General features: G+C 41.6%; 1 protein-coding gene across 4 annotated transcripts; it reads right to left on the reverse strand.

The window, feature by feature from the left end:
• Positions 1–1057: 1057 nt before the first annotated feature.
• On the reverse strand, positions 1058–47965 carry pbx1a (pre-B-cell leukemia homeobox 1a). 4 transcript variants are annotated; one of them, XM_068737958.1, is made up of 10 exons: positions 47193–47965; positions 46371–46444; positions 10866–11110; positions 10383–10439; positions 8852–9042; positions 8381–8516; positions 7416–7575; positions 6387–6499; positions 5030–5119; positions 1058–1823 (listed from the first exon to the last, which is right to left on the reverse strand). In XM_068737958.1, the coding sequence occupies exons 1-10, from the start codon at positions 47378–47380 to the stop codon at positions 1731–1733; spliced, it is 1347 nt and encodes a 448-aa protein (XP_068594059.1). In that variant the 5' UTR covers positions 47381–47965; the 3' UTR covers positions 1058–1730. The 4 variants fall into 4 exon arrangements, with proteins under 4 accessions (XP_068594059.1, XP_068594060.1, XP_068594061.1 ...); XM_068737959.1 differs by lacking the exon at positions 10383–10439 and having other exon boundaries at positions 47193–47962; XM_068737960.1 differs by lacking the exon at positions 6387–6499 and having other exon boundaries at positions 1733–1823.
• Between the last annotated feature and the right edge of the window lie 24124 nt (positions 47966–72089).

Here is a 72089-nt window from a genome sequence, read left to right on the forward strand (position 1 = left end):
CCATAAAAAAATAACAAAATACAAAGAAGCCACACAACATAAAAAGTGTCTATAAACAAGGTTAGACTGCTCAGAAAACACATTATTTGACATAATGACTTGTACCTTCTTTAGTGCTTAATGGGTAACATTTACAATGTTCATAAATGTTTTATACTGAAAGAAAAAATCAGTATGATAGTACAGAGACAAGCATGAATTCAAATGTCTACATTTGTTTTGGGGTCAATTCTAGGGTTACTAAAGCAGTACCAGCAGAATAGTATATTGACTTGAATGTTTTATACTTAAATAAACGTCCAGTAGAGGACACCATTCATTAAAATGAGGAACATAACATTATCTTTACACTAAAGTGTCCTCGTTAGAGCCGAGCAGCAGTTCAGGTACATCCAGATGCTCGTTTCATGGCGATGATCAGTGGCTCCATGCTGAAGCATTTGTGGACCTGCGCTGTAGATTCAGGAGCGAGGATCCACCATAAAACTCTATTAACATAATGACTTCCCTGTTTAAGTGGATTGTGGATCATGTATTGAAAAACAAACTCAGTTACAGACGCTCTTGACAAACTTTCTCTTCCGTAGAAAGTGATATTTCATCTCGTATTTCTTTCAATGGAACAGTGTTATTCACTTGATTGTAGCACCAGAGCTGAATGACAGAAGATGGTGATTTAAATGAGAAGAAAAATACATAATGCTGTTTATATTTGATGAAAGAATAGATTACAACTGACTTCATGATGACTTTTTTTTTTTTTTACCGTTTTCTTGTTTTGGTTAAATCAGCATTTTGGCATCGTCAAAAACGTTTCTTCTGTAGTGGTGGAGATGGAAAATAATAAGAAATATCATAAAGCATTCAAGTAAATGAATAGAAGACTTTTCTCCTTGTCCAGCATAGAGCAAAATTCCTGTTTTTTTTCTCACTGCATCAGTGAATTCTGCGATTCTGTCACTGTAACTCTACCAATATGCTGCAGAACCAAAACCAACAGAATAAAAAATGGTTTGCTTTTAAGTTATTTCCTCCATCTTAATGAATGATGTCAAGCTTGTCCGATTTGATGACAAGTATTTATTTATTGTTTACAGATAACATACTTCACAGGGTTACCTTAGAGGTAACATCTCCTGACAGAACTCTTGTTTTGACTCGTCGGAGACAGAGGGGAAGATGGACATACTTTTATCAAGCACACATTGTAAACAACTGAGCAATATTTAGGTCTAAATGGCATACCATAGAACAGGTGAGAGACAACAAAATGTAAGTAAGAAGATGTGCCTCTTGCTTGCAAAGACAAAAGTTTCATTTTTACAAAACAAATAATGGTCACTGACATATTTTTTCTACTTTTTTTTTTTAGTGGCTGAGAGGTAGAATGACGTATTTTCACTTAAAACCAATGATTTGATTTATTTACTTTATCATATCATTTCATCATTATGAGTGAAAACATTACGAGTGAATAAGTAACCCCAGCCCTCTGAATATAATGTGAAATCTGTACAAACGTCTCCATTGATTGTGGTCTTGTTTTGATTTTTATTGTTGTATCCCAAATGTCCAACGTTATAAGCAGAGGAAATATTACTTGGTTTTTTTTCTGGTTAGGAATTCACAGTACCTCTCCAAACTGTGGGGCAGTGAATTCCTTTGTCTAATACTGTAAATAGCAAGGTCAGTCCATGGTTTTTGTAGATGCGGTGTAGAGATGGATATATTCAGTTGGAAGTATCCGAATGAACGCTTCCGGGTCCTTCTGTGGGCGATGTCACTGACGAAGGAGTCGGAGCATCTTGCCAGCCACCATTTGTCTGTTTAGATAAGACAGGAAATAGTTAGCTTCATGGTAACACTGAAAGATACAATATTGGCATAGAAGTGTCTTTAAGGATAAAACCAAAACAAACAATGAATTGATCCCACTAACAAGTATTGCCTGTGTAGATGAAGCCTGATATATCTTATTCCTCTGTGCCACAGAGCTCCGTGGTTACTATTGTAAACTTTTAAAAAATACATCAGTGAGTTGAGTTGGGCGGGATGCCATGATTCCTCATTACCATAAACATGGGCACAGTGCATATTTCCCTACATACAGTGTCCCTCTGATGTAAATACTCACTGGAACACTAAATGTGACTCAAACTGCCACTGGTCTTAAACTTTAAGTGAAGAAATATTTTGACATTTTTGAAAATGCACTTTCTGTGAGATGAGTAGATTAATATCAATCTCATGTCTGTCCAAAGATAATATATATTTTTTTAAATCAACATACCACCAGATTTTTTTTTATTTTTATTTTTTTACAGATTAACATGGTATATGTTTTTTTGTTTGATCCATACAAAAAATCTCATGGTGACGACAAGAATCCTGGAAGTCCCAGCAGCAAGCCTTGAAATAGTCTGGCACATAATCTTTGTAATCACAACTTGATGTTTTTACACTTCAGTTTTTGTGCAGATTAATCAAAGAAGACATAATGTGTTAATTAGCAAGCTTTAAAAGGTGCTGGTAGGCAGATTTTATTACTTTTGGACAGAGCCAGGCTAGCTGTTTCCTTCTGTTTCTGGTCTTTGTGCTGAGCTAAACTAACCATCTCCTGGTTGTAGGTTCACGTTTAACGGACTGACCTACAGTACAGTGAGATGGGTCAACACATTATCTGTTTTGTTCTTTTCATGTCATTTGTTTACATGAATATAGATATAAAATATAACCAGTATTGGTGACTATGGTCATGTGTTCATTAAAAAAAAATATTGAGTATGTAGAAAACAAGTTCAATTTCAGATATAAGGGCTTTGAGTCCGTATATTTAGTCTGCTACTACAGCTACTTTACAGTCAGTGTGAAAAACTGACAAAGACCGTTTTTAAGAGACTCTTCTTTCGAAATATCATCCCGCCACTTCCCTCATCTCCCGCTTCCAACGGCTGACATAATGTGAGATAAACAGAAGAGATGAAACACAGACTACGCAGACCTTTCATATATCTCAGAATATACCCCTGAGATGGTTGATAAAAGAATACATTATCACAGTAAAAAAAAATAGCTCGTTAAAATGGAGGCCTTCTCAAATCATGATAAAAGGTTGACTAAAGACCATTAAGGGCATTAATTGCAATTTCCACGCTATTAGTGAGAGCGGCGGATGTGCTTTGGCAGCCTCTTATTTCCAAACCCTGTTATTTCGTGTAAAGACTGTCTGTCATCTTATTCAGAAGCAAAAGGGTGAAAAAAAGGAAAGAATGAGAAAAAAAACATTTCCAGTCTCTGAGAGAGGCAACACCCACCACCAATTTGAGGGGTGTAATTGCTGTTCAAGGATAAAGAAGGAGAGGTGCACCACGAGAGTTCAGTCAGTAGATCTTAAATAGAAGAAAATGTCATCTGGGCTAAAACATACTTAATTCACTGGCTTTGCTGAAAGACTGCATTTTTTTTTGGTTAAAGTGCATTTTTTTTATAAAAGAACTATTAGAGACTCATATCATCATCACCAATATAATTGTTATTCTTCTTTTGTGAGTCTTCAAAAATAGTTGTTTTTAATTGGGAAGGATGACAGCCAAAAATACATTTCACAATAAACTGTTACAATTAGTTTTAACGATAAATGTTTTCTGTTTTTCTAATTCATCACCGCATGATATTTTTTATTTCTCATGGTGCCTCATTTCTAAATTTGTTTGTCCTGATTATTATACTACCACCTCCTAATATCCTCGACTCATCGATTGGTTGAACTTCTGATTGTTGTCGCTATCCTTAGTTTAATCACCACAGTTTTACCACTCTCTCATGTATTACCATTACATCGGAGTCACAGCGGTAAACATCTGTTTCTCTGAAAAATTAATCTTAGAGGAACACAGACGTTTGTTGAATAACTAAATTATTTTTTACCCACTCTCAATTTGCGACTGTATTTCCTAATCCAGGTAACTGGAAAGTATATATCTGTTTGTAAAACAAAAGGTTAACATAAAAAGAAATGTCAATACATCACAATATAACTGATAAAAATATATATATTTTGGTTTAGAATACTTTGTTGTACAACTTGAGCAAGAAAATGTGTAATTTCTGGCTAGAATATTTGTATAATTTTCTCTGTGAAAACTGTGGTTTAATTGTCAAGCCCAAATTGCACTAGTTTGGAGGTTAGTTTTGTTTTTTCACTTTTTCATAAACAAAGTGTTGTCTGATTTCATCAGTCACACACACCAGTCATGAACACCAGTCATGAACACCTATTTCCAGTTGATTCTATTGTATGTTGCAACTGGCTTCATGCATCCATGTTCTTATTTTAGCACGAGGGGTGTTGCAGGCTTGGCTGTCAGTGCTGCTGTTCCTGTGGATGAATGATCTGACCAATGTGCTTGGACTGTTAGCCCAAAGCCCCGCTCTTTTTGTCCCTGTGACTGTCGTATTGATTCTGTTCAACCCCGCGCAGCCTGTCGCTATGGATCTACATGCTAACACACTGCCTCCAGTGTTGCCTGTCCCGCCCCGCCCAGCCCAACAAGGAGACCTAGAAAACTGGCCCGGCCAGTGACAGGCTAGTTAAAGAGTTATTTTAAGAATTAGAAACCTGGAACTTTTTTCTTTTTTCTTTTGTGACGCCAGTTTAGAGAGGTATGACTTGTCCTATGGTGCCAAGGCGAGAGTAGCATCGGGAGGGAGGATGACACCTGTGTCCTTGTTCCTGTCGACTGCAGGTGTCTCGCTAACGCTAATATCCTCCGACAGACCAGGAGCGTGTCCAGCTACTCAGCCTGGTGGCTGCCTCATTGCCTGCCACCTAGGGCACGACTGGAGCAGGGGGGGGCAACTGGCTGGACAGCAGCCCAACACCGGCAAACTCTGCTAAGTGGCATCCTAGCGTACGCACAGAATTACACAATATACACATCCTGCAACTGGGGACATCATTGCAAACTAAGACAGCAAAGACAGCGTTGAGAACAGAACAGAGAAGAAGGGGCTTGTTTACAGGTCTTACGTTGATGCCCTGTGGACTGTACATCTGGCTGGCTGCGAGGCTGTCACTGTATCCTCCGGTCTGGCTGATAACATGGCGAAGGGTATCCACCTGGAACAACGGGGACACACAGACAAAAGGCCTGGTCAGACCAAAGCTCTGGATAACAAAGACAGCCATGCACAAGGAAAGGTCAGTCTGATAGTAAAAGGGTACCAGAAACAGGAAAAGGTTACAAACAGCGAATTAGAATGATTTGACTGCCACTACAAGCTTGATAACAAATGTTGCAAACGGACAAAATACAAGAAAAAACGACAAGAAGTAAGATGTAGTAAAACAATAAGTCAAAATCAGACATTAAGTATACTTTGCAACTCATTATTTAACATGTAGCTGAACACTACTGACAATATTTATTCAGTGTATACGCAGACAAAGAGACATTTCTTCATGACACTAAAGCAAATGCTCTGATTCAATTTCACATCGAAACACGTTTACCCATCGTGGCTGCCAATAAAAATACAGTGCAACTGAGGTCACATCTTCCATTATTTTGTCACAAAAGTTTGATTGGAATGCCGCCATTTTTATGTTCTTCACAGATTCACCGGAAGCTGCTTTGTAGCTTTTGGCAGAGCAGCCCGTCAGGTTATGCATGAAAACATACCTGCCATATGGATTTCACAACAAATATGACTTCTCTACTCAGCAGGCCAATTTATTCAAAGTTGTACTTTGTCTTTTCTTTTTTTCTTTCTCTTAATTGCACAGCCCTGAGAGCGAGGCCATTCTGACATCCTCAGAAGAATAATCCCCTTAAAGTTACATGAGTTTCAATAATTAAAGGCCAACCCTGAAGACCTCTTTACCTCTTTTAAGGGTTGTCCTTTTGCATATTCATGAACGACCTAAAGCATTTGGAGAGCTGATCTGAATAGAAAAGGGGGGATGGAGGGATAGAGAAAATTATGCCAAAAGCACTGAAACCAAATCAGAATATCACCACGGGTGGTGATTCCTTAATCTATGGTGAGAGTTGTAACACTTAGAAACACTGTGCTGGTCATCACTGTCCACTGGGGCAAGGTCAGGGAGCTACAGTGCACCAGTGGCTATGTGAACTCTTGTCAGGAGCGCTGATGAATGTTGCACCGTTTCCAAAACTGTCTGCAGTCGTCTACTCAACTGTGGGTTGACAATGGCTTCCACATTAATGTAAAGCTTCGGGCTAAGTGTAACCTTTGGTTCACTGTGTAGGTCAAGTTATTGGGGGCATCTGTACTTCCAGACTGGACAGTGGTTGAACAGTTTCATGGGCGATCTCAAGAGTTTTGTCAGCTTTCGGTTCTCTAAAGCTCGGAGAGGCGCCTACCTGGGATTGTATGTTGGCCCCAACCTGACCCCCTTGGTACGAGTCCCCATTGAGGGACTGCACACTCATGAACAAGTCTCCGGAGTTTGACATGTTAAAAGAGCCGGCAGAACCTGAGAATACATAGAGGCAGAGAAGAAGGAAGGGAGCGAGAGAGTAGGACAAAGAAAGACAAGAGAGAGAAGGAAGTAACAGGGAAGAGAAGAGGAACAGAAAAAAGGAGTTAAAATGATCATGCATAAGCAAAAGAGCATTAAGTGGGTTAGTTGAGGGCAGCAGGCATCATGGAAAAGGCTTTCTCTACAAAACATGCACGCTACAAACGCAGTATGTGCACATTAAAATATCACTGAACCATAATTCAGATGGAAAAATCAACCAGCAAGAACCATGAGACAGATAATCATCATAAAACTGTTTAGGTCCAGTTAAAACAGGCCTTATGGATTATATTGTTGTTAAATGTCCGTGCTGCTAGTGTTTCATTAAGGAAGTAACAATTGATCTGCAGGAAGACCCAAAGAATTGTCTTCGTCCTTTAATGGACCCCAGCTCCCCAGATGTAAAGAGACCAACGCGTAACTTGATTTCAACACCCGGTCCTAATCCAATACTGTTGCGAAAGTCTCTATATGACAAAAGACTCCGCTTGCCCTCTGAGCAGCTTAATAGCATGCACAGGGTCAACCGGACAAGAGGCAGGAAAAATTAACGTCCACAAGACCAAGAGGTCAATAACAGAGACGGGGGGGAGGAATAAGTGAGAGTCACAGACGACAAAGGCTGCGAATAAAGAGAAATACAGGAACAAGAAGAGCAAAAGAGCTGCATTATATTACTGGGTTAGTAAAAGAGAAGAAGAGACTGAATTCTTGAGTTGGAGTTCAGGGGGGATGAATGAGAACATCATAGTGCTCTATCTCATGCCTCGACCTGATCTGGTATGAAAATAATTGATTCATTCTTCAATCTATAAAGCTTCTTTTGATACAACCCAGTGGTCTGTAGTCTGCTTGTGATTCAGCTCACCTGCTGAATTGGGAGTTGATGGGGAGTTTGCCTGGCTGCCGTGAGCAGACACACTGGTTGCGCTAACTGCAGTCCTCGCTGCGTACATGTTGGCCTCTTCCTGGAACTTGCCGATGTTTTTCTTGTATCGAATTCTCTTGTTTCCAAACCAGTTTGATACCTGTCAAAATAGCAATGACAAGAGACACAGCTGTTGAGTTGTAACAAATTTAAGCAAAAAACAAGAGTCAGAGGAATACATTTGGTAGCATTTTATTTCCAGTGTTGAATAATAATACTTAATACCTAAGCCTGGATTTTGGTTTCTTTACCAGTACCACCTTTTAGTACCTGCAGTCTAGGCTGCTAAGACATAATTGGCACTATATATGGCTGATTATCAGTGGTTTGGTGGCAAAACACCAAACAAGAAATCAACACCAAAATGCTTTTCTTTTTTTTTTAGAATAATAAAGTAATGGATCAGATCAATTTGGAAATGTTTTCCACCAATCGGTGTTATCACAAATGCACAGTGAACATAAGCTGCTGCTTGGACAGAACCCAAACTGAACATACAAGAACAAGAATCTAGGATAAATTGAAAAAGTACAAATTCAAAATGCCATTCATAAAATACTGGATGAATACAATAAAAGTCAGCCGATGGTGGGTATCAAGTGATTGTAAATTGAGATTCACTTCAGTCAGTGTTGATATTTAGTATGAACCTACCTCTATTGTTAATAATGCTTAGCATCAACTGACCATAACCACACTATTGATAACAATGAGGTCATTGTTACCCAAAATGTTGAGAATGTATTTATTGTAAAACACAGCTTCACTAAGTGACTCCAACAAAAGTAAAATCTTAAATCCTGCGAGGCCCTTAAGGGCTGATTAAACTGCCACTGATTTTGAATATTTGTGACCAAACAATTGACAGCACAATCTAAGCAGAGTGCCTAGTTTATTCTGGTTACCTGCGACACTGTGATGCTGCATTTCTTGGCCAGCTCTTCTTTGGCCTCCTCGCTGGGATAGGGGTTACTGAGGTGGGAGTAAAAGTACTCATTTAGGATCTCTGTCGCCTGTTTGTTGAAGTTCCTCCTCTTTCGTCTGGAAAGACAGCAGAAAGGGGACAGACAGATTAGAGATTAATTAACAAAAACACTAATGGTCTTCATTTGCACCTAAATTGCAACCAGGATAGTTTAGTTTATAGGAACAGTAATTAAAAGCTGTTAAAACGCATTTAGATTAAAAAATTTAAAGAAAAAAAAGAAGGAAATTTAACAAAAAAATCCAGGTAAACACACAATAGAATTCGTCTGACCAAAGCCAACAAAAATAAATAAACCTTTCTCAAAAAACAACAACACTTTGGAGCACAATCTTTGGAAACTAAAGGTTAGTCATGTTAGATTGTGTTGCCCACGTGGACGCATACAGACCTGGCGTCGAGGAAGCGCGAGCGCAGGATCATGACGGCCTCGCAGGTGCTCTGTTTCAGCTGCATCTGGATGGAGCTGAACTTGCGGTGGATGATGCTGACCATGCGCTCAATCTCTTTGGGCGAGATGGGTCGTGTGCGAGACTGCTCCCTCAGCAGGTTCATCACATGGGTGGTGAACTCATTGCACGCCTGGATGCACAGACAGACAGGATTCATAAAAAGAAGAACTATCATGGAGGCTCAACGGCCTAAGACAGAACAAAAGGGTGAAATTGGATTCTGGAGAGGCTGCACCTTCACTGGTGGGCCTTGGCCTCGCAGAAGCAGTTCTGACAGTGTAACAGCGTTGGAGGTAATAAGAGCAGTCTAAATTAAAGCAGCACACACGGTGCGCTGTTTCACGGCAAACAAATGCAGCAGTGGAGTCATACAGTGGAGGCAGCGAGACTCACGGTGTTCTGAATATTAAAAAGACTTCTCTTCAATGGAAGAGAAGATGTGACAAGTGAAGAGAAATCTAAAATGACAGCCGGCTTTCAGTCCCGTTAACGTTCAAGAGGTTTAAACTGTCTCCCTCTCTTTTTACTCCATCTTTCAGTCTACCTTGTTCTGTCTCTGTCTGAATCAGTCACTGGATATGACTGCATTCAGAGTCAAGGTGTCTGTTGCTTGTCAACACCAGGGTTACGTCAGTCAAAGTGATGCACCGAGCAGCCGTTCTGCTTGCACACACACGGCAGACACTACTCACTCATACGTGCGCGAGGTGTACGTAGCGCGGTGACACAAAAATGCTCAGGTGTGTATTGACTGTGACAGTTAGCGATGACTAGCCTTCCTCGGAGAAGATGACAAACCCAGGACGCTTTGACTTCCGAAGGGAATGACAAGACGTTACAGTCTTTGGAAAAGAGCCGGTGTGTGACTGATATAATGGCTGCTTGCCTGCTGAAGATAACATCTCTGAAAGCCTGGCTTGTCATGAGTTGGCCTGTGAGAGCTGATTTCAAGAGCATTACACTTAGTTAGAAATTCTCAGGATAGTAACTCCTCCGTCATTTACTCCAACGTATTCCTATTTAGGTTCACAGATGGAGCTTTTTCCAGCATGCATTAGACAAAGGACAACAAAAAAAGACACAATGCCAAAACAATTTAGAATCTTCAATTGAACTCAAATGCATGTTTTTTCACCATATAACGATACACAGGAACTTCAAGGGGAACATGTAAACTCCATTAAAAATAAGGATCAATGCAAAGTATCAATCCCTCATTATTTTTCTTGCATTTATTCATATTATTTTTGTTATCCTAGAAAAGAACATTTTCTTTTTGCTTCCTCCTCTCTGCAGAGAGAGGTCAGAGGTCAGGTGAGCTGGAAGTGGTGTGAATCTGTGTGATGTATCACCTCTACATCTTTTGTCTCCATGAAGAAGACAGTAAACATGTTTGCAATTGAATTACGTCAAGCCACATATTTGTGCATGTCAACAATGTAACATATTATAAAGATTAAAATCACTGACATTTTTTTTTAAGTTTTGCCTCTGTCCATATCCACCACCAGTCGGGACGATGTCCAACTTTTTCAGTAGTTGCACATTTAAACAGAAAAGAGAAATTTAAAATTACAACACATCCTACAGTCGTCACCTGCGTAGTGGGAGGATTTTGGAAGAGGAGAGAACATTGATATGAACTTTCTGTCATGAAACAATGAAATAGACTATTACCTAAAATTTGGACTGAAAACACTGAGGTACAACAGGACATTCCCCCAAATATTGACCGTGAAGGGAACATAACATTTAATACAGATCTGGCTCATTCCTATAATGGGGGGTTGTATTAAGGCTTAGCAGGTGAATGAAGTCTACAATCCACATTCATGGTATGGTACATGCATTTTTTGCTTTTACTGATAAAGTACTTACATGACAACATTAATATGTGTTACAAGAAGCTAATTAACAAAGAATAATAACTGAGAAAATACTCTTCCTCCCCACCTGCTCGTATTTCTCCAGCTCTGTGTGGTAAATTTGTCGGATCTGAGACAGCTTGGCCCGGTAGTCGGAGTGTTCTGCTGAGTTGTCGGCACCGACGCCGCCAGCGGCTGCTGCAGCGGCGGCAGCAGCTGCCGACCCGCCGCCCTTCTCCGGCCCGGCCACGCCCTCCGCCAGCAGCATGTTGTCCAGTCGCATCAGCTGAGGATCCGGGGGCTCCTCCTCCTGTGCGCCACGGATACTGAGCACTGTGGAGGACAAGGAGAAGATGACAAGACAGTGCTACTAAACAGTCCTATTTACATGGCTGCTCAAAATGTGCAGCAAGGGATAATAATTCTGCTACGACTGAGAAAGAGTCTTAACTCCAGCGTACCAAATGAACTCCCTGAAATATGGCCATCGATTTTAATAGTTCAAGTCTGTGCCATAAAACCCTGCAGCCGCACGGAGGCTGGCAGCTCGGTAGGGCCATAAAACTATCATTTCATCGATTCTGACCATCATTCCATGTAAAAAAATATATAAATTAACACAGCCTTCTACATGAGTCCATCTTTCATTGCTCTCCTTATGCTCCAGCTATGTTAGGTTTCTGGTTGTTGGCTTTAATATCTTCTCGGATGCTATCTAAACAGAAAAGCAAAGTAAGTAATAACCCAAGTTAGACTCAGTCTGCTAACACAAAGACACAGATCAGGCAAGGAGATTACAGAATTTGCGCAAAAATCATATTGCTCCAAAACTAGATGAAGATACTCAAATTGAAAATGTGATTACTACTTTCGGAAAAAGTACAATAAAGGTAAAGTTTCAAAATTCACCATTTCATGTGTGATCATTACGGTCAGTTATTTTAACACTGGGAACATTTTTTTTCTTCTTCTCTCATCAAACGGGATATGCAGTTATTTTGCATTGCTTCTGCCCATATCATACAAATAACTACTAAATTATCACACTAAATTCACGCCTGGAACACACCAGTGCCGTATTCAGAGTGCTGCAATCTTCATTTAGCAGGACTAAGGATGCTTTTACGACTGACACCGAGGTCTGTTTACACACTTGCTTGGGGCTTTTGAACCTGCACGTATTCACACACCTACAGGCACTCAGCTCTCAACTGACACTCAGCTCCCATGGTGTGGAGAGTGAAGTGTAAACACAACAACGACAGGCCTGCTGAGACAGACATGCACAAACAACATACGCGCAACGTACACATAAACGGCTGCAGTCAGATATTCTGAGAAATATACGTGACAAAAGGCTCAATTTGCAACAAAACTATTTGAACGATTCTATTTCAACTACAATCCTGGAGTATAAAACACACAGGTATATCGGTGTGAATTTGTATTTAAAGATCAGCGCGCTGCCCTGCCTCTTTCTGCCACCAGAAGGCTCCCTTGGTAAAGAGCAGCAGAGTGTCCTGCTTTTCTCAAGAGGTGCTGAAAACCGCCGACCAGGTGCAGCCCTCCATTCCAGCCACTGTCTTCAAGGACAAAGACAAAGCTCACGCAGCCACGACATTTTTCACAAACACACCTTAATCTATGCATCTATCAAAATGTTTCAGGAAGACGATGTAATACCCCCCCTTGTATGTCTCATGGTGACTGTGGACGTTGAGGGCAAATGACAGGTTGTGTGACAGAGCAGTAAAGCCACGTTGTAGTCCACAGTCACAGCGACGGCTCTTTTGTAATGAGGATGTAAGGTTGAGTCGCCCTGTGACCTTTCTGGCGAGTGGGGGGGGGTCCAGATGGATTCCCGGGGCCGCACGAGGTGCTTGTCTACCCTGGTCCTCCTCTTTTCAACCCCCCCTCCCCCTCCCCCCTCTCCCCACCTCCTATTTCCTTCCCTCTCTTTTCCTCCTCCGGCAATAACATCATCCATTCCCATCAGCTCCAACACGTGAGCGAGCTCAGCTCAAGAGGCAAATGTCAATGGCTATCAGACGGCTGGAAAAGGTCAGGAGTTCAGATGGGGAGCAGACGCATGTGCGTGTGGGCGCGTGTGCACATGTGCTGGTAGATGGGTATGTGGATATTTTTCATGTGAATCACACCAGCGGGAAATTATAACACTCGCCAGTTTCATTCTGACAAAATAGTGGCACATCCCAACCAGAGGGGGAATCTAATGAGCCTAAGAGTGATTTATTCATTCCCTCCGAGTCCCAGAGTGCACAACTAAAAGCATGAAATGGATTAAATAAATACAATTAATAAGGAAAATCAAACAATTCACTGTGCTGTGGCATAATTACCCTAACCACAGCCATCAGCTTTATTTATTTCTGTTCAGTAATAGCAATGAAATCGATTAGACCTTGATGCCAGTCAGAGTGCTCCTTGTGAACTCTGCAACCATGGACTACACATTAACATAATCTCCTGACAGAGAGAAGGGCCCTCTACAACAATACATCACATGCTCCCAACACTTTATTATAACACCAAAAACCTTTTATACGCACCTCCTAGTCTATTACTGTTGTAACAAAGGCATGGAGTCCATGCTGCTCTGAGATTCCCTTATTCCAGTTATTACAGTCACAGATTCCTATCTATAAAAGGAAGATGGCCATCATCTCATCTTGATCATTACCGACAGACTTAATTGAACAATGAGAGGACACAATTCCCCCTCTCTGTCGCTTCCTACCTCCCTCCCTCCCTCCCTCCCTCCTTCCTCCTCTCCTTTGTGCATGCTCTTGTATAATTCCTTCCCTGAGATGTGGGGCACTAAACCCAAAAAGGCAAGGCATAAAAAATAAATGCGCATCATAAACAATCCCTGAGCCCTTTCCTGAATAATGAATGGAATTCTAAGAATAAGCCTTTGTTTTGGTTATTGACTAAATTAATTTCTGCTGTTTTACTTCCTTAAGGGCTGGCTCATACCCATCGCCACACTGCCTGCTGTTTGCAGACAACAGGAGTGTAAATAAACATGGCGATTAAGCCACCCACTCATACAGGGAGAATCAAGGTGCACACAACACAAACACACAACACAAACATACACACATTGTGCATGACTGTGAGCACACACACACACACACACACACACACACACACACACACACACACACACACACAGGAAAAATACACAGCTATGCACATTGGCAGACTACCCTAAGCACCCAGCCTGGCGCCCTGCGAGTGCTTTTAAATGAAAACATGCTTAATTAATGATGTTGAAGTATTCTGTCACAATTAGGAAGATTTACGGTCAAACAAGGCAGCAGCGATGTCCCTGACAGCCATGATGAAAGTTTACCCTTCTTGTCTCTGACTGGCAGCGAGCAGCCAACGCTGGACTGGATCCATTTCCCATCAATACAGTAATGCAATACACTCCGCAGTTTAGTGTATACGCGTGTGTGTGTGTGCGTATGCGTGTGTGTCCTTCCTTGCCTAGCGCTGGTCCACATCACATGACCCCAGAGAGGGCCAGGCAGTGGCTGTGCTCTGTATTGATTGTGTGGGCACACGTCATCTAGGGTTTCAGCAGTTAATAAATCAGGCCTGCTCCTGACACGACCATGTGTGTGTGTGTGTGTGTGTGTGTGTGAGTGTGTGTGTGTGTGTGTGTGTGTGTGTGGGCCTGTCACAGACCAGTCAGCAGGAGTGAAAGCGACAGCCACATGATAATGTAACATCACCACCATTCATCCCTGCCACACAGCATTCTGAGACAAAACAACAACAACCTAGGAACCTGAAAAAAAAGCAGCGTGATTTACAGCAGACATGACAAGTATCACTAATACAAATCCTCCCCTCCCCGCTCCTTGAATGAGTTCAGCATCCTGCACTCATCTGCATTTGATGCAAGCCCAATGAAGCCGTCTTACTGACCCACACACCAGAGGTAAACTACAGTGCTAAGCAATGCTATTATCATTACTGAGAACACTAAATGAATATTGTGTTACATTACGTCTAATTTACTGTATATGTGGCCATTTCTACTAGATTGAATCTGGGCTTTAATAAAGAAAAGGGCAATCACTATGGAATTACTAATCATACCTCACAATAAAGTCTCTGCCATGAAAACAATTGCTGTAATCTAAATATTGTGTAATTAACATAGTCTTAAAATGTTCTTTTGTGTAACTGTAGCTAAAAGCTAGATTTGCGGTGTAACCATTAACTCATGGAAAACTTCCTAAAGCCCAAAATGTTCTCTCTGACACCAGATAATGGGAAAGTGTTAAAAGCCTGCCCTAGTATTACACTAGGGTCAAAAATTGATGCAGCAGAACCAGAGATGTCATAATTTTTATTCCATACCTTCTCCTGCCTTGTCAGGACCCGGCACCCTAAATTACCCACAATGCAACTCAACAGAGATTCGGGTGTTTTTTGCCAGCAGCGGCTGATGTAGCCTCAAGCAGAGATAGGGAGTGTGCTAAAGAGCGTTAATATATTTTCTTTTCTTTTCAATCTTGTAGTCTTCAGCCCCAACCCACTCTGACTCAGGTGACATCAATTGTGACGTCACTTGAGTCAATCTATCAGACTTCTCACATGCTCCCTCTGGAGCCACAAAGGCTTTACACAACTTCATTCACACACAAAACAGTACTCCCCCAAGATCTTTAAACAGACAATGTGTCAAGTCAGTTTCCACCCTTAAAATGTTGTCCAGACCAAACAAAAACGAGGGCTTTGCCTAAATAAAATTGGCTAGAGTAAGATTGTTTTTGTGTAATGGACATATTTCACTGGGTACAAAAATGGTATTGAGATTCAAACCCAGCCATACCAATAAAGTTAGCATTTTGTCATATTTCAAAAAGTGCCTCGTATAGTAGAGGTAAATTACAGTGCTAAGCAATGCTATTATCATCACTGACATTATATCTCCATTTACTGTATATGTGGTCATTTCTACTAAATTTAATCTGAGCTGTAATAAAGAAAGGACAATCTTTATGAAGTCACCAATCATAGCTTAAGCCTATGCAATGAAAACTATTGCTCTAATCTAAATATTGTGTTGTTTACACAGTCTTAAATTGCTCTGTACTGTAAGCTGAAAGCTAGATTTGTGGTCTATCTATAAACTCATTGGAAACTTTCTCAGGCCCAAAATGTTCTCTCCATCACCAGATAATGGGAAGCTGTGCAACCTCAGTACACAAGGGCATAGTCATAAAGCACCTCTAAAACAGCTTTATGTTTTATCAGCCATCTCGAGTATCATGTGCAGAAAGGGGGCAGAGCTGGGGTGTTGTATCTGACACTGCGGTGGGGGGATGGGGGCTACCAAGGACAAGGAGAAACACCAAGGAAATACTGAAGGGACAGGCCGAGACGAGGAGATGTGGATGGTACAGGCAAGGAGGTGAGAGAGTGATGGAGGGAAAATGAAAGGCGAAAAATAGAAATGGAATGGGAAAGCGAGGTGTCAATTAAAAAAATGAACCCCAGTGCATTTGGGAGGTGACAGCTGGTGGGAGATGAGCTGACAGGCGTCACATTAGGCGGATTTGGTGGCCGCTCCCCTCATCCCCTCCTTTTTTTCTTCTTTTTTTTTCTCCTCTCCCTCTGTCTCTCTCTCTCTCCCTCTCTGGCTTTCTCCACTGGCGATCGGAAGTGAGGCAAGAACTCAGCTTGGTGTTTTTCAGAACAAGTTCCCCCTGCAGCTACTCCTAATAACGGTAATTATCTTCATCATCTGAGGCTTAAGCAGGCCAGTTTGAGGCCTGAGGGGCTGGCCTGATAATGAGGCAGCCAGCGCCAGAGGAGAAGACCATTCAGAGCACCGCCCTGCCACCAACGCAGAGCACCCCCATTTAATAAAAGCCTTCATTAAAATAATTCATTATGCAAAATAGGCAATACATTAGCCCCCTGGCTGTCAGTCTTTCTTAAGGTTTCTTAAAATATATATATATATATATATATATATATATATATATATATATATATATATATATATATATATATATTGATTGAATCAAACTCATGCTCAGTCAATGCACTTTCAACAGCTCCAGGGTCGCACTGGAAATCACGCTGAATAGCTGAGGAGCAGTCACGAGCTTGTGGAGCAGCGAGCTGCACAGTCAGCCCTTAAGCAGAGAGACAAAGACATCTATGGAGAGATGGAAAGAGCACGGAAAAACACAAAGTACACAAATAACTGGTCACACCAACATTTTGTGAAAAGCTGGCCTTGGTATCATTTCACATTTCATTTTTTTAGGCAATAAAGGTTCCCTGAGTTTTAAAACCTGAGACCTTTCCGCTCAGCAAGTGCCCCAAAACGGTATATGTTCACGTTCAAGTGACAAAGACCTCCATCGTCCTCGGTAATTATGACGGGAGCAAAAGAGGATGTCAGGTGGCGTTGTTATAGAGTTACTCACGTCCGTCTGGTCGGGGTGAATGGATGAGTCGACAAAACGCCATACTTTAATGGGAGTTTGTTTCTCGTTTTTTTTTCCGGAATCAACATCATTTTTTTTAAACACGACCATGATCATTCCATAGCCTTTACCACTTTTTAAAATTGGTTGCCATGAGAACGAAGCTCCACGAACCTCAGCAAAGGGATGATTTTAACCAAAACTGTGATTTTTCTGTGAATTGATTTGTAACAGTTCTGGAGGGCACAAACAATGTCATCCTGCTAATAGATCAGACACTGCTTCTATGTTTTCTTTCTAGAGAACAAACAACGTATTTGGTTGTTTCATACATGAGTCTTGAGGGGCTGATATGCCTCAACAGAAATGCTTGTCGGACAGTCAAACAGCTTTGGACATTCACACACACTTCACGCAACCATTGGCCCTTTTCCCTCTTTTTTTTTACCATTTACACAACTATTTCTGACACTTTTAGAGCTTTAGATATTTATTAACTGGATAGTTTGAGATGTTTTACTCACAAAGAAGCTGTCCACTCCAATACTTGAGAAAACCTTTTATTAAACCATTATTCTGGCAATAGGGTCAGAAAATGTGATCTAAAACTTCACCATCCAAGAGCTAATTTCAAGCAGACTGTCATATTGGACACTATCAGCTCTTTGTCCACCATACAAGACAGGCAGGAAGGAGAAGAAATCATTAAACTGTTACTGTACTGTACTTACCAATTTGGCATTCTCTTTTTCAATTAATCCAGACACATAGCCATTTATTTGTAAAATTAAATCACTCTAGAATCCTCCTTACCACAGGAATATGCAAGGACAAGTGTTCCAGGACACCCAACAGAAGTGAACAGCGCATCGCCCATTGTAAATGATTAGAACATATTCCAACAATTAATCAGCTTTTTCCTGCTCCAAACTATTGTTATTATATCGGCCCTTAAAAATCTTCTATCAGTCGACCTCTAGTTAACATTAATATTAATTTTCTTTATGCTATAAAAATACTTGAAAATGTCACAGATGACTGCAGATAATTCTAATCTATTTCCTTAATGTAACAAATTGTGATTAAATTTATCAGCAAATAAATGCCTCTGATCAAATGACAGCCAGCATAGTGATGCTGTCCCGGGCAACAGTTGGTGAGGAGGTGACGTGTGAAGCCTTCGGAGCCAGGAGGAGATGGTCCATGACAGTTAACATCCTGCCCTAACTGTTGCCCTACAAGCCCTCCCTACGCACCAGGACAAGACATGAAACAAGAGGTCCGGTAACACAATCCTCCTCAGGTCCCCGTGGTGTGTGTTCCTGTGCGTGGCACATTTCATAAGGCTCCACTCTTTGACTGGTGATGAGTTTATGCGAAGGTAATTAACAGTAATTAATCCTTAATTACAGCAATTAGCAGAGTCGCAGTAAATTAAGCCACATCTGGAGGCACGGAGCAGGGCTAGACAAGTAGGGGTGGGCTTTTTGACAAGGGGGAGACGCAGAGACAACGTGGCAGAGATTGTTTGTGTCTACCTGTGATGTCCGGGGTTTCCATCCCTGCTCCAGGCCGTCTGCTGGGACTCGCGATACACCCCGTGATCTCAGAGGTGGCTGATGGAGCAGAGTCCGATGAACACGGAGGGCTGAGAGAGGAGGTTCATTTCTGAACGAAATTGTTTCATCTCAGGGAGAAGGGCTCCCTTAAGCTACCACGCAAGGACACCCACCATATGGCCGCTCACAGACAATAGCGCCGGCAGGTTCTGCTTCGCCGTGCTCGGCTTCACTCGACAACACGCTTTTTACACAACGTCGCTAGATGGCTTGTAGTTTGCCTTTCTGGAAGAGCAAAATGACACCCGCTATGTACAGGATACAATACGGAGAAGAGAAGCACACAGGAATGCTGCTGGTTCATTATTATAGTCCTGTACTGCAGGGGTAGGCCACCTGAGTCGCGCAGGCCGCTGCCGGAACGCGATAGCTTAACTAAAGGGAATTTGCCGGAAATGTTGTAGTGCTCTCTCATCCGCGTGCCAAATTATCTCTTTCACAGCCATTGGTTATTTACAATAGTTTAGTTAATTTTTTTCCACCCGCATTCTGCGGAAGGAAGGTTGGTAGGGTTAATTATTTCAACTCTGACGTCCATGCTGTCATAAGGACGGCAGTCTTCTTGTAGAAAGCTCTCATATACGACCACAATGTCCTGATTATGGGAGACAGAACGTTATGCACGTTGCCTAAACGGATGGAATAAAATTACAGGTCCGTTGGAGATTTACATTTTCACGTGGTGTCTTAATCAGACTTAATGTCAACCCTAATATTGATACGGCACAATGATTAACGAGGGGAATTCAAAAATGGCGCATCGTATCAAAAAGGTTGCCGAACCCTGCTGTGCAGAGTGCATTGAGAGTCACGCGGTTCAGTCTGAACTATACTCTACTATTAAAAAAGATTCTGAGTGGTTACTTAGATTATACCATGATGCATTCTAACTCCAGTGGGAACAATGTCTTCCATGATGACAATGCTCCTCTCCATAAAGCACAAGTGGTCACTGAGTGCTTTGAATGGCACGATAATTCTGTTAGCCATATGCCAATATGTCTTCTGTAAATAGATATGATCCGATTGTCTCTTCTATATATAGGCGCGATTCAAACTGAGCCCCTGCGTATACACAGTATCTGTGCATCTCGGGTCAAGTAAGTGTTACATCAGGAAGTACGTATCCTTACAGATGATTATGATGATATGAATTGACAGGTAAGGTCAGCTGTGATATTCCTGTACTGTAGTGCTTTTGGCTTTACCTCCTATATTTTGGAGACCAACTCTAAGACTGTATGGGTTAGATCACTGGCACACTCTTTAGCTTCCCTCATGGCTGTCATACAGCAGAAGCCCTGAAGCTTTTCCCACCAATTCAGATCACAATCTAACAAAACTACAAAGAACACTTTTGTTGTCCCATGACGAACCATGGAAAAGCTAAAAATATTAGCATATGACTGAGAGATTGAAACTGCAGCTGGAGTTTTTTTTAATTTCATTTATTGATCTCACAATATTTTGTTTGATTATTCAATTCACTGTCAAGTCCAGGCCTGCCGCTAACAATTATTTCTACTATCGATCAATCTGCAGATTATTCTGTCAATGGATTGTTTTGTCTATGAAATGTCAGAAAATGGCAAACAATGCTCATTATACGTTCAATGCAATGCATTTTAATTGCTTGTTTTATCCGACTGACGTCTTTTTTTTTAGTTCGTGGTTGAATATGACAAAGAAAAGTATCAAATCCTCATATTTAAGAAAAATAATTAAAAAAATAACTGTCTGCACATGGTGGAAATACTGCAATTTGTTTTTAACAAGTGAGTCACTAGTCACATACTGAACATCAAAAAACAGAAGTCAAACGTGCCCCTATAACTTCAGCTCAAAGCAGTGTATCAGCGTAGAGTCTGACAGGTGGACCGATGCCATCCAAATGTTAGATAGGCTTTGAGGGCCATTAATATTGTAACACTTGAGAGATTTGCTCCAGCAGGAAATACAGTCTCTCCCTTCACATCAAGGCAGACTAAGTCAAACTGGCTTTGTTTTGCTGCGTGTGCAGTTTGTTTGAACGCTGTCACGGCTACGGAAATCCCTGTGAGGTTTACTGTTTGGCCGAAACCCGGTGCTCTAAAGACTGGTGATGCTTAGTCTGCCCCTAGCTGTCAGGAGAGAAAAACAACGTTAGGGATCACTGTCCGTTAGTGAGACCAGCTCCAATTCACACACACAGAGATGTATTTCTTGGTTTTATTTTCAACCTGCTCGATGTACCCGATAAGTGATGGTTTACGATGGATAAAGACTCAAATAGTGCACTTAAAAGACAAATGAAGGTAGTTCCTTGTGCATGACAGGTCGCTCATGAAACAGTCCTAATGCATGGTGCAAATAATATTGGACTAATGTTTGCTGTGGGAAGCTGCAGCATCTGAACTCTCGAGGACAAAAGCAGAAAATGTGAGTTCATGGCAATGCTGTATGAATGCGTGTGTGTGTTGAAGGGGGTCAACTTGGGATAAAGGTTTAGAGCTGTAACAATGACTATGACAATGCAACGCCTGTAGACAGAAAGAGAGAGAGAGAGAGAGAGAGAGAGAGAGAGAGAGAGAGAGAAACACAGAGGCAGAGAGCGAGAGAGAGAGCGAGAGAGAGAGAGAGAGAGAGAGAGAGAGAGAGAGAAACACAGAGGCAGAGAGCGAGAGAGAGAGAGAGAGAGAGAGAGAGAGAGAGAGAGAGTGTGTTTACAGCAGAGGTAGTGGTCCAGGCAGTCTAAGTGGTCTGGCTGGCAGGCCTACCACACCACTAGTGGATAAAGCCTAGTCATTAATCACAGGCCTGTGGGATCGTCCCACTGTAGCAGAATACTGGGTCAGGGGGAGCTCCTGCTGTCAATCATGTGTGTGTGTGTGTGTGTGTGTGTGTGTGTGTGTGAATGTGTGTCTTAATGGAGTGGGACTGTAAGCGGGGGAGTGTGTTTTTGATGAGAATGTGTCATTTTGCCTCCAGCTAAAAAAAGCATATAGTACTGAGGAATTAATGCATTAATGCAAACACAAGCGTGCAAGTGCTAGACGTCATTTACATGAAAAGCATTTTGAGCCATCCGTCGGGAATGAGAGTACCGTTTTCTGCCCTAAAAGCTGAAGTTTGATTTTAAAAAATAGCGACAACACCGCTCGCTGTAACGCGGCATGCTACTATAGTATGCAGACCGCCCTGTGGCATCATCAGCACACGCCAGGAACACTAATACCGCATTCAAATAAGAGAGACGTGGGAGTATTGAACATGTTCAACCAATGTTTGACCCATTTCTTTTTCATGCTTCTTTTATAGGAGGTTAATACATTGTCATTGTTCACTAACAATTGAGTCTGCAGCTGTATAGTTCCATAGATTTTACTTCACAAAAGCACACGCTGACCCATTCAAACCAATGTGGGTTTAAAGTGAGTGTAATAAGGGAACTTTCATCTGCCAAAGCGCACTACACACGTGGTCATCACATCATTTCTTTGGTCTTTTAAACACAAAAATCAATGCTGCTGAAACAGCCCAAACTCAGGGACAACAACACTGAACTCTGGCTGCCTTTCAATGTGCCTTTAATGACATAATGTAAATCAGAAATCCATAAATCCTTCTGCAAATGGTAGACATTTTGTTTAGGTGAGCCTGTGCTCGTCTCTACCGATCAGAAGACATGAAGCACTTGCACTGATGCTGTGGTCAGCTTTGTCAATACAGTGAAGTGCATAATGCAAAGGCAAGGATGCGCTCCTGTGTTGTAAGATCAATAGATACTCTGTGTTCATAAAAACGAGCCAATGAAATGTAAAACCTCACGTAAAATCAAGCCGCAACAAATGAAATCACCTTAAATGTGCTCTCGTCTATCTGTGTTTAAACAGCTGCTTTAGTCTAACATTAGTGTCACAACAATGTTTTCCGTATCATTGCACAATGTTTTAAATACACACGATAGACGCTGAATATTTTCACACAGTTTGTTCTGTAAGCTGAAAATTCCAAATGTTGCCTTCAGGGGTTCAACCTGTGCAGATGGCACCGAGATATTGAGGAGAAGAAGAGGATGAAGAGGAAGGACGGTTACAGATAGAGTCGCAGTCTGCAGCAGAACATTCAACAGTCAAGACAGCCGTAACCATGGAAACAGCGCCAAACCATCTATCAGGACTCCACTCAGTTCATTTTAACCACTTCACCAAACCGCTGCCGAGAGAAACATAGAGAGCGCTGCACAGCTGTGTCAGAAACGATGATGATGTTCCTGAAACATTCTCTTGTTAAGGTGAAGTTATTTAAAATAACTTCGTCCATCACTTCTTCACACGCTTTCACACCTTTTAACGAGAAGATTATATTTTTGGTTATTACTTTTGTTTACTGTCTTTTTTTTATATAATTGTAAAAGCAGTTCTACTTGAGCACATTAGGACAAAGTTGCAATTCTGAAACAGACACGATTAGTATATCTTCACTTGAATGTCATCGTCTCTTTTAAAAATCCCCCCCCAAAAAATATTAAGTGCTAAGAACTGAAATAATGTTTTCACATTTAATCTTGGCAGAAGAGATTTCTTCAGTAACACTGAGCAGATCCTTTTCCTTTTCCAACTGTACGCCACTTAGTTTTAGAAATACATATTATCAAAGTGAGTTACTTATTTGTCATTTTAATTTAAATTTTGTCACATGGAAGCATATTACACATTCAAATGTTTTGCTCAGTTGTGTGGGTAGGGTTTTTAATTTTAACCCAACAAAAAATAAACTTGAATCAATCAATATTGTGAACTTACACTATTTTTATTTTATGGGTAATTGTGAAGCTCTGTAACTATTTTGCACAATGACGTTACCCTAACAAATAATGCCATAAATCTATTAAAGCAAGGTAACATGTTTTTTTTTTCTAGTTTGTTTCAGTACTATCACATATACATGAATTTAACTTTATATGATATTGAAGTCTTCCACAGCCTCTCCTCCCTCCCGGCCCCCTGGGTGAGACAGCAGTCGTATTCTGTCGGTCAGCCTCTATACACACCTGCATCCCCAGCTGGACCTCTAATCCCCCACCACCCCCACCCCCCGCTCCACAGCGCTCTACTCCCAGCTGCCTGGGCTATTTATAGGCCCTGTTTCATTTCCACACCTGCAGGGAGGCAGAGTTGTCACAGTGGGCCCACAGAGCCTCTCTGGAATACTGCATGGGAATGAAAATGCACCTTGCTGATGCAGAAACTTATTCTTGTCACTCTCTCCCCGCGGACTCGCGTGGTACTGTTTTGTTGTGGATGTGCGCTGCAGTATGTGGTGCAAAGATAACACGGGGAAAAAAAGAGAGAAATCCGTGTAAATACGATTTCCCTGTGAGGAGTGTGAGGTATATATTGACACGGATGGCACTTTTTGAATAATCACGTGTGTGCAGTCACGCACACACACACACACACACACACGCACACGCACACGCACACGCACATGCACGCACACACACACACACACACACACACACACACACACACACACACACACACACAAACACCAGCTGGATATGTTATGAGTACATTTCCTCACAACAGGCTGCACGGACGCAACTACTTCACAAACTTGATCAACTAGAGCCAGGGAGGTAATGCTAAGTAAGTGCAACAACACATGGAAGTTCCTATTTTCCTCCTACATTTTGAGTTGTTTTTTTTTTCCTGTCATGCTTTTCTTCTCTCTGGATGTAGTGGGCTGAGGATCCAGTCAGCGGATTACATTATCAGTCTGACCTAGTTGCCAGCTATCTCCTGAGACCTGAGGAGCCAGGCTTTCTGCACAGCCTTCCGCTGCTACAACACGCACACTGTGTAACTTTAATTTATCAGGGGGAAGAGGAGGGAGAAATGTGACAGGTTGACAGTTCTCTTTGCCTGCCACTCTGAGCACTCCCTCTCCTCACAGTGTGCCGGTTAAGGGTCCTCGCCATGGAACAGTGCATTACCGAGAGTGACTTTTATACAGCGCGCAAGGTTGGAACCTTCTCATTAACGTGGCTATTTAATGTGCGAGAAGTATGTGATTCAGGATGTGGGCAAAGAGCTGGGTTTCAGTCGTTGTTCCTCAATTAAATTATAAGAAAGGAAATACACTGTTGTTCACGTTCAGCCACCTCCAGTGATGGAGGAAGTGTTCAGATCCTTCACTTAAATAAAAGTAGCAATACAACAGGGAAGAAATACTCAGTTAAAAGTAAAAGTACAGAAGTATCAGCAACAAAATGTAGCAAATGTAAAAGTCCTCATTATGCAGAATGGCCTCAAACCGTACGTTAATGTTGTAGTTGATCAAGAGGGAGCTAATTTTAACTGGGTAGTTTAATACGTCATATTTTATGAGCTTATTACAGGTTTTGTATGTAATATTTCAAACTCATAGCTGATAAAGAAATTAGTACAAAGCACAATATTTCCCTCTGAAATATCGTGGAGTAGAAGTATAAAATAGCATAAAATGGAAGTATGCAAGTGAAGTACTTAAAGTTCAGTACTTATGTATTTATTTTCTTGCCACCACTGTTTATCTGAAAAAGGCAACACCAAGTCATTTCAGATATATATTAACGTGTTTGATAATATAACACTGGTCCAGCATATACTAGGATTTTTCCATATTCTCTTGAGAATAAGGCCTCCATTCTGGGCAACTAGTGTTCAATGTATTTCATAAAATCAATCATGTCGCAATTAGTCAGGGAAAGGCATAATTTAGGCGTTCAAAAGAAACAATTTAGAGATGTTATTCTAAAAGCACAAAGGACTTAAAATCACAAAGCAGTCCGCAGTGGCAGAATTTACATTACGGCACACTCAGTTGTGTGAAAGGCAGTACGATGGCAATATACTGCGAGAACAAAAGACCCAACTAATCAGCTTGTAGATTAAAAAAAATAAAATGAAAATGGAGTTTGCAACAAAGGGAGCACTGACGTCCGGAGGAGGAAAGGAAAGGTGAGTGTAGAACTGATTCTGTACAACTCAACGACATTAAACCTTGAAAGGGGAACGAATGTTCAGCAGAGGAAACATTACAGTATTTACACTCCACGCTGAGTACATGGTGATAGACGATCATACAACATAGCAAAACAAGCTGGGCTCATTTTACACCTGTTAACATTCCCAATCTGAATGATCCTGATACTGTAACTCACAGCCAATTGGACAGTTTAACATTTCACTTGTTTAGGCTGAGCAGAACCATACATGTAAATGTGAGATATAGGTGAAATACTCCGGTCTGTTTGGGTCATGACTGTTTCCCCCCAGTTGGAGCAAGAAATGGCCAATATGTTTTTTTTAGTGACAATTTAGGAGGATGGAGGTGGGGAGCGATGTGCTGCTGCCAGATTAGGCTACAGCCTGTGCCAAGGTTATAAACAGGCTGTTATCAGGCCTCCAAACAGAATAATCCTCCCTGTATCAGTGCCCAAACATATGGGGCCACACAAAGCAGCAGCAGCCCCTGACAGACACCCCCTTTTAATTACACAGAGGAGGGGGGCAGGACCTTTCTCCTTGGTGCCTTTTCCCTTTTCTGCCTCAGTTTCTCTCTGTCTGCCTGTCTAGGAAACACGTTTAATTTGAAAGGAGGAAGCTCACATGCAGCATCAAATAAGGCTGAAAGCTGAACTGTAGCGGCCTTGTGTGACATCAACATTTTAGATATTGTAGATTAGAGCTGGAACGATGGGTCGATGAATCTATTCGTTGATTGACAGAAAAACAATGAGCCCTTATTATTATAATCAATTAATAGCTGAAGTAATGTCTCATGAGAAATACATCAATTCCTGCTGGTAATATGAGAGGATATGCGGCTCTTCTTTGTCTCGTGTGATTGTAAACTGCATATCTTTCAGTTTTGTACTGTTTTATTAGACAAAACACAACAGTTTAAGATGTCAACTTGGGTTTTAAGAAATTATGATGGACAAATTATAGACCGAAAGATGAAAATACCTAGCGGACTAATCAATAATGAAAACAACTGCTGGAGCCCTATACGTTTGGGTTTTGGACTGTTAGTTAGACGAAACAAGCAATTTGGAGATGTCACCTTGGGCTTTGGGAAATTAATTAAACGATAAATTAAAGAAGGAAGGAAGCGAAAGGAAGTTGTTCGTTCCAGCCCCAAGTTTAATCCTGGGATGTCATTCTGCAAGACCTAGCACACTGACAGCATGTATGTGACATTCTTTAATATGTTTTAGGGACACTGTGAAGGGAAAGTGTCATGTTTGTGAAAGTGTCAACATTTTATTGATGTTTTATCACGAAAATAATTAGCAGGTTTATCAATTTTGTTGCAGCCCTGTTATGAATACGAGAATATATATAAAAAGTAAACAGAAATCCACTCTAAAATACATTTTCTTTTACAAATGATTTTATCCAACAAAACCACGACAATCTGCTCCACTCAGGTCTCAACTGTTGGGGGACTCTCCTCCCATCTGAAAGAAATAAATTCCTCCATCTTTTATATACTGCCTACAGATTTTAAAGTCGTGTTCAATAAAGTTTAAATGTCACAGAGGTGTAATAACGGGGATCATATAAACGCTGGGCTTGGAAAAGCTATGCAAAAATGACGGCGTCCCTTTCGGCTCGTGCAATAAAGTTTTATTTGGCTGAATCTGCCAATAAAAGTGGGCTTTGAAGGTTGTCAATGGGGAGTAATTGGTCCATTTCTACAGCCGCGGTCATATTTCTACGGAATTTTTTTTCCCCCACATGGCGTGAATGAGCTTTGACAGCGACATGAGGAGAATCTCCTTGTTAGTGATGTGACATCCTCACCAACCTTCAACAATAACAGAAGGGCACATACAAACCGACGGCAAAAAAACAAACATCTGGAAAACCAGAACAGTGCAGGTAAATGACACCGCAAGATGAATATGCAGGTCTGGTCGTCTGAGCTGCGAAGCCCCTGCGACGGAGATACACAAAAGCAGCCCGTGCTTTTGGCAGCAGCAGAGGCCATTTCATACACCCACAGACAGCAGAGAGAGTGTAGACCTTAATGACGTCCAATCTTCTATGTCACGCGGGGCTGGAGGCTCACCAGGGCAAAAATCGACCGACAGCTCAAAGTGCTGTTAACCGGTTTTGAGGACTCCTCGCTGATGCACAAAGCACACCTTTATTTGTAACAGAGCCTGCAAAAAGCAAGCCATCACTGTCTTTCCCTATAATTAAAGTTCAGACGTTCATACCGCATATATAGGAAAACAAATAAAGAGTCCCAAACATTTAACCATACGGTGGTGTGATGCTTGAAACACAGCTTTTCTGAATAAGATGTGTGGTTTGAAGACAATTTAGCTTTTGATGAAAACGTGCAGATATAATGTGTTTCATCGCACCTACTGTAATAAGACATAAATGTCAACCACTATAATGATTTGTAAACCAAACAAACACAGACCAAAGCCAACAGTAACCTCGAAGAAAATAAAAGGAGCCATCTTTATTTTGCCATAGACGTTCACTTTGAGACCTGAAGTCTGCACGCTTCTCAAACTACCTCCGTCTGAAGTCAATTTGTCTTTTGATTAAGACTTGAGTTTTGAACTATAAATATATGCGCTACGTTGCAGCTTGTAACACAACATTTATGACTACAACTGTGATCTTTTTTAATTAATCAAAGCCAAACCTAGCCTTAATGAAACAAAGTGGTAATGACTTTCAATCACCTTAAGATCGCAACATTCTTTGTCTTTATTTTTTAAATAACCCTGTAACTAAATCACTTGAGAACGATTAAACAACAGCACAGGAGAAGTCAAGGCGTTTTCTTTTTGTCATCGGGTCTAGCCTCATTCTTTGATTTGATTTCACAGCTGAAGAGGCATCTGGTAAGGAAATATCTGAGCGCAGCTGTAAGCCAAAGTGTCAGTGTCTATCCATCCCGGTACGAAAGGCCCAAAATAATAATCAAACACTCCTGCCTCTTTAGAGGAATGCTGCCGGCTCCAAAGAAAACAGACAGACGAACACAATGAGTGTCTGCGCGTCCCCGCTCTGACAGGAGTCACCGGCAGAGTCGGGGTAAACGGACGGCGCGGTGCGGCGCGGCAGCCCCTAATGATCTCCCCTCTGTTTCGGCGGACTGAGAAAAGCCATTACCTCCCGCCACATTACCCTGCCATCCCTCACATGGTGGATGGCTCCTCTCTCCCATGAGCACCTTGCTCCAGTTATGGCTGGCAGTGCTCACCTCCTTACTGCCTCCTCCTCAACCCCCGTCCACCCGCCTCCCTCTGAAAACCCCCAGCTCTATACATCACATTTAACACTTTGACACTAACAGTCTATAATGTTTCTATTCTACAAAATCACTCTGCCAACTCCAGGATAGCAGAGCAGAGTCTGAGGAAAATAAATACCACTCTCAGCCGCTGGCATTAAATTCTAAAGGAAAAAAAAAGAGAAAAGTACAAAAAAGAGCCTCTTCTACACTCTGCCTCTTTGCCCGGGCACCTGAGAGGTCCTCTGGCTGCGGTGGAAGAGGGTGATTTCAATCGATACACATTACAGCTTCAACTGACAGCAACACCTCACACTTTACATGTAGGATTGTCCGTGCCGCATAAAGAGGCCATACAACCATGTTTTCAGAGACGTCAACACTCCTTGCGAGCACTTTATAGCCGTATGAAAGAAACATTTCACTGTATTAAATTATTAAAATCAAAAAGTGGCATGAATAAATAAAAACCAGACTGAATAAGTGATGTGACAAGACAGACTTGAGGCATGACCTTTTAAAAGTGTCTAAATGTGTCGACAGACAAAAAGAATGGAACATACTTTAGGTATGTGCCCCCCCAACCCCAAAAAAGGGGGTATTAAAAAACAAAAATTGTAGAAAAAGAGAAATAGAGATTTAAAAAATGTCAGGAAAGATTAGTCTACTCAAAATCACAGACGAAACAATAAACATGGAAAGCGCCCACACTTTCATTGCATCACAATTTGTTTCTTTTGTCTCTCTCCTTAATATAAGTGTTTACTTGGGCAAAATCCAATCATTTCATTCTCTCCGAGCGTATTTCATGTATATAAACAAACATTTGCTCGACCTCACTGGAGTATTAGCTTTAATGTATCGTCAGCAAGCCTGGCTTTGAGAGGGCATTAATTTCAATTCGCCGATTTAAACACTCCAGTTTGTCGCAATCCTTCATCGCAGTACGCCACCAAGTCAACACACACAATGGGCCTATTTTTCAATCTAATGGCGGAGCTTTCTTGCCATTAGTGGAATAAAACTGCTTTTGCCTTTGAACAAGCCACTCAAAATGTAAACCCTGCATTTCAAAACGGATTTGAATAATTAATTGCAAGTTAAAACAGACATGAACCCCAAGAAACGGGCTCAGGATGGGAGCTGGAAATATATATTTTTTTTTGCCCCGAGGCCAAAAGATCGCTCATCTTAGAAAGCAGGAAAATCTAGTCTTTGAGGATAGAGTGTAATCTCCAGTGAATCTAATGAAACAAAGTAAAAGATAACGCCACATTTCATCATATCGGAGACGGAGTGCTTCCTCTGGCTTGCCCTTGAGGTGGCAGGAATCCATAATCTGAGGAACTCATTCTTTTCATGTAGTTGAGGTATCACAAGCCCTTGTTTGACCCGGCTCTCAAGACAACTGATTTATGAGCAGATCTGGTACTTGAAGCCAAAAGTCTACACCTCTCCCTCAAATGATTCTTTTTTTTTTTTTTTAAGGGCTTTCTGGAAAAAAAATGGTATAGGACAAACCACTCTCATAAAGCAATTTAGATGGACCACGGCCTCCTCTTTTCCTCTAAATGACTCCTCATTCAATAGATACAACAATAGTGACCCAATAAATATATTAACGATCAAATTTTATTCGGTGATGGATGAGATATTTTGTGTATCCAAATGTTATTGCAGTATCACATATTTACAGCACTGCATCCTTGTGTATGTAAAAAAAAAAATAGACATTTAGAAAAGCCATCTCTCCTTTCCGACTTGTCCTTGGCCCATTCCTTTGCAGTGAGCTTGTCTTTATTATTTAATTAAGCCACTACGGCCGTTACATTAATAATTGAGTGTGAGAGGAGACCCAGGGCAGCCGCAGGCTCTGGCGCATTGGGCTTCCTGGTGAGGAGTGTATTAAAAATGTGTGTGTTTATGTCCCCAGGGCGTCTGTCCTGGCTGCATAAAATTGAATTGGTTATATCTAATATATCATCCCCTAAGGGTGGCTGGCTGGGTGGGTGGAGAGGAGCAGGGGAGAGCTGAGATGGTCGCATCCAGCCAGCAGGGAATGAGTCCGTTCTTAGAGATTCAGAGAGACGCATGAGGCTGTGACGTTAATGTCCCTCAGAATCAAATCGATGGCTGTCTGCATCCTCGATGTGCATGGCCTTAAGCTAAGGAGCACAAGACAAGCCCAGAACCAGATTAAACCCACTCGTTACCGCAGTCTTTGTTCACTTCTGGTGTCTGGTGATGCATTCAGTGCATCAGTGAGAATGGGTGGAGAATTTCTTATGAAAACGGATTACAACCAGATACCAAATACAGAAAGGAAAAAAAAAAGCTTACGGCATTCATGTAGATACTAAGAGGATGAATGTTGGTGACAATGTGAGCGTCTGAATGTGGAAGCAAGAAAAACATCACTCATGATCCCTCCTTTCACAGACCGAGGGGCTGACTGCAAATGTACTCTCCCTCGCTGCCTTTCTCCACCTCTCTTCTTATCTGCTTCTACCACCATCCCCCACTCCCACCTCCACATCCAGCCAGCTCCGTGGCTTTATCCAACTCTGCACCTTTAAGGCCTCCAGACTCCAGAGGAATGAGCATTTTAACACCACCATTAAGGTCAGGGCCTAAATTATTGATCCGCCACCTCTATCAGCATAACGGTCACGTAGCCAGTATCACAATCTAACCCTGCCGCCCTCGGCCAGATCGCTGCAGCTCCCTCAATTAAGGAGGGATTCTCATTACAAAGAGAGACAGCGAGAGTGAAAGAGAGCAAGGTGGAGGAGGAGGAAAAAAAGAAAAGAGAGCGAGAGAGAGGTCCATTTCAGGCAGGGGGAAAAAGGGGGACAGCAGGCATTCTTTACACCCATCCTCCTCCCTCCCATCCACCTCCTCCCCCTTGAAGTCTCCCATCATCCCCCCAGACAAGACCCAAAGATGACAGGTCTTATCCTCACCAAAATGCGGGCGATAAGGCAGCTGTAAAAGAATAATAAAAGAATAATGCATGGAGGATGAAAGAGGGAAGGCAGACAGGGAGTGAGGCAGAGAGAGAGAGAGAGAGAGAGAGAGAGAGAGAGAGAGAGAGAGAGAGAGAGAGAGAGAGAGAGAGAGAGAGAGAGAGAGAGACAGAGAGAGAGAGAGAGAGGCAGGCCAGGGAGGGGGCAGCAACATAAATAAAGATGCAGCACAGTTGTGCTGGATCTCCTAATGAATTCGGAAGGTCCTGGATCAATAACATCAGCGCGCTGACGACACATCACAAATGCCAAAGGAGCTCTCTGCCTTGAGCCCGGCCCGGGGAAAAACAGACATTTATCGCATCCTTCTGCTCCACGGAAATTACTGAAAATGACCGAAAGCATCAAAAATCGTCTTCAAAAGGAAGCAGAGGAGAGTGTGTTTGCGTGCGATGCTGCTGCGAGGAGCATCAGGAAGCAGGAAGCAGTCGTGATGCTTGGTAATGGGGATGATTTTCACCTAGGAGATGCCGTGATAGTGGCCGCGCTATCAGTGCTATTAGCGATGCTGATGACAGATGGTTTCTTTGTCGCTATTCAGATTTATTTTCACAGCTGTCAAGAGAAAAACACACTGAGTACATCATTACCTAGTACAAATAGCCTGAAATGAAATAACCCCTGACATGACGGTCAAACTGTTTGCTGTATTGAAGATCTATCGAGTGAAAAACTAGAGAATATGTTGGAAATTGTTTTGGCAAAGTGTAACCGAGATGTGGATCAAAGCAGACATGGACTTGGGTCTCTGAATGCGTGCCCTCTCTCCCCATTCGCTCATACACAATCATGGCCTAATGGCATCCCATTAACATAATTGCCAACATAACTAGTGTTCCATGTCTGAGAGCCATTCCCCAACTACACAGAAAAAAGAAAAGAAAAAGAAAGATGAGAAGAGATGAAATTGAGCCAAACAGGGACCATCCCTAAAAACACATCGTGGGTGTTCAAGCCCCCCCACCCGCTTTTCAAAGCTACAGCGCTTTGTGAAGACCCCCTGGGAAGGCTCTGGCATCTCAAGGAATGTGATGCCAGAGTGTGTGTGTGTGTGTGTGTGTGTGTGTGTGTGTGTGTGTGTTCGAGGGCACATGTTTGTATGCAGCACAGATAGCGGGGTGGAAGAGCAGAGCTTCCTTCACATGTTGGTAGCTGCCTCGGCGCTCAAAGATTGGGCCCCGACACACGCTTAACACCAAACACAACCTGCCAGGCGAAATGAAATTCCCATTATTTTTAATTAATCCCTAATTAAAATATATTACTCCACAGATTCCACAAATCTCTCTTAATATGCAAATGTGGCCAATTCAAGGATATTTACATATCATTAATTAAGGCAGGCACATTCTCTTAGTCTAATGAGCTGTGGTCTGGGTCTGCCAAGGAAAACTAAACGCTGGGCTCAGGAGTGAGTAAGCACAGCCACGGGGGGATGTCGGCTCTCTGTTGAGTCAGGACTATCAACCGTTAGCGCCGGGGTGAAGTAGACAACAACAACTCTGCTAGGTTCACAGAAATCCACCCTGAAACACTTTAGCATCGTTAAAAACTGCTACCGGCGATGTAGCTTGCGTCTTCGCGCCTGTTTGTCCGGCTGGTGTGTTTTTCTTATTCTTGAGGATCACCAACCAAAAGAGGATGTGACCTCATGCAGAGGTGTTTCCATGCAGAGCTGCGAAGGAGTCTGATATGTTGTCACTGTCACTAGCACTATCACTCTGCAATACCACCTACATTACATGCAGTGAGTTCATGCCCTCCCTTCTGGAGACTGTCTAAAGGAGTTTATGTGGAACAAATGCAGACGAGGTAAGCTGAGGTTGCGCTCTTAATATCCACGTTCTCCTTTTATTTGTTTATACACTATCTTATCAAATTGAAATAGTAATTGTCATCTTTGGAAACTTTGAAATCGCCACTCGAATTGAAAATATAGTCAAGTGAGCACCGGCTATTAAACAAAATTACAAAAGGACTGAAAGTGGAGGAATATAATTATACAGGTACTGTTCTGAGGTATTTCTACAGCACACAAGTATTTAAATGTTATAATAATTAATATTTATATCCAGATCAGTGGTTCCCAACCCCGGGGTGGGTACGCCTCCAGTGAGTCAAAAGATAACTCTTGTGGTGATAAATGGGATTTGAAAGCTACATAAATTTATATAATTTTTCCCGTTCCTTTACTTATTTCTTTTACGAGATATTGGATAGTTCTACCTTTATTGGTTGCTAACAATTATTGAAATCAAACAAAGTGAGTAAAAATCCCTCTTTAGTGGAACTGCATGTGCAACATGTGCCAAAGCGTTTCAGAGAGACTTGTGCTTTATTTTAAGGGTTACTAGCCAAAAAAGGCTGTAAAACAATGCAGTATAATAAACTCCACACCAGCATATAGAATAAAAAAAATTAGCTCCTACTCAACCAGCTGCAACATTAACATGCTTCTAACATATTAATTCATCAGTAATAATAATCCAATAAATTATATATTGCAATTTAACTACATTTAACAGGGGCCGTTCTGCATAATGAGTTTATTATACTTTCCATTCATTGCATGCATTGTGCTGAAAAAAAAACTTGTTTCACTTAAAAATTTGAATGCAATACTTTTACGTGTAATTGAGTATTTTTGCATTGCAGTATTGGTACTTTTGCTTAAGTGAAGGATCCGATCACTACTTCAACCACTGCATATTAATGATACTGTATGCAACAGAGTGAAATTACCCGACGGTGAATTCCTCCTTTAACTGTATATTTAGTGTGCATCACTGTATGAGTAACCTTTTTATTAACTGCAGTACCAGCTTCCTAATTATTAAAGTGAATTTGTGGAATGCATCCAACCATTTTTGCAGAGTTGTTCGTGGAAACTATTCATGGATATCATGTTGTATTAGGTGATTTGAAGGAGAGTAAGGAAATGGAGTGGGGTGAGCCATACCTTGTCCATCTCCTTGTTCGCCCCTTTTCCAGCTGCTCTAATTTGACACCTTGAGCATTGGAGGGGGGTAGGGTTAACTAGGTGGGGGAGTGCAAAGACACAGCGGAATTCATTAAGAATAGCAAACCCCTCTCTCCCTTCAACCTCTCTCCAACGCTAATGACATCAGAGGTTAGCAGGAGCGAGAGGAGGAGAGACCGAGGTAGAAACCAAAAGACGGAGGGGAGATGCATGAAATTGGAAATATTTAAAATAACTATATTTTTAAGGGAGGCAAGTGAAAAGTGGTGAGGTGCATTGAAAGAAAACACCGGGGCCTTGTTTGCTTGGTTTGGTCCGAGTGTATTTCTGCATCCTTTTAACATTCACATGAATTGAAAGAGGTTTCAAGAACTGCTATTTTGCCTCTGACAGTCCTAATGCACTATGATGACATACCAACTACCGACTGCAGACCTTCGAAAAACCCATTTATGCCACACTTTGTAGGTTGGATGGAGAGCAATCAGAACTTTTTCAAAATTGTGATTACCACGTACTGGCACAGTAATCTGTGGCTGAGGAATTGGCTGGCTAATGGCAGTTTCACATCAGCCATCTATAGGGACCCTGCAGACAGGTAAAGTGGTAGTTGCAAGATATTGAAATGGCCAGTGCCACCTGGGATGAAAGGCCTTTAAAAAAAGTATTAAGAACTTATTTTTTTTCTTCTCGAGGAACAGCAGCACTGTGTGTAAGATGAGCAGCTTTATCTTTGCAGTCACTTAAAACATCAAACACTTTACTTTCCCTCACAGCCACTCTGAAGATGCTTGACTTTAGACCTGGAGGGAAAATCATTGACATGCAAGATAAAAAAAAAATATAAAGTTTCAAAGCCGAGATGAAATCCTTGGTGAAACAGTGTCCCGAGACCTTTCAAATGCTCATTTCCATTTATCTACCAGTGACATTTTTCATGACGTACTCTCTGGCAAACTATCTGACTCATAAATCCAATTCAAGCCTATTACTGAAGAACTTTTAAAGTTATCCTTCATTAATGTTAATGGTTTTTTTTAGAGGAGGCCAGTGGTGGTTAGGGCTACATGGCTGCTTTCCCAAGCTTGTTTAACAGGCTTCAGACAGAGATGGATGCTTCCTGCAGTCCGATAGGCTCTCTGAGCCATCTATCACCCGGAGGACCCACCCACAGAGCTGGCGTTCCATAACAAAGGGCAGGCAGGAAAGCTCCTGATTGACAGCTTTATGTGTGTGGTGGCGAGTCAGACAGCAGAGAGGAGACTCGGTATCTGTTTCTGGCCTCAGTGCTGGCTCTCTTTCTGAAAATGAGTTGTGAAGAACAGAACAAAATAATGAGTGAGCAGGGGAATCGATCAATATGCCGACACATGAGATAAATGGGAGAATCAAGCGCGCGCAAAAAAAAACACCCCTTAATGCTGCTGAGTAGGTACAAAACTAATCAGGCAAATGAAGCTGCCCGAGCAACGTAAACTGTGAATGGAGAGCAGTGTTAAGGCATAAACAGTTATTATCATAAAGATTATTACCCTTACACCTCAAGACTCGCTAATTAGCGCTATAAACAGCCTAAATTCTAAAATATATGGCCGCAATAAAAACCCGCCGCAACATGTAAATACAGATACTGCACGCACAAAGACACAGATAAAGGGATAACACACTGCTCTGCAGTCGCCAAACTCCAGCTCAAAAAAAGATTTAAAATCTATAATAATGCAACACATGTACGGACATAAACTGCTTTGCTGCTGCCACAGCTGTAATCATTTTACGAGGGGCCACAGTTCCTCTCAGGGTTGTATATATATATATATATATATATATATATATATATATATATATATATATTCTTGAAATGCAGACAAAAAGGAAGAAAGTGGGGGAGGATGTTTCAGAAGAGACACACTAAATTTGGACAGTAAGTAGTATCACCCCGTTGGCGCGGTACACCGCACATTCGCAACGCCCCATTTAACCGCACACGGCGCTTCCCTCTACTGCCTTCATTTGCATACTTCAGCGGGGCCCTGACGGATGAAGACGGATGGGGCAAAATCAGCCTCACTGAAACAACTGTTTTATCAAGGTTAAACTATCCAAGAAGCTCTTAACCCCCGCGCCTTTATCACACTACAGCTCTCCCAATATCAATCTATCAATATGATCTTATCGGCAGGGAGGGGGCTTAAGACGCTCTTCATAAACTCAAGTAATAGGAACATAAAGGAATTTTATGTGTTTAGGGGAGGAGAGAGCTAAACACGGTGCTGAAGGACATGTCCAATAAAAACAGGCTACAAGGTGGTGCCGGCAAGCCAAATAAAATATAATAGAAGAAGAAGGAAGAGCTGATCGCCCCGGAGGCGTGAGAGGCATGTGTGGAGTCACGGGGTCGTCGGTTCAGATCTTTCACAAATGGTGAAAAGCATGGATAAGAAGCACTAAAAGCCTCCGTCAACTGCAAGGCTCAAAGTGAACTTGAACGAGGTACTGACACAGACACTGCTCCAGTGAAAGGTGCCTTTCATGTAAAAGCTCAAAACTATACAGGGCATCTCCTGATTATACTACAAATACCTATAGCAGGGTGTCTTAATAAATATAGATTCTAAAGCAAAACTGTAACAGGGTATCCCCTGATGTATACAAAAACTAAATAAAGTTATTAATATTGTAATAATAATAATCATAATAAGTATAGTAAATACATATATATATATATATATATATATAATATTAAAAATATATATATATATATATATATATATATATATATATATATATACACAATTTTAATTTCCCCTACTTTTTCTAAGGAGAAATAGCTGTTTTAAATTTCTTGTCATGTAAAATGAGTTAGCCTTGTCTTGTTAGCCTAAAACAATTGCCTTCCTATGGTGAGTCCTGTGCAAAAACAATATTGATAAATTGTGCTTCAACAGACTTCAGGGTGCGGCAACCACACAATGTATGCTTATGTGTATGTGTGTGTGTGATATTTCCATGTCACACCTCTCACTTGCTCTGCGAGCTACTGTCTATTAACACACACACACACACACACACACACACACACACATACACACACACACACACACACACACACACACACACACACACACACAAAGACATATAGAAAATACAAAGTGGCTTATTTACACAAACAACACTGGATTCACCAAAACAGCGTAAAATCAGAGACAAAAAAGGAAATAAATAAACAATGTGAAAAATTGGACAATTCTTTGGGGAGGATTCTTGCATATTAATTCATCTTTATATAAGATGTTTCAATTTATTTTGTAAACACCTAAAACATCTGACACTCAAACAGCATTCCAAATGACAGCAAACACCAAAACATGGCCTTGAAACAAAGAGAGCTGAAACCTCTCTGACACAAAGGCACCAAAACATCAGTATTGTAAACTTCGCAGAGGTTGTCTGCAAGGCAATTATAAATGGATACTCATGATATTAATACGCAAATTACAATAGTTGTACTTTCTCATTTCACGTTTTTGTTGTAACTGACACTAAATGTGCATCCAGACTTTTTATGATACAATGTTGCTAGTATAATGAAACTATTACACAAAATGACTAATAGTTTATAACACACATCGGCACACATAAACCTACATGTACATACACACACACACACACACACACACACACACACACACACACACACACACACACACACACACACACATCATGAGAGCAAACTACCTCCTGACTTTTGATCTTTGAAGGGTAAAAACTCTGTTAAAAGTGGCTTGGTAATAAATGAACAGAAGTATATAATTTGCTGATTATGCTCAAGTAGAAAAAAGAAAATGACAGCAATTAACATAATTTCAGTTGGAGTTAACTGTCCAGAACTAACACCGCCAAAGGCAAGCTGGCAGACAGAAGGCACGAAGGAAACCCACAGCTTTCAGTCTTTGCATTGAGTTACGGATATCTACAGTACAGGGAACCACTGTATTATCAATCCTGATCGCTGTAACTGGGAAAAACAGCTAGCATATTTTACCTTGTTCGACATCTGAAATAAGACCATAAACGTCAAGGTTTGGTTTGTTACCACACTGAAAAATATTACAGTCTAGTAATGAGGCCTTTAATATATACATAAAGTAGATTTTCCACAATAACAAGTCAAAGCAGCTGTTGGTTGAGAAAATCAGCACCGTTTCTGAAGCAATTTCAGTTTAATGAGAATTTTCATGATGCAAGTTGTAATGACGTGAACTGATTCAAGGAAACAAGCAAAATGATTTCTCACCCTAATGGCAGTTTTCACTCGCTAATTGATTTTTTTTTTTAACAGTGCATCACTGCAGACAAAGCAAACAAGAAGTGTTTTGATCCACATTATGGTGAGTTTTGTGCTTCTTTTCTTTGTTTCGTGAATGCTGAGGGTTCCCTTTCTTGCCTGAAAGGGCCGACACTACGTCAGATTTAAGGGTCGTCTGCGTCTCTGAAAGCGGTCTTTCCAGTGCCGGGCAGCTAGGCCGAGTGCTGACCTCTGCTGACACTCGTGCTCTGGCCCTCACTGTGCTAAATGCTACCTGTGGTGTCCCATCTGCCCATGGGAAGTGATCCAAAACTGCAGCACCCCGTGTCTCTATGGGCCCCACGGAATTATCAGCAACAATCCCAGGAGACTGCCCGCCTGCCTATTTCTGCCCCTCCAACACACACACTCTGACACACACACACAGAAATAGTAGATACCACATGCCACACTGAAGATTGCCAGCATGAGGCTGTTTGATTTTGCAGCCACAAAAACAACTCTTTATGTGGCTAAATTTATCATTGCTTTCCGCCACAGTATTTGTGTCTTTCTCTACAGTTTCGATATCTCTTCTCTCTTTTTCTCTTTGAGTGTGAGTGTGTGTGTGCGCGTGTGTGTGTGTGTGTGTGTGTGTGTGTCTCTGCATTGTTCTTTGTCTGCGCCTTTCCTTCCACTCAAGGTGCCGAGGTTACCAAGGCTCATCTGTGGCCCCTTTGTCTCTCACGGCAACAGCAAGGTTTATTAACATAAATTAGAATAGCTCACCGAGAGAGTACCTTGTCGCTATGCGTTACCCACGGCAACCTCTCCTCTACTCTTAATCCACCTGAGTGTGTGTGTGTGTGTGTGTGTGTGTGTGTGTGAAATAAAGAGAGAGAGAGAGAGAGAGAGAGAGAGAGAGAGAGAGAGAGAGCACTCCCCTGCATCTAAATGTGAAACTACTCTGAAACGAGGGAGACACATCCACACCCATCTTTCCCCTGTCCTGATTAAAATAAATGGTGCTATCTGCACTGCATGACTCACTACACCATGGCATTACTATCAGTAATTGAAACATCCAATCACTACTGAGCCATCAGCCTCACTGCTCTTCCCCATCTGACTTTGTGGCACCTGATTGAACACCCCACTGCATGGGAAGTAATACGGGATATGCCAACGAGTTCGTATGAAGAAATGCCGAACAGGGGAGCAGAAACACTGCATCAACAGGGGTGCAATTCACGCGTTTGTTTGTTTTTGCATGATATATAGTATCTGTCTGAATGGGAATGCGTCGTGTACGGGATGTATAGAAATGTGCACGTGTGTGTGTGTGTGTGTGTGTGTGTGCGCCCCACTCAACATCCTAAGCAGATATCCAGGGAGAGTCGGGTAGCCTCATTGATTGGTGTTGATTCCATCTGGGCAGCGAGTAACGACTGACAGTGGATCTAAGCCACTTCGAAAGGCAACCATTAATCTTGGTCCTGTTTAAGCAGCATGTATTAATTTATGTCATTTTTACTAAGTCAGCCAGGGTAGAGCGCTTGCCATTTTACATTTGACTGTTCATCGAAGTCAGGGAAGGGGGGGGGGGGGCTTTTATACAATCCCAGCATGCTGCCAACACGGCACTTACATCGTAGTGGCAGGGTGCCAGAGAAATGAGATCCCCACACCTCAAATTAAAGGTTATCAACTGCCACCCCAATCAAAACAACTAAGAACATTTTAACGTATGGGTTACATTTTTAGATATAAGAAACGATAATGACTCTTCAGTCAAACCGAAGGGGGAAAAAAAATGTGACATGGTGTGCATGTACCCAAATACTTTTAATACTATGAAATATGAAAAACTAAACTGTGTAATTCAGAGGTTTTGGAGTACACAGTTGGAGCCCCATGAACATATCAGTAATAAGATCTGCAGGTGTTTCAACGGCAACAATATGAGGATATACGCGTCCACCGGTCCTACTGCGTGAGGCAATTCCACCAGACTGTGGAAAATCCAATCATATCCAAACAGCACCAATAAGAAAAACAATGGCTGAGGCAATTGCAACTGCAATAATGTCACCAGAGCTGTTTTGTAGACACTAAAAGCTGCTCTAGAGACAAACATCTGATAAAAAAGAAACTCCACTCCGCCATAGAGCAAATTTCCTCTCTAAAGCAATTTTATATTCGATAAGTGGGAAGGCATTCTTAGTGTAATGGATCTGAATATGATCTCTGTCAGAAAACTAAGAACACAGCCTTGTATTAAAGCTCTGTTTGTAGAATGGCCAGTACTGCTGCATCTGATAACCAGGTTGAGAAGTGCAGGAAACAAACTATAGATAGAGATGCAATAACATTCATATTCTGTTGAATAGGTGAACTGATAAACCTGTTTCCATAAATGTGAAAAAATGTACGTGGAGGGAAAAATTGTTATCTGATACATTTAAAAAGGACATGAACACACACTAACTTGCATGCATGTAGACAGACACCACACAGGAATTCAAACTTTGATTTTTAATTTGTTTAAAAGGCTGAGAGAGGCAGAAAAGAGCTGCTTCAACTTCACCCCCCAAAAAGGGCAACAACAAACACACCTGGCGACCTAGCTATGCTCTCACAAACACACACACACACACAAAGACACACACACACAAAGACACACACACACACCTACGCACACACACGCTCCGTTGCCATACGTTGACACACAGAATATGACCATTCTACAGCCAGATCTGTTATCATGGCTAATTACAACTCCTACCTCAGATATACAGGGCTGTAATTAGCCTCTTAAAACATGATTAACACGTCTCAATTAAGCCAGTCAACATTTGCATAACATATTAGCTGTCCTAATTGCGAGTGAGTTTAAATCAGAGGACAGGAAACAGCAACAAAAAAAAATACACGCTGTAGCTCGTGAAGTGCACTGATAATGTGGTGAATATAAATATAAATACAGAGAAAATGTCAGTCGGTAAAATGGAATTCAGTCTATTTTTGTTTGACATAACTCACTTTAAAAAGCAAGGATAAACTCACAATCAGCACACTCAGACTACTTACAAAAATATATAACGTGTTTATTATTATTCACTAAGAGGAATGTCTCTGGTAAGTGGATGAATAGTTTCCTATAAACTCGCAAATCAAAGCCCAGCAACATTTTCTCAGGAAAACTTCGCCACTCGTTTTGAAGTTATTTATTTGGAGCCATTTAAGAGAGAACAGACAGAGTCCTGTTCAGTCTTATTTCCGTGGAAACTAAAACATGGGGTGGGGGGGAGGGGGTGGGGGGGGGGGATAAACTGCTGCTTCGGCACTTCCAAGCCGGGGACAGATATACAGTCTCCCAGCTAGCACGGGGAAACCAAGGACATAGCCATTAGTTTCAGGACAGCGCCACATTGGAAACTAATGCCTCCATCTGTCACTGGAGATGAGAGGAGAGTAACAAAGAGCGGCAACACTAACCCCTGAACTCATCATGGACAGCCATGTCAATTAAATACTGAAAAACAGCAGCACTGGGAGCCATAGTGACCAGTCTATCCACTGCTTCATGGGAGCTCAACTAGTACCTCCATCAACGCTTAACGGTAATGTTATAGGAAATACCATAAATAGCCATTTGACATTTTACCACCACGCACCTTTACATTTATTTCAAGCCTACCTACTGGAACTTAAACGATCAGTTGATTAATGGATACGTTAATTATCAGAATATTAATCTGCAACTTAATTGATTAATAATTCATTGTTTCCATTGTTGTGAGGATTTGTTGCTTTTTCTTGTTGTAAATTGATTATCTTTGGGTTTTGGGATGCCTGTCGGACAAAACAAGAAAATTGAAGATGTCACTTTAGCCTCTTTTTTTTCAAGATTATGGACAAAAAGATTACTCATTTAATCAAGAAAGTAATCAATAATGAAAGTAATTGTTAGTTGAAACCCAACTAACAACACAGCACTTTAAGGATAGTTATCAAAAAGAAAAACTTTTGCTTTGTGCTGATGATGAAAACTTGAAAGTGACTAGACCAAACACATACTGTGAATAACTCAAATGTGTATACATATCTAATTAGCAGGGAGAGCTTTAGGAAAGGGGGGGGGGGGCACTGCAGTTAACGAGAGCTACTGATTCAGCAGGTCTACGGCTCCGATAAGTTCAACCGGTGTAATGCATTATCCGTCTGATCACATTAGTCATGCAAGAGCTCACCATCTGACCCGTGCCTGCATAGGGGTAATGTGAGGCTGCTGACACGGAGTGGCCTGACGAAACAGTCCCAGGTCCGCAGATAGAGAGACAGAGAGAGAGACAGAGAGAGAGAGAGAGACAGAGAGAGAGAAAGAGGGGGAGAGAGAGAGAGAGAGAGAGAGAGAGAGAGAGAGAGAGAGAGAGAGAGAGAGAGGGTAGGCCTGAAACCTGACACCCAGAAACACTGACTTGGTGTCTGGCTTCTTTTACTTAGTCAACCATACGTGCCAGCTTCCCTCGCCGTAATGGTTCCACACAAACAAAGACACTCTCCAACTCTCTTCACAGGATGTGAAGCAAGCACAGGAAAACAAATTGTAAGTGCTTCTCAGAAACTGTAGAAACAATGATAATATATTTTTTTTGTGTCGAGGGGCCCCGGTAGTCAGGGCAAACATGAAATACAACACTGGCGGGCCAAAAGGAACGTCTGTAAGTGGTAACACAAAACCTCCGCCGTTGGTTTTTTTCATAAGCCAGCATGCGAACCTGAGCTTGTTTAAGCTTGCTAAATACTCTCCTGCCGTGACACAGGCCCGACCCCGGCACACATATACAGGGAGCGGGGCGGGGTGGGGTCATCAGTTAAGGCCTGCTCTGTCTGCTATTGGCATGCACTCCCCGCCTTGTTTGTCAGCTGCTCGCCAATGGACACCTCGTTGCTGCAATGTCCCCATATTGCTGCTGTCAACACTCACACGCCACCGCTGCACCACGAAGAGGTACACGTAACGCAAGCGAATAACTACATGCGACAAATGATATATGATCCAAAAGAAATGTCTCCACTCTTCAGTAAAAGGTCGAGGGGAAGGGCCGGCCTCTAAAAACCCGAATCGCTGCACTCGTCTCCTGCTCGCACTTGTTCTCAAAGACACTCTTGCAACAATGTAAAAAAAAAAAAAAAAGCGTGGAGAAGCTGACTCTTTGTAAAGAATATGAAAAAAACCTGACAAATTACAGGCTGTACCCTGCTCGCATACACTGCACTCAGCACATTTGGCTGTAAATGCCATGGTGAAGGTTTGAGTCATTTTCTCTGTCACTGCAGTGAAAGGATTTTTCAGTTTCGTCTGCACAAACCTCCTATGGGCGAAGATGAGCCGCAGCTCAGCTCTTCAAACGCAGACGGGGAGGACACAGCGAGGCAGCCATTAAGGCTCGATTCTCTCATAAATTGTTTGGGTTATTCTTAACTTTTAAATGCGTTTCTGTCTTCATCAAAGCAACGTAGTTATTTAGGGCTTGCTGATTTGTGGTTCGGAGCATGTTTTTCAAATACTCTTGGGACTTTAAAGAAAACAAACAAAAGCTGATTCAAAAGAGAAAAAAGACAGAGAATATAAACTATGTTGAAATATGTTCACATCCAAACTTGGTCCTAATTTGCAGGCTGAGGGGGAGCCTCTCTCGCTCTCTCTCTCTCTCTCTCTCTCTCTCTCTCTCTCTCTCTCTCGTCACAGGCTCTGTGAAATTCCGGGTTGCCAAGAACGGTGGGAAGAGAGGAGAGGCAGGGGGAAAAGCCAGGAAAAGGTCCAAGTCACTTTGTTCTTCTTTTTGGAAACGAACTCTGGTTGAACCCAGGGAGACGCCAGACAGTTTACAAAGAGCTCAGGCATTACTCTCTCCCTTCTCCAAGCCTTGCAATTTAGAAACAGGGCCCCAACCTACTGTAGCTTCCTCCTCACAGAGAGGACTTTAACCTTTAAATCTGATGAAAATCCCAAAGTGTCTGATGCTTCCTTCTAGTTTTTTTTTTTTTTTTTTTTTTTTTGGGGGGGGGGTTGTTTTGAAAAAACCTGTGCCAAACTCTGACTCATAAGAATGAAATGTCTGCCAATAAGAGTTCATGTAAAATTAAGGAAAATGGCACTGCCTCCATACTGACCCTGTGTTTATTTTTAACTGTCATGGCTGTTGAGTGCAACCGACCAGACGAAGCGACAAGGCTATCTCAATAACCTCAAAGACAGCTTCAACGTTGTGCTCACCGATAAGGTTGTATTGGATGTTTTGTTTTATTTCCTCCCTTGAAAAGCCGCCTCTCAGGAGTCGCTCGGCCCCATCCCTCAGAGAATACCCACAGGCTTTCATCACATGAGCTGCACTTCTTTTAATCTGCTCTTAAGTGAGTAATAATTCACACATTCCTTTTCATGACTTTGACTCTTGTTGCAAACATAAACAGAAAAATCCCTCTGACCTGCCTCTGCATTTAAAAACAGCTCACTTAGCAAACACCATCAAACTCAGGCCAAGGAAAACAGACGTGGTGGGGTGAGAAAGCCCAGCCCCAGAAAGGACCAAATGTCGGCATGAAAACACTCCAGTCCAATGACAGCCCCTCATCTGAGGCCAGTGCATGGCGTGTGATGTTTGACAGGGAAAACGTATCACAAATCAGAAGAAAAATATTTATGCCCAATAAATTTACAGTGGCTTTAGAGAGGAATGTCAGGATGATCATAATCTCTATTTTTATTTTGCAAAATAAAGAAAAGAGGTGACGCTACAACACACCATTAGTCCACAAAACGGACAATATTCTCAATAGCATCTGTGAGTGCAAGCACAAATCCAGCAAACAAAAGAAACAATAAAGAAAAAAAAAAGACTTACCTGTTTTCTCTTTTATTTCACACAAGACGTTGAAGAGAGCAGGTTTCATTCTGTGGCAGTTCAGTGCATGTTTCCTAAAAAGAGGACAGGACATCCCTTTCCAGATCAATATTCAAACAAGTGGAAATAGTAACAAAGCCAAAAAAAGAGCGAGGCATTCTTAAATCACCAAAATATCACCTTGACGATTATTTCTCAGATTCTCCTTCTGTTTCTCAAGCAGGCTAATTTATAAAAACCAAAGTGAGTAAAAATATGAATATTTCGACTGAATCCATAGTCTGTGAATTTAATTATTTCTGTGACATAAATACACAATTAGACTTAAAAACAATAATAATATAATATGCAACAACACTCAGTAACATTGCACCTGTAACATGCCCCAAATGCATTTTGCATTATAATTTGTATAATTATTGATCAAAAGTACAGGAAAGGATCTGCAACATGTTATCATAGGATTAACAAGGTAAACTCCTTTGTAACAAGGTAAAAGTGTCTGAGAACCTGCTTCAGTTAAAAAATATCTGAACAAATCATCCTAATCCTCAATAACCGTGCGATAATTAATAGTTTTCATTAAAAAAAAGATTAACCCAAAAGTTGTTTCAAATAATTAAATACGAATCCTAACAAGTTTTTTTATGGTCTTTTTTATTCGCTTTCCTCGCAGGCACTTCGTTGGGCGTAATTGCTTTCATTTAGAGGCGCACACCACAATGCAATCTTCCCCCTCCATCCCCAACAACATTGGCTAATATTACCGCTCTCTTATTATACTACAAGTGCTTTTTTGTTTTGTTTTTTGTAAAGCCTCACCTCGCCTGTGCTTCGTCTAAGCTTTGGTCTGTGATGGTCATTATTTGCTGTAATATGTCTCCGATGTCCTGCTTTCTTCCCTCTCCGTCCGTCCCCGCCGTGCCATCCTGCATATGCTGCGCCAGGCCGGGGTGTCCGGCCATGCCTACCCCGTGGGAGTGCATCAACCGAGGCTGCTCGTCCATCATTGACCACGGTCCCTGCTGCCTCGCCTCCAACTTTTAAATTTTTAAATCAAGAGGTTGGGGGGGGGGGGGGGGGGGGGAAGAAAAATATCCTCGGAAATTCCTCTGCGTCTCTGTCAGCCCCGACACTCCTCCTTTTTCCTTGGTAAGCTTTTCTGGATTTGGGAGGAGGGAGACTGACAAACCCTCTCTCGCTCTCTCTCTCTCTCTCTCTCTCTCTCTCTCTCTCTCTCTCTCTCTTGGTGTCTCTCCCAGCTGGTTTAGGTGAAATCTGATCTGAATCGCTGCTTTTGGCTTTAGCCACTCCTGCACCGCTACTGTAGGGAAGGAGAGAGAAAAAAAGCAGGATTGAACATTAAAGGCTCCTAATCTGATTAAAAGTGGAGCGCGTCGAGCTCCTCTTATGTGAAACCTCCGATGTAGCCTCCTCGCGAGCTTGACGCGCTAAGGACTCAACTTGCCTTTGAAGGTTTCGGATACAAAGTAAACACCAACTGTTATTGTTCCGCTTATGTCTGGTAACTGACTCATAATCAGAGTATGGATGGAAAGCCTCCGCCCCTCGAGCCACGATTGGAGAAGAAGGAGCGCGCAAGTCCCACCTCGGTCCTCTCCGAAAACGTCAATCATCCTCCTCGGGAAGGTGGGACACTGTAATAAACATAAAGAGATGTGACCGGACCGGGTGGCTATACAGTGATGGATAGAGAGTGAATATGTAGCCTAATAAATAATTGTGAGTGGCAGTGAAGCTCTGACCCAACAGGACAGCATGGCGGTGCTTGTGGAAGACACTCTGTCAACCCTGACTATATATTTTCCGGCTGAATATTTACATCCTTGTAATCAGTCAAAGGAATAATAAATCAAGATGAATTTATTAGTTTGGGGGAAGCACTTTTACAAGCCTTTTGTTGTGCCACGGGACCACAACCGTTGTTATAGCGAATGTACTGATGCCAAAGTCTAACCTGTATTTAAACATCCTGGCACAACTATTGTTTATAATTGATTAAAGGGGAACTCTGCCAAATTGTATTCATTAAAGTCTGTTTACACATCTTGGGGGAGGACGACTATACGAAATGTATAAAGTCTTTTGGGGCTCCAGAGGGAGCTGTGCCAAATCTGACAAATTGCCTCGAGTGATGTCACTTGAGTCATCGTTGGTTGGGTCTAAATTTTAAGCTTAGACTCTGTAGCCCGCTCCTCATCTCTGCTTGAGGGTAGAGACTTAAGGCTACACTCTCCGCTGCGAGCTTTACACACCCAAATCTCCAGCCAAACTGTTAGCGGATGAGTTGCATTGTGGGTTATGAAGATGCCAGGTTTTTAAAAAGGTAGAAGAATGTGAAAAGAATAAAAACACCAATAAGAAATACATAAAATAGCTTAAATCTCTGGTTCTGCTGCATCAATTTGACCCTTTTCTAAATTTAAACTACCAATTGTGAGTCTGACAATGTTATTGGAGTGCAAAGCAAATATACCAATAATTCACCAGGTCCAGCTGATGTGTAATATTTGTAAATATTTGAAAGATTATTCTTTGACACATTTTTTACTGTTGGTCGGTCAAACAATTTGAAGACGTCTACTAGGGCTTTGGGAAATTTTTTCATATTTTATAGATGACAAGATTAATCAAATAATCAGAAAAAAACAGGCAGCAGATTAATCAAAGATGAAAATAATTCTTAGTTGCATGCAGCCCTAAACCAGAGCTGTATATGAATTGCAATTTGAATCAAACATGTAATATATGTTGTTGCATGCAAATTATCTCCCATTAACACCAAAAGAAATAAATAACTCATACTATGGACATGCTGCAGTTCTGTGGCTCAGAGTCTGGTCTCTGCTACATCCAAATGCTTCCTTCCCTTCTTTTACTGGCCGGACAGAAATCGATCAGTCAGTTTTCTCATTACGTGCTGAATAGGGAGGTAGGGCAGTAATTGTCACAAGGGGCAGGGTGAGGTTGAGGGTAGTGGTGGTGATAATGTCTGACACTAAGGAGCTGCAAGACTGCACAGTACAGCCCTGAAATGGAAGTCTGCAGTCCAACAGCCATTCTGCTTTATTTTATACCCTATTTAACAGGGTCATAATGACGGAGGAGTATCTCTGTGTCGTAGACCTTACAAAGGAGACGATGGTTCAGTTGAAAACAGACATACTCTGAACTGTGAAAAAAATATTCATCAGACACATAAAATACCACGTTATACTTGTATTTTTGACCCAATGATTCGTCTACAAAAGAGTGTATATAAAACCACGCTCTGATGTCAGGTTGGTTCTTCAAATCCATAACACCCACACATCAGTCTTCTCAGGTGCGATTTAAGAAATCGAGGGCTGCATTGATTAGTGTGAAAGACAGTATGATCTAAAGAGCTCTTTTTTTGCTGTATATTAAAATTAATTCTAGCCAACAGAAAGAAATTACCCGATAACTTGTGGATGTTTTTGGGAAAGTAAACTCTGAATAGAATAAATAAGACCTTGTTTGTGGCTCTGATTGCTGTATTTCAAAAAAGGCAGCATTTGAAGCCTTAATGAAAGAGAAAAAAAAAATCATCTGACATAGCATATTTTCCCTCCATTAAAAGTAAATGTGTTGTTGCAGCATTAATAATCTTACAAATTAAAAAGAAAAAGTGGGATTTGATTAGAATTGCAAATTAATTTGGATGTAAAAATATTCGTATAAATAGTAGATGTTTTTCTCCAGAAGTTGCAGAGTTGTTTTTCAGAGACTAAAAATGTTAATGCCATGCATATCGAATCCCCAAAAGAAATGTGAACTAGTTGAGTTTGTTGAGTTGTGTTGTGTTTACCATCATCCAGTGAGGCTGCTCTGATGAATATGGAAGAAGACAGAATGTATCATATAGATGATACTACATTTGTGATAGGAAAAATAGACAAGCCATCTCAACTAAAATAATGTCAGGACACGTGCAATGTGCTTGGATGGTCTACCCAATTCAAAATCAATAAGCAGAATAAAAAAACACTTGATGAATGGTTTATAACACACTATATGTGAAGGAAAACAGTCACACACTCGCAGCCACGATGCAAAAAAAGGGTTTTGAGAATAACCTGTCATGTCGAAACGTTTGTAAATTATTAACTGTGGTCAGCATCTTTCCAACACTGGTGTGCGTTACTCCTCTCTCTCATCCTATAGCACACTATAACACACTGAAACATAGTTGTAAACAAATATAAGGATATTTTATTTTAGTTTTTGTGTTTTTGTGTTCATTAATGTATTTGTCAACGCTTGATAACTTATAACGTAGTTGTATAAAGCATTTTGTAACTATACACATGTACAAATCATTTGGAGGCAGAATTTGTTAATAAATGTGTTCAAAACTCAAGAAACATTACACATAATTACAACTATGTTATGTTATCATGCATTTGTTAACTATTAAGAGTTTTAGTTGTTGAAAAATCATTAGTAAACCATAACATTTATTTTTATTTGCATACATCTAACAGTGTTTTATTAAGCATGTATTAAGTGTTAATAAACTACACTGCTTATGAATGCTTATAATCTGATCAAACCTCAATATTTCAAGCTACTAATAAGGAATAAACAAAAACTGACTCCACAACACTCGTTCTCCCATCTGGACCAGGGTCAAACAACTCCCCCCCCCCCCATCGAGAGCTGCAGGTCAGAGCAGGGTAAGTTATGTATGAGCTAGGAACACACCGAGGGAGAAAGCAGCAACTGCATGGCACATCTCTCCAGGAAGTAACCTTGATGAAAAATTCAGTTGTTTGCAGCTCTTGGCGTCCCTCAGGCATGAATAAAGTGAGGCCCAGACAGAGAGAAAAGACCTGGGCTCAGCTTGAAACTACTCACCGACCCACTGCTGTAGAACAAACACATCGGCCGGCATTAGGAGATGGGCGCAAATTAAACTTTAATCACACCTCAGATAGATTAAGCGACAGGAGTCGAGTCAGCATTTCCAAGCCCTTGCCCTGCCTCTGCTCACCATCCTCCTTTGAACTCCAGATAAATTAAATACCCACAAGTTCCAGTTTCTTTGCGCCTCAGATTAGCTTTTAAGCATAAGAGGTACTTGAAACAAACCTGAGGTAGAGAGCAAAACCTGCAGCTGCCCAGTCATTAATGTGATGTTGTATATAAATCATCCCATTAAAAGGTTGCCACAGAGATTTAGTATCGCACCTCCATAAAGTTGGGGAGTTGCGAGAGATTCACTGTCAAAAGTGATGCAGCAGAGGTCGAGATATCCTTTTAGTCTTATATTGTCTACACTTTTATTCCTTAGTGTACGTCAAGGTCCAAACATTCTGGATCCTACACTCGGATAATAGTAAAATGAAGATGGCTGAATTCCATTTATATGCTTCAGTTTCAGGGTCTTGGTTCCTTGGCTCCCTCACTGGCATGATATAATTTAATTACATGACTTTCTAGACAGTCTAGAAAGTTTATTGTAGGGTGCTGGAAAGGAGGCTCCGATCAATTGTTGAACCTCAGATCCAGGAGGAGCATTGTGGGTCCCGTCCTGGTCGTGGAACAGTGGACCAGCTCTTTACCCCTCCAGGGCTGTTGGAGGGTTCATTGAAGTTTGTCTACATTCAGTCATCCAGTCTACATGTGTTTTGGGTGACTTGGAGAAGCCTTACAAACGTGTCCCCTGGGGAGTCCTGTCAGGGGTACAGCGCGAATATGTAATAGTGGGGGTGACCAAGTGGAGAGCAAGGCTGCCTTTCAATCAGAGGTCGGCAGTTCGATCCCCGGCTCCTTTTCTAAAAACTCCCTTAACAGCAGCAAAAAATACAATACACCAGTTTTCACAGGCTGATCCATTCACAGGCTGATCTACTCCTCATGATGAAACTTCTATGTAAAGTTGGCGTAGCGCCCCTTTAATTTAGTGCTGGCAATGAATATGATGGCGGTTTTCTCAGTAACCACCTGGAGATGAAGCTTATTTCTTCATCTTTTCTGAAACTTAATTCCAGAAATCTTTTTTAAATAAGATATTTGTCGGGTAAATGAAGGCACAGAGACATGTTGCCTCTGTCTCTGTGCCTTAATTTAAGGATATTACATTTTGGTTAAGATGGAGAATTTATGATGCGTTTCCTTGTTAGTTTGAGTAAACAAATTTCTGCCTTCAGCCCAGCAGGGTTTTCCTGTATCTCGTTGCCAATGATAATTTCTAACGTGGATAAGCTGGATGTGCCTTTGTGCAGCTGAGGCTGGGTCAGGCTGAAGGATGACTGATATGAAGGGGTTGACCTGTCACATAGCATTTGACTTACTATCCTTGGAACAGGATAAAAGGGGAGCCAAATGTCAAGTGATACAAGTGACGCATCCTCACACACAAGCACACGCACACGCGCACACACACACACACACACACACGCAGAGGGTTGAGGAGATGAATGTTTTATAATAAAACCTAAAAACCCACCAGCCATTCTGTGGATGGCATGTAAAAACAGTAAGCTTATCATTTCCGTGAAAATAATAGTCACCGGTGGCACTCGCAGTGTGTGTCAGCCACAGGATTTCCATGCCCTTTTCCGTGAGTGTGTCTGTTCTTGCTGTAGGGCCCCTGTAAGCCCTTAGACCTCTTGGCAAAGCGTGGGCTGTGCCTGGTGGGGGGAGATGTGACGGATGCCGGAGCCTCGGAGCTCGCTAGCTGCTCTGTGAATTTTCCCAGACTCATTTGCATTCATAAAGAGCCTACTCCTTGTCACAGAGTGTTTTCTTTTTTTAGTCTGCCTCCAAAAATCCTGTGTGACTCCTGGTGGGAGTGCGCCGGGAAAATCCAACTGTCAAAGACGACAAGATGAATGAATCCCGGTGTCAGACAAGTGTGGCTTCAATGATGACAGATGGAGGAGAGCTGTCCCTCCGTCGATCGGTAGGCTTCATTTTGGAATAAATAAATCTGAATTTCACCCCCTCCCATAATTACAAGTGTTGCTTTATTTGACAGCTCTCTGTGTTTGTTGATGGGAGTGTGTCTGTTGATGTGCGTGTGGTGTGTGGTGTGTGTGTGTGTGTGTGTGTGTGTGTGTGTGTGTGTGTGTGTGTGTGTGTGTGGTGATGTGTGTGTGTGTGTGTGTGTGTGTGTGTGTGTGTGGTGGGTGGTGGTGGCACTGACCAGGTGACAGCTTGATTTAATTCCACATGGGAGTGACTGCAGTGTGGTGCAATGGTTTTTCAATTCTGACTTTTCATTCTAGCTTTTGTAATCAAGCGCTGATGCGCACGTGGAACAGCAGGTAAACGTAAACATGCAATTAGATGCAATTAATTTCCAAATTCTCCTCAGGCATCTGCTACTAAAGGGTCCATGAGCAAAATGCTGCATCCCCCCCCATTAGAGAAGTTGTTCTGTATGTAACCCTGCACTCTGACCTTGTGTGAAAGAAGGGCAGGGACATCACAAGGAATTCTGGGGGCCCATTATCATTCTCTTCTTCTAAAAAAAAAAGAAAACTGCTGTACAATGAACTGCTGTTACCGGGGGACCCCAAACATTAATTTTCACAGATTCTTTTGTGCAAAAAATGAAAAAAAGAAGCGACACAAGGCTTTGAAGAGCTTGTCGTTTTTTTCCACAAAAAAGTAGAAAACAACAGAGCAAGTTGAATGTGAGCGACACAGATTCCCTAAACCTCAAAGAACGCGGCGCAAGTGGAGGATGATAAAAAAGGAGAACATCTGGTGAGCCGAGCACAGTGCCAGGACGAGACAAAGCCATGTGTCTGGCAAACACATACCTACACACATACCGCACACACGCACAAACATTTATTCATGCATGCACACTCAAACCCGCCTGCCCCTGAACTTGCAAACACACAAAAAAAAACACACGCACTAACAATCACACACATACATGCACGCTACATTCATTGTGCCAGCACTCACGCACAGCAGGGTGCAGTTCGAGAGAAAGAAATAAGAAAAAGCAAAAGTAGGATGTGATTGGAGAGTCTGCTGTTCAGACAAGACTAATCTGCATACTCAGAGGCTTAGAAGTGAATATGCATGAGAGAATAAAACGATATGCCTTCGAGCAGACCACCCGCTCTCTCTGGATTACTGTGCCCACCTCCGAGCCTTTTATCTTCTTGCTAGCATGCAATCAAGTTGATTTAGTTTGCACTGGCTGATGGTTTCATACAATGGATTGGACTAAAGAGACGTTAACCTGTTGAAAAAATAAAAACAGTCACAAAGCAAAAAAAAAAAGGGTTTCAAATTTGACCAATGATATATGTACCCGAGTTATCTGTTGTGTTTTTGTATGCATATTTTTCAGGCCTGATTTAGATGACTGTAAGAATAATTAACTGAAGATAGAAAAGCAAAATAGAGAGAGCGAGAATGAATATTTGGATGAACTGTGCAGTATTAGACACAGAGCTCTGATGACCCATCAAATATTGAAGAAATGTCTGCTGGAACCATGAATTCATATTTCAGACAGACTTCCTCTAAGACTGTCCTCGCCAATGAATGAATATTTCATTTCAGAAAATGGAGTGGCCCTGAAAGGCACCATTACCAAACCCAAACGTCAGGGGGAAAACATTCCCCACATTTAGCTGGAAGTTAGGGTGAAATGATAAGAGCCGTCCATGCATAACACAATCAGATGGGGTTATGCATTGGCATCACATTAGTATGACTGTATTTGACTGCATGGCAGCATATGTACGTGTGTGTGTGTGTGTGTGTGTGTGTTTGCGTGTGTAGGTTTTCCCAAATGACTCAAATGAGAAACCGGGGAACTTGGAGCAAAAGGGTTTTCAATTCATCATTTCGCTCATCTGGTGAAAGGGAGCAATAGTCAAAAATGTTTCAAAACTCAGCTCACACAGAGTCAGTACAATGTAAGTAATCTGATCTGTTAGGTAATTATCAAATTTTAGTAAAGGTATAGGTAGTTTTTTATTTTTTAATTTTTTAGGCTAAGAATATCCCATTTAGATTAGCTAGATTCCTGCAGGAGATACCTCATAATTTGGCAAAAAATAGAACTATATATATATACGGTATATATGTATACAGTATATACATACATTATATATATATATATATATATATATATATATATATATATATATATATATATATATATATATATGTATGTGTGTATATATATATATATATATATATATATATATGTATATGTATATACTATAATATATATATATATATATATATATATATATATATATTATAGTTTTTTCAGGTCTCTTAAGTGTGTACATTGAAAAGGCTCTTAGCTTGTTAATGTTAGCGGGAATGTTGGCTAACTTTGCAGAATGTTCAACAAGTTAACAAGAAGACATAATGAAATAAGGTATGCCTCTTGGATTGTAAACCGGTTTGTAATAAATTTGCGCTTGCAGAGACTAATTAAGACTGCTCTTCATAAACATGCAGAGACAGATACAGCATAGAGCGAACACACAGTTAGTGTGTATGTTGCTAGCTAGCTACAGACAACATCTGCATAATCAGGGTGAATAAACGGACTAAAAAAAAACACATTCAAAGAAATGGATCATTATTATTCGACGGAAGGGGAAAGAACAGAAAAACATACTTTATCAAGATCTAAAGCTGAGATCTTTTCTTTCCTCCCGAAGTAAAATATTTTTCTCCACGTCCCTTCCTTGGCTCTGTAAATTTGTATATAACGTGAAGCAAACATTTTCTTCTTGGTTAGATATGCTAACTAGGGAGCAACATAAAATAGAATTTATATCATACCTTCATAAATCTTTACCTTTATGCAGCCAAAAATAAAATGTTGGTGAAGTAATGTCTTCTTTTTTTTTCGGGTGTTGGAAGAAATCTGATCACTCACCAAGCTGCAATTAAACTGAGGCTTTAGAGTAATCAGTATTCACCAATGCGACAAGTGCTAACGCTTTATTTGATTCTTTTTTTTTCGTGTGTACATTTAAACACCGTTACTGCTACTCATGTCGTACTACACCGTGTATACCCAGAGAAGCAGGAGAGGTCATCCCTGAGCAACAACACCTGCAAAGCCTCCGCTTCTCTTCCCCTCTTGAATTTTCCCTGCACATACGGTGAGACAAAGAGTACAGACAGAGATGTCCGTGGTGCGGAAACAGTTAAAGTCATAAAGACGTACAGTACCTCGGCCCTGACCCCGTGCCCTCCTAGGTATCCCCCTGCGCAGAATTCTTATTCCCTACCAAACTGACAAAGTGTTTTTAATCTTTTCTTTCCCTCTCTCCTGGAGATTGGGGAAACAAAAATCAATAGCTCCTGGCAGGCGATCTAGCAGGCTGGTGAATTACAGGGTCTGCGCTGGAACCAGAGCGCTGCATCATAGGGGCCTTGGAATGAGAGACCTTGGGAGAGGCATCAGAGACACGGAGGTTGCAGGGTCACTCTGGGTCCGCAGTCTGAGGAGTGGGGTATTTACTGCCTGGGCCAGCTCACCGTGATGAAAAATAACTGCCACACAGCACAGAGAGAGGGATGGCTGGGGTGAGAAAGATGGCGAGAGAGACAGATAAGACACAGAAAGGAAGGAAGGAAGCGAGGGAGAGAGAGCGAGGTTGGTGGTGCATATACGAGCAGCTGAGGTCTGGGGAGAGTTTGCTGTGATTTGTGTGTACTCCCCTCATGTGCTATGGGCAATACAGGTATGATGTCAAGCAGAAGACTAATGCTTTTTTCCCTTCTCTCTCCCAAAAGGGAAATGATTCATTAGCGTTTGGTTATTTAGAACGTGGCAGCTCTGGCCGATCAATATGCATGGGCCCGTCTGTCAATACGTGATTTCTGCTGGTAATTAGCTGATGTGGGCCAGTGGTTGTGAATATTGCCTGGCAACTGACAGCCTGGTTGTTTCTGTCATCACTGGGGGTGCACAGGTGGTAGTAGCTCACAGCTGATCGATAAAACGCTGTGCTTCAAGGTCCAAACCGGGTTCATAAAGACATCGGCCTTGATAATATATGGCGTAAAGAGGCATTTCTGAAATTTTTGTTCATTCCGGTACGAAAGAGGGTTTGGATTTGTGCTAGAAAAAAAAAAAGAAAAAAAGTCCATTCAATCATGAATCATAAATAATAACTATGAAAGTTGAAGTTCTACATAAACTTTGAACAGCCATTTCTGTAAACGTACATTTGCTCCAGAGGTGGAGGCTGCATCTCAGGCACTATGAAAATGTGTCAAATCACTCAATTATAACAACTCGAGACAGCTGGCAGCGAGACAATTAGGAGTGTGAAAATGATAATGATGATTATGATGAACAAAAATTTTAATTGCTTTGTTTTCAAAGTGATGACATATTTACAGGCTAATTTGCAACCTCTAGTCTGTCTGTGGCCAACGTGAATTTCTTGGTAACTTTAACAACTTTGAAAGGATCAAATCATTGCTGTCTCCCAAATTCTGAGATTTTTACCACTTAATCTTTCAGATACATTGAGTGTTCCTTTATGGGATGACAAAATTCTCCTACTTCTAATGACCATAAAAACAAAAAAAAACACAAAGTGATGCAAAATAACATCAAACAAATGCAAAATGACCACAAAGAGACGTAAAACAATCTCAGAGTTGCAAAGAAACACAAAACAACCTCAAAGAAACACACAGAGAAACAAGAAAAGGCCACAAAGACACGCCAAGAGTTACCAGACGACCTCAAAGAGACACAAAATGACCTCAAAGACATGCAAAACGACTACAAATAGATGCAAAGCGACTAGAAAGATACGTAAGATGACCACAAAGAGACACATAATGATCACATGGAGATGTAAAATAACTACAAAAATGAAAAACGGACAAAGAACAAAGAAATTTATGGTTTTCATAGGACAGCAAGAATGTGTAGTTTGCAGTTTGAACAAAAGCTAATCAAAAACAACCAAAGAATGGACACATTTTTATTTCTGTATGCAGACACCGTCACAATTATCCAGTCATACCAGAAAAAAAATGAAATCTTTTGAGCTCCTTAGATTTAATCAACTAAACCTAGATGCAAAATTAGATTTATTTATATTTGCTTTGGCTTCTATTTGCTCTCCGTTACACTACTAGCAGCACAATGAAGACTTTATTGAAGCACTCGCTTATGTCAATAAGACAATGCCATTCATTGAACTCTAAACATTAAATTTGCCTTTATTCATAAACAATTTATCTTCAGTGCTTTGCATGAGCCGCTACATGTGTTATAATCCCTCATTTCACCCTCACAATATATGTCTTAGTTCATAAGTTCACTCAGAGAAAAAAGCCAACAAGCGGAGGTGCTGTAAACCCCTGCAGAAGGATGCCTCTCTGTCTCTCATTGGCATTTGCATATTAGAGTGTTTTCTGGGGAAAATGAGCTGTAGAAATTAATTCAGGATTAATTGGTGCCTTTATCTCGTTAGGACAATCTAATTTAGGGGATGATGGAATTGTTTAGACTCCCTTTTGCATAATTGGATTGCGGTGAATGGCTGTCATTACCGTCTTTTTAGCATCGTCTGTGGGCCCCCTCTCTCTCTTGCAGGCCCCAGCCTCATAAAGAGCGATGATGTGTTACGCCAGTGTTTTGCTAACCCCTGGAACACACCAAGCACGCTGCAAGAGGCAAGCATGTGGCTAACAGCGCAGCAGTGATTAACTCTCTTCTCAGAGCCATTAGCATTAAGGCGAGCAGCACGCTGCTGAGGAGATTTCATATGAACACATAAGCATGTGGCTAACAACACGCCGATCATCGACCGTTAAGAGACAGCGATTAGTTTTGAGTCTGCGCCGCTGTCATGCTTTGTGGTTTGTGGTTCTGACAGCATCACCTGGGGTGGGGGGGGGGGGGGGGGGGGGGGTTGAGCTGGGATCTCAAAATCTCTCCACGCTTTTTGAGGAGTGCTTTTCTTTTTATTCCTTGTCCGGGCACATTTCCGATACATTTCGCACTTTCATTACCTCCACAACCTCTTTGAGACAGTTTGCAGTGGTCTGTTGTTTCTTTCAACGTGGGATGAAAATCAATAGAAGAGGAGCAAAGCTCATGTAAAGGATCACTCGCTGGAATACCTGATCTTCACACTTCTACAACATTGATGTAACTATGGAAACAAGTTCCCAGGATGAACAGGGATATGCCTATCCACTGACAAAAGGCTTTTTTATATCTCTCCCAGCCAGTTGCCCTATACCACAACACGGGAGAAGCTTATATCTGCTGCTCCCCGTTATGATACCATCATCATTTTTTCTGAAAGCACAAATTGTATAGATATTATTCTGCGGGCCGCTCTCTGGTAAACAAGGCCGAATGAAATCTAATCCATAGTGCTGATACTCGGACTGTTCCAGGCTAATTGAGTTGATGTAGTCTGTCCCTGGAGGAGCTGGACATACAGTAAAGACGGACTCTATCAAGTCATATAGCTCATGTACCGTACTTACTGGAAGTGACTTGCGTTTATATTGTCACAGTTGTCAACAGTCACGATCCCCCACGATTAAACTACAACCTAATTACTTGCATGTTATTATGAGGAATAAACTGCAGAAAAGAAACAACATGCTACAGTGTCTTTCCTTATATGTCTTCCGTCATTCTCTATGCCCCCCCTCCACACACACACATGTTCCTGATGCATACAGTGTCATGCTTTTGATGCATCTTAGCCCCCCACTCTTCGTCTAGTGCCATTTCCATTCTTTGCATAAATGTAGTCTAACAGTATTAAGTATTCATGCGTGTTGGGGAAGGTGGTGCCTGTCCTTCAGGGTAAGTGTCAGGCCTGCGTGCGGCACAAGAAAAGCCCCGGGGAGAGGAGAACATTAGGATCCATCAGCCTGACAGACAAATCATTCTCTCATGTAAACATAAATATGAGGGTATGTTTCCACCGCCATCCCACTATCTGTTGCTAGGCTACCTTGCATTAAGCAGTGTAGCTGTCCCTGTTCATTTTGCTCCAGGGATTCCAGCAATACCATCATATAACCTGCTGAGTCTTAATGAGAAGGCCTGCTCATATGAGTGGATATGAACATGGTGAGATGTGAAATTTATTCAAAACACAGGAATTCAGCTGTCTGTCAGCGCAGTAGCAGCATGGAAATGTTTATGAATTTGAAGTGTTTTGGAAAAGAAGCTTTGAGGGAAATATCTCTCTGCCACTGCACAAACACACCTGACACAAGAAAAGGTCACAATGGATCAACACACACACGCATGCACTGATGCAATACACGTTGGCTTACACACTTGCTTACACACACACACACACACACACACACACACACACACACACACACACACACACAATAAACAATATGTGACGCTGAGCTCCATAAAGGTCATTTGTTGTTGAGAAATCACTGATCCCCAAAAGCATTAACAAAGTCAATTAACTATTCTCCCGCAAAGAAGAAAGGAACCCATCTCCAATAAAAATAGAGCACCGAGCGTCGTCCAAGCGGCCCCCACAATTATAAGTACTCTGCGTCCCCAGATAATTATGTGAGCCATAAATGGGGCGAGAAAGACAGTAGAAGGCAATGGTCACTGAGAAGAAAGAGCCGGGAGATGAGGGAAAGGAGCGCCAACAGCTGGTTTGAATAGATTGTGTGTGGGATGAATTAAAAAGTTGAACCTTTCCCTGGCCGCATTCAGATGTCTGCCTCTGGGTGATTAATCATGGCCGTCAGGACCTGTAATCCCTTTCAGTGGGAAACAAATGCAGCCACTGTCCTCTCTTCCCCAAAAGCGCCAAGGGCCCAGGGCCACCAGCCCGCCCGCCTGGTCACAATACCTGAACCACAGAGAAGGCCCCCTGGGGAGCGGGGCCGTGTGGACACACTGTAATCTGCTCCAAACATGATGGGACGAACAAAAACAGCGGATTTCAACAAAATTGTATGGCGCCCTGTATTGGTTTTGTACATCCTTTTCTGTATCTCGCAGTCAATAGTTGAGGCAGGTGGCACGACTGCAGGTCCAACTGGTGAAAACGTAAATGGAGCAGCGATGAAAAAAACAAACGCGCCTTCGGGGATAAAAAAGAAGCCTGCGAATGGCTTTTAGATGACAGGAGTTTTCTCCCTGACTGATATCAGACCTCTTCTGCTTGCAGCTGCTTTAGTCAGTGAACTTCATGTCACGTTCTTACACGGTGGTAAACAGCTGATCTAGTTTAGAAAAGACAGTGAGAAAGTCAAGAGCCAGCAACATCGAGAGCCCGGGAGAAGAAAGTGTGTCATCAGCATAAAAATAGAAGCCCTCTAACGAATTCCTAATCATATCCCCCATTTCCTCCAGGGGCTATGCTAAAGAGGTTAAAACACCAGCCGGTAGATGAGAATATGTGGCGCATTAGCTCTAGAGATTCATTCTTGGCATTCCAAAGGTTCCACTGTTATTGATTGTTAAATTCCCCATTATCTCCCCAGAACTACAAAACATGACTGCTCTCCGTGCAGCAATGTGTCCTTTCTGCAAATGTTAAAAGCTCCATAATGTAGAGTAATTTCCCCCTGAATGTCTAATACTAGTGAGTGTATCAGGGACACTTTGTGCCTACTTTGTCAATCAATCAAGTGAAAATAAAATCTTAAAAGCAAAATGCACTACTTACACATCAAAGGCAATGGGAAAAGCATCAATCTTGACTTAAGCTCGACTGAATCAAGTAATGCTGGCGTGGCTTTACGAGTGAATAAATTGAATGCCCTTCAAAAGCGCGCCCCCGTACTGATTCTAATGGTGAATATGGCCTCAGAGTGATCACCTGAAAAAAAGAAACTTAGAATTAAAAAATCCTTTGTATCCAACAAAAGGCAAAATGTCAGTGTTCCCACTGAGTGAGAGAGTGCTTTTATATGTGTGAAAGGTTGTGAGGGTAGTAATTCAGCGCGGCCGCAGAAGGTGGTGCACGTTGGCAGCATGGCAGACTGTGGAGAATGGGCCACGGCCAGCCGTTTGCAGAGCCTTTGTGTGTCTCTGTTTGACCAGGCGTCTCCTGGTCCACATGAGCACAGCCTCAACACATCTAGCAAAGGAACAAAGCAGTCATTATCAGTCCTATCTCATCCCCACCCTGCCTCCACTCACTGACACCCAGGGACAAACAGTGGCAGGGCCCAGGCGCTCAGCTTTGCTGGGGGACTCTGAAGCGGACACTGAAGCGGACTGGGAGGTCCATTAAACACATAGGCGACACCTTAGCTGTGGACAAACATCAACACAATGGCATGCAGCACCAGTTGCCACGGAGATGGGGGAAAACAGAGTACAACGCCGGCAGTGACAAAGAAAGGGAGGGGTCAGGCATCGTGGGCCACTGGCAACTGAAAAGCCTGTGTGAAACACACGACAGCCTTTTTTATTTGTGCCACAAACACCGTATACTTCAAGCATCCATTCAGTTACATGTAAAGAATGTTATTAACAACAAGTCACCTGCATACAGGATCTCTGCAGAGAAAGGATTCTGCAACAACGCAAAGTGTTTGCAAGTGAAAATAGAGTTTCTCCAAAATTGACAGAAGCATATGTGCAGTTTCAAGCTTGAAGTAACTCTTAAACTGAATGCTGTAAATATCATTGCATTATATTCTTTCAGTGATTTAAAACATGCCATGCTTTGTAGCGGAGCTGCTGTATTTTGTATTTTGAGCTCTTAAGACTTTAACTTTAAAACTACCACACACCACTACAAGCCAAAAAGGCGCTAAATGCAAAAAATAGCCAATGAATGTGTAAGCTTTGGGTCACATATACCGTCATCAGAGCGTGACAGTTGTGCTTTGACGAAGCACTATGTGATGAAAAGCTTAGACAGTAAATTAAGTGTTTGCAATAAACATAAGCGCACAGATTTTGATTGTTTTCCTCTTGTGGATTGAGAAGATTCTCCTTCTTCTCGGGATAAACCATAAATCCCACTAAAATATCTAAAGAAGAGCATTGTCAAAAACGGTTTAAAACAAGTCTGTTTTTCTAAATTTGTGGAAAGTTGACATTATGGCTTTCATTGGAGAGCGAGAATATGTTGTTAATGTTATGCAATCAATCTGTTAACAGGAGCCATTTTTGTTTATTAATGATGGATGTCTCACGTTGCCAACTGCTCTGTCTTTATGACTACAAGTGCAGTTCAGCGCGTTGAATGGACTTTGTTTCTAATTTTGTATGACTGTGGTGAAGAGAGCGAGATGAGAGAAAAAGTCAAAGCTGTGGTATAAAAATGAGAGTTTACATGTTTCTGTCAGTACCTTTAGTGGCTGTTGATGACATTCTAACAAACCAAATAAACACAATTTATGCCTGTTCATTATCTATTATCTATAGTGTAATGTGCTTGTTACTGAGATGTCTACGTCTAACCAGTTATATGTTGGGTGTTTGCAGATTCCATGCACATTAAAGTATTATTTGTAATTTCTTGCTGGGGTGCTACAGTCAGGTACTCTAAGCCTAAATCTAGAAATACCTGTCACAATATCCATAAATCATAAAGTACTTACAAATGAATGGAGTTGAGGCCTTTAGATGAGGATTCCAAATGTTAACTTAATTCAAAAGCTGCGTGGGCCATATTAAGTTGGACATATTAGCTGAGAAAGCAAATATGCAGGAAATTGTTGAGGGTATTGTGAAAATTGGAGTTTCTTGCATTGATGCAATTTTCATTCACCGCAATCTGTGTGTGGTGACTCAAAGTGCTTTTCTCATCACAAACTTTTTGCTTTTCGAGCCTGCTTTCCGTCTCTTTTTTTACTTATGACCCGCGAAAAAACCTGTCGATACAATCATCCCCTCTGACCTCTGAATCTGACAGCATGTCTGCTAAACACTTCAAATATAAGACTCCGAGAAGTCTGTTTTTTTTTCTCTCTCTCTCTCTCCCCCTCTTTCTCTTTCTTTCCCTCTCCTCTCTTCCTGTGCTGCTTGTGTGCACAGCTCTTCCTTCTCTCCACCTGCCTGAGCTGCTGTGGCCTTGTCTGAATCCTTTGAATTCCCACTCCACTGCAGTGTATCCGCCTGGAAACACCACAGATGCCAGCACTTGGTATGATGCAAAAAAAAACAAAAAAACAAGGAAAGTGATGGGATGAAGATGTCCGTTATGGCAAATAGAACTCTGTCACACTCCTATAACATCTCTGTCACTGATTATCAGACCGGAGAGTTGAACACACACACACACACACACACACACACACACACACACACACACACACACTAACACACAAACAATGTCGGGATGATAAACAGAAACACAAGAGGAGTTCTTACAACATCGAAGGAACCAGATGACACAAATTTGGAAATTAAACATACAATGACGAGCATTATAAAACACTGAGAAAACTGAAGAAAAATAAACAAGGCCACCAGCTGCAAAGTATTTTGAGTTGTCTCAACTTCAAGGCAGGTCGTTGTGTTAGATCACTGTCGGACGAATCTTGGAACCCATCGGTTGTCGGTCTGGCGACGGATAAGCAACCTGGAGTCAAGGGGGTATATCTCTGGGGTTCCGATGTAGACTGTGGATATCTGGGCCAAGACTTCTCTTTCCGTGTGCTGCTTATTGTTTACGATCCGATTAGCAACTTGAGATGCAAGACTGGAGTTGGAGTTGAGAGACAACGTTTAACCAGATTGTTTCACAAGTAGCCAGTTTAACCTGGAGAGATTCCTGTCGGACTAATGATGGACAGTTTAAAAAAAACGTTTTATTGCCTGCACACTTCTTCCTTGTCAAAAACCTGGTGCCTACATTACCCATGATGCAACTCAATCTCCGACAGTTCAGTCTGCGATTCGGGTGTGTTATGCTAGTAGCGGCTAATGTAGCTTCCAACTGCTAGCCTCAGGCAGAAAATGAGGAGCGGGCTAGAGGTGGAGTTCGGTGGAGTTCTCTTTAAGTTCCTAAAGTTTTATTATGCTACTTTCATGTTGCAACAGACGGGCTGGCACTTGAAAACAAATTCACATTAATTCTGCAAATAAAATATGATTCCAGTTAAGTCTTTTTTTATGAAAGGCGGTAAAAGTAATCCTTTCAGAGTAAGATGGTTTTCCACCATTGTTTTATGCTCAGGGTATACTGATTACCTAACGAAATGTGATGGCAATAATGTTCTAAAAATGCATTTGGGTATTTGTACAACAGTGACAATTGTATTAAAAGGAGAAAGAGGCTCATGGAGGCCCAGGTTTTTGTGTGGTACGCCACTGCAAAGAGACATAGTACAGAGTGCTGTGAGAAAACAACAACCTGAGGACCCAGCATTGATTTCATATATAATTTATTTCAGTGCAGACAGGGGTTTGAGCAAAGGGAGGGTCTTAAGCACTTGGGTTGTTTTTCTTGAGTCCTTCGGGGTGGGAGGGAAGGATCACGGGGTGAGGAGTCAAGGGGAGGACAAGGTGACTGATTGAGCTGAGGCATTAGGTCAGCGTCGGGCAGCTGAATCAAACCCAAGCAAGACCCTCCTCACAACTAACTATAATCAAATACATCATCCGGCTCCGTCAACACGTGTGTCTAGCTGGACGCTATATCACTTCCACATGTGCACATGGGCCGAGCTACGCAGCAACACACATTAGCTGGCTTATCAGCACGCAGCTCAAGGCAGAGCACTGACAAAAGCGGCGTTTCGGCGGAATAACTGCTGCATGAAAGCAATCTGTGAGTTTCAAAAGGTTACAATGTGCATAGAAACCATATCATTTCTGAAAGAGAAATTCAACAACAGGACATTAATTGGAAACGGGCGAACACGAGTTGAGTTGTTTTGAAATTCAAAACGTGTGTGCTTTACACATTAGCCAGATAATTAATGTGCCGCAATCATCACTAGTCGCAATGGGGATGAGAATTAATCTACACCAATAGCTCCATTTCAAAGAAAATGTATCACAAAGTACATGATTCTTTTCAGTATTCTTTCAACATTCATCCACAGTATTTTGAATACAGAATTCAATTATGCGGAACACCTGAACAAACAATATCTCACAGCCAATTATTCAGCGCCTTGGAGACCATTGGCAAACAAATTAGCAATGTTAATGTGAGAGAGTGTCTTGATATTTTTGGCTGTGTGCGCTTACAAAAGGCAGCCGCACAGCTCCCCCACTCTCTCTTTGCTCTTGGGTCTATTGTTGACTGATGAATTAAACAGATTGGACTTGATTTGAGGATTTAAAAAAAAATAATTTCAGGTGCTAGTCTGCCCCCTCTTCCTCAGACAAGAGTCATCTTCAGACTGCGATCACAGCGTTCCGGTATTGTCAGAAGCGTCTAGATTGTAAAAAATGATCTATTTAAGCTTCAGTTGGAGCAGTGCTACTCTGTTTGACATTTCAGCTTCCAGACAGAACAATGAAAAGCTACCATGAGATATCTTGGCAAGGCTATTGCCTTGTGTATTGATTGGGCAAAGGCCCAACATCCCCTCACTAAAAAGAGATTAAAATATCAGACTTGTCTAAGACATTTATGGAGTCTGTGACCTCAGCCAATGCTAAAGTGGAGTACATACATCATAGTCCATCTCTGTGAGCTACACTGAGTCTTGAGTAGCACTGACAGAGAGAGAGAGAGAGAGAGAGAGAGAGAGAGACTGAACATTCAACTGCACTTCCATGGTCTGATGCGGAGGGGATTTAGCTAGGAGTCTTAGGTGTAAATCAACTTAGTTGCTGTTTCATTAAAAATTCACACCACGTTGTTGCATGTAAATGTTTAACACTGTGAGCTGTTGTCAAGGATGCTTCTCTTGCTCCTCCTCCTTTTTTTTGGGGGGGGGGGGGGGGGGTAAAATGGACAAGATAGATTCTGTGGGAAAGGCAGGGGGACAAAAGCGTGAAAGATGTGTGTGTATCCATTCACAGCTCCAGAGGACCTTCATTACAGAGCAAGCAGGTCCTGTCAACGTCTTTTCATTACATGGTCCCATATATCCACCCCTGGTGTCCAAACGGTCCGCTCTGTCGCCTGTCAAGAAAAGGCACTCTCGGGGAAAGTCCTCCTATCTCCTCGATCCCCCTCACCACGCCTGATTCCAGACTGCGAGGCGGGAGAGGCCAGGCAGAAAGGGAGGAATCGTGTTTGCCATCAACAGCTCAAGAGAGTAGCATGGCAGCAAGATTGATGACACCCTCCCTGAAAGTAACAAAAGAACTCCTGTGCACGAGGGCCCGCTTATGGGGCTTGATAGAGTTGTCATCCTCTTAATAAACAGCTCTGATATGTCAGCGGCAGTGGCAGCGGGGACTACACCATGCTCACCCACCAAGCCATGGGCAGGACCACCTACTGGCATCACGGCACACACATCCGCAGGGCAATCTCTCCATACGGAGGCGCCTGTGGGCGTTAGCAGGACGATTACTGGAGAGGAATAAATAACTGACAAAAACATTCCCATCTCTTAAATTCATTAGCGAAGGTAAACTATGCAATAACATCTGCGGATCAAAACATGTTTTTTTTGTTGTGGTTGAGTTTATCTGTGCGGTGTAAAGAAGTGGCATTTTTTTTTATTTTGTGTTTATGAATGTGGGAGGAAAGGGTCGGCTCTAGAACACATTAAAACAGGCGAGCAATCAGTTTTCACTGGTGTGTGCTCACAATGCAAATAAAAAACACAATATTCTGAGTTTACATCAGTGCGAGTACTTTTTACGCATTACAAGAACAAACAAGACATTAGCCCACACAATGCCTAATGTCCATTACGACTGACACACCAGCAAAAACAAGCAAGAAGCCTTGAAAAATGACGAAGCAATTCTTAAATTAATTGACATTTTAAGGAAATAGACTTATTCGCTGTCTTGCCAAGAGTTAGATGAAAGGATTGATCTGTTCAATATGGAGCTGGGGCCAGGAGATAGTTAATAAAATGAGGGACAGATCACACAGCATCCTGCTGGCTTATCCGGTAAAGCTAATGATATTCCACATTATTTGTTTGCTAAGATACTTTCTTGACATTCAATAGCTTCTATTAATCTCAATGCAATGACCAACTGGAATATTTTGTGATATTAAATTGTTTGGGCAGTTTGTAACGCTCTTGTTTGACCTCATGCTGCAATAAAAAAATACCAGTTACTACAATAAAGCATAATACAAACATTTCCATTGAATATATGGGTTCTAAATCAAAATAAAGGCTGCACATTTCATCAGCTGCAGACATCCCATATGAATTTGTGAGACCAAGATGACAATCACACAAATTCATGCCAAGAAAATGGATCAAAAAATCATTTTATATAGTCTGCCACTTACAATATTCACTTATTTTTCACCAGAAACGTTGTTGTCTCTGTCACGATTCAATCTGCAGCACACTTCCCCACACGCTGTATAATACCTAGTTAAAGCCAGCAGGGTGTGAAATGGTATTTGGAAGTAAATGAAACTGACTATGAAACAGTGGAGTTGGGAGATATTGCCATGTCAAGATGACAGACAAGTCCTGGAATGGAGCAAAAAAGTTATTATCCCAAAGAAGAGCAAGGCCGGATTAAATATAACCCATGATGCCTCACGCTGCTCTGCCCTCATCCCCGCCGATACCGCAGAGAGAAGAGAGACAAAAATCACAAAAAAGGCAACAATCCGAGCAGCAGCTTGTGCTTCTGCTGAGTTTCATTTGAAAGATCAATGGTATTTCATGCCGCCGTGCCAATAAGTGTTATTGCGAAGTGTTTGGTTATTGATGCTCCATTCAAAGTGTTTTGAAGGAGCTTTAGAGGAACACAATCCCTCGAGGCTCCTCCTGGCCTGATTTACAGCTGAACCGATGAGTCACAGAGGACATGCTGAGCATCGAAATAGCGACAAGTATGTTGTGAGCCTTATTAATTTTTAAGGTAGAGTGTTAGTGGAGGACATGATGATATATGATGGCCGAGGGATCGCAGGGGTTAGGGCCTAAAATGTTATAAGGTTGATGGGGTGAAGGCGTGAGATCTGCGGAGGGTTATTCATCGGCCTCGGTGCTGAATGACCGAGCTGCAAACCAGCAGGTGGGTTATTCCACTCTGGAGAGAAGTTTGTTGCGCCCTTTCCTCAAAATCTTTTTTCTGAGAATATACAGATACACAATACAGATCCATTGGAAGAGTCACATGGTCAAAAACATACTTTTTTTGTATCTCTCATTTGTATCTCTCGCTTCAAAAGCTCTCCTCGAGATAATATATTAAAATCACTGCTAAAGATAGCGCCACTGTACCTGGCCCTCTCACTGTCATTCCCTCTATGGAGGCCTTCTATTCTATTTTGACAAACCAGTTTGCATTATATCACACAAGACTAGACATGTATTATTAAACATGCTGGATGAAGTCGCGTGTTGGTAGCTGCTGCCCTCTGCTGGAAAATCAAGTGATTCTCTAAAACTAACAAAGCTCCTTTTTTTTTAACAATACTCTGCATCTACGCTGACAGGCACTGCTATGGCTGACTAAATGTAAACAGTGAATTTCATAATGGCACCAATGAAGACACTGTACTTAAAGAGGATGGGTCACGTCATGGCAAATACGCGTCATCAGGTCAGTATCAGTGCTGACACCAAACAGGTGGAGCGGGTCACCGCATCTGTCGGTAAAAAGCACTGATATAACGAGAAAATGTTCTTGGGACTGAATAAAAAATGTGGTTCCTCAACAGTCGACTCAAATGTTCACGTTTCCTATGAGCACATGAATGCACCAAATAGCAAAAATTGCCAAAACGGTTCCTTTTTCACTACTGTGAACTAATGACCTCCTATCCTATTGCATAAAATTTTCTTCTTGAAAGTTTACAGTCTCCATTTGCCCATGCTTTCAACACGCCTCTGTTTACAGAGGGTGTCACACAACAAAAAAAGAATAAAGGCACTGCCCACAGAGTCGTTTCCCATCCAGTCATCCTTTTTCAGAGTTGGAAAATACTGCATCATTCTTGAAATCAAAGAGGAGTCCTCTGAGCTCTCTGCCCCGGGAGAAAGACTCATTTGCTTTGATATGTTTATCTGCATCCGGATAATGAGCATGATAAGGTGAGATGGGGGACAAATTTTACAAGATGTAAACACAGAGAGACTACTTCAAGTCACTTGAGTTGTATTATGAAGCGACAAGTGTCATCATATCAAAGTGACTGATGAGACTCGTACCGACAGTCACCACAGATTCCAACAATATCAGCAAGTCTACTGTCAAGTCTTCTGGTTGAAATGTCTACGGCACATGACATTACCCAAAGCTTGAGATGTATAGCAGAGTTAAAGCATATAGGGATAAATATTTCAGCTTTATGATGACGAATGGCATGGTTACATAAACCTGTTGATGTCGTTTCTTTATGCAAACAGCCACTGACTGCGTTTGAACCCCACATTATTTTAGCATTAACATTTTTTAATTTGGCGCAAGAAATAATCATACTACATGGTCTAAATTCACTTATCCTCTGAACAACCAAATTACATTTTTTTTCTTTATTGGACATATTTAATTTCACTGAAGTTTTGCTTTCTTTTATAATGCAGATAAAGTGAAGATGTTGGCCTAATGAAAAATAATGGCATTTGTTATAAATATATAAGGTTTGATGAGAAAGATATACAGGTCATTAATTAGAAATTCAACTGTTATCACTTTGGTGTTGACCATCTTTTCATATGAGAGACGATACTTTTATCAGCACCCAAGTATCTCCCCAAAGTACTTTGATGTATCCTTCTCACACTTTAAGTAAAACTCTCCACATACATGCATGTTTTTGTACGTGAGATGGAGAGAGTCACGTCCCTTCGGTTCCTTGTGGTGTCCTCTCTCTATATGAGGCCGCGTTTCACTGAAAACTCACAACAGACTGGTGCAGCAGCTTGCGTGGTGCCTTCAGGCGAATGTGACAAGACTGAGATGTGAGAACTCAACATGTTTTTGTCTGAGAGCGACAAGTCACTTAACATGGGCTGTGATGTCATCATCCACCGGGAATAATTTGATTATTTTATGCGTGACATCCAACGTGATATTTATAATTACTGGAAAGATATTCTTATCAACATCATGATATTGATTTTAAACATACTGCCCAACTTTAAGAAAAATATTTTTCAACAACAAATATTATTTTGATTGAAAACTGTACTTTTTGGTCTTACTTGTCTTTATATACAGCAGGTAGAGGAACCATCTCCTTCTCCAGAGGTAATACAAGTCTGATGGTTCAGCGTCGCCACAGCAAGCCTGAGACAGAGCCTCCTCTTCCTCCTCCTCATCTTCATCTGCTGCTCTAGAGATCTGAGTCCATGGGGTGGTGCTGTCCATCCACTGACCTGCAAAACAAAACAACAGCAGAAAGTTGCTCAGGAGGATCATTTTATGATGTAATACAATGTTCTTTAGTGTATCACAGATGCAGTTTTAATCATCAGTTACAGTACGTTAGAAAGCTTTTGTCATCCTGATACTAAAAATACATTAGAGGGAGCAGAACCAATTCAAACACAAAACAAAGCTTAAAGGATACAGTATCAGATGTATGACAGTGGATTCCAGTGGATTTGTGTCCATGTTTTTCTAATATGGCAGTTAAATGGGTTAATATTAATATAAAATGTTGTCGCTGAATT

Source organism: Cebidichthys violaceus, unplaced genomic scaffold (genome assembly GCF_023349555.1).
Source record: "Cebidichthys violaceus isolate CVI_PGR_0920_01 unplaced genomic scaffold, fCebVio1.0.p SCAF_8, whole genome shotgun sequence".
Classification (NCBI taxonomy): domain Eukaryota; kingdom Metazoa; phylum Chordata; class Actinopteri; order Perciformes; family Stichaeidae; genus Cebidichthys; species Cebidichthys violaceus.

Excerpts from the sequence above, each read along its gene's own strand:
- pbx1a (XM_068737958.1), bottom strand. The coding sequence starts at position 47,380 with ATGATGGACGAGCAGCCTCGGTTGATGCACTCCCACGGGGTAGGCATG. Across the intron at positions 9,043-10,382 it reads GGCAAAACTTAAAAAAAAAT|GCGTGCAATGAGTTCACCAC; the intron begins GTCAGTGATTTT and ends CTGTGCATCCAG. Across the intron at positions 1,824-5,029 it reads ACAGTCCACAGGGCATCAAC|ACAAATGGTGGCTGGCAAGA; the intron begins GTAAGACCTGTA and ends TTATCTAAACAG.